A 72,089-nucleotide genomic window follows, 5' to 3' on the forward strand; every position below is an offset into this window, starting at 1 on the left:
GGCAGCCTGGCCTGGGTCATCATCGCCTCCAAACCGGCACACCAGATCAACCGCTCCCTCTGGGCCTCGGCACTCTGCACCAGGGTCTCAGCAATCTTGGGATTCATGTCTGCCAAGACCCCCCACCGCGATTTGGCCTTGGCACCGACCGAGCCTCGGCCTTGCGCACAGTCAATCCACGCAACCCACACACTGACCGCTGCACCCACTCTGAGGCAGCCCAGGAGCTCCCATGATGCACAGGATCGGACGTGACCAACACGTCACCCTAGCGCTCCAAGGACGGACCACTCCGACGACCACACCGCCACAGGAACGGGCTATAGGGCTCAGACACGCCGCCTCTGTTCACATGACACCATATAGTTAGCACATGTACTGTCCTTGTCCTCCCTTCAGACTATAAAAGGAGAGGACTTGGGCCATTTTGGGGGAGATAGGTTCTCACGAAGAGCAACACTCTGTAACGCGCACACTTCCCTAGCCGCTTGAGAGCAACGTCTCAAGCAGCCCATATCACTCCCCGCCGAGACCTAGGACTGGCTCCCTCTCTCGCCTAGCTTGTAACCCCCTACTACAAGCACTTCGGTGCAAGGAATACAAGATCAATCTCTCAGACTAGACGTAGGGCTCGAATTGCCCGAACCAGTATAAACCTTGTGTCTCTTTGCATCACTATCCAGAATCGGGAACACGTAGAACTAAATTCACTAGTTGGTTGAGGACCCCCCGGTCCAAAGCACCGACACTATGCAATATTAGAAATTTACTTGTTGGTCGCAACTCGAAAACACCGACACGTGTCAAGTCGAGGACTTGAACCCCGATGGATAGGTTTCACCACAAGAAACCCAACCAACTGAATCTATGATCAGTTCATGATGCTTGATGAAACTTGTTAGTAGAGATCAGACTGAGACTTATTAATTAGGAGAGATCAGATGAGACACTAGGATTCATGATGGTTGGCTTGACGTATATATCTCTCCTTTTTAAAAAATTTGTGGCTATAACTTGGATTTGTATGAGTTGTCATGTGCTTGTCCGTTTTAATTTAAACTAACTTGGTACGTACTAGCTCTAGTTAGCTAGGACTAGGGCCACAAGCTACATGCATGTGATCCCCACAGGCACTATCTAGTTGTATATGCTTGCTGCTACTGTGAAATTGTTGCGCTACAAAAATAGGAATTGGTTTGTGTTAGATGATCTCTATCCAATTGGCCTTGGGCCCTTGGATCCACGCCATGATCAGGGGCGCTCAACCCTACGTGGTTGGTGGGCCCCCATTACACTGCGCTATAAAAGAAAGGTGGGGGCCGACGGCTCAGATTATGAGGTTGAACGAGCTACAGTCGCCCCACCGACACAACCCTAATCCAACCTAAGAGAGGGTGCGCAGCTAGTGATGAGAAGCGCCGCCATCGGCCAACTGCCACCACTACACCGCCGCCCTTTGACACAGCGCCTCCACCAAGTCTTCACCAAGCGTCATGATGGCCAGCCCGTCTTCCTCAAAGGCGGTCGATGGCTTGCACTTCTTTCACCCCTCTCCCTCTCACTCTATTTGTTAATCCCATATAGGTAGATGTTTTAGGACTCACTGTTTACTCTAAATACAAGTACACAAGCTAGATCTATGGCTAGTGATCCTATTCTACTTCTATCAATGGTATTAGACACCTAACTAGACGTAGATCTAGCCTATCGAAGTAGAAAATGGAAAAGTAGCATTTAGAAGGAGGTGATAGATTCATTTTTAGATCTAAACAGAGGGTTCATCGAACCCTAAACTCAAATCGGGTGAAGAAAAGAAGTAAGAAAGGGTGTTGGTTTTGAAAAGGATCTCAAACCCTAACCATACCCCACGTAGACACCTCGAGGAAGAAGAATAGTAGCTAACCCTAACCCTAGAAATGGATTGGATGAAGGAGAGGAGGACCTACCGAACTCTTCTGCCATGCGTCACCACCGTCGTCACATGGGTTCACTCCTACCAGTCGCACAGGGAAGGACCTCTGTCATTGCCTCGTCGGTGTGCAGGGAGAAGCCGAGCCATGCTCACCGCCTTGCACGTGAGCCCGGTCGAGGGCATCGTCATAGGACCGCTCGACGGTGGTGCGCTCACCCACTAGGGAGCGTGTGCTCTAGCGAGGGGACCTATGGTGGCGCCGGTCAGATCTAGGGTTTTGGGAGCTTCTCACCGCAACGCTTGTGGGGATCAAGGCACCGTCATCCAGACCGCTCGACGACAGGCGCGTTCACCCATTGGGGAGCTGCGCGTGAAAGCTCTAGTTTGGTTTTGGTGAATTGATGAAACCCTTAGTGCTAACCTATTTTATCAAAGTGATGATGACATAGGTAGCACTACTCCAAGTGATAAAGCAAATGAAGATCATGACATGATGATGATGATGGCATGGTGATGATCAAATGCTTTGACTTGGGAAAGAGGAAAGAAAAATAAAAAGCTCAAGGCAAAGGTGAAATTGATAAGAGTTTTTTGGTTTAGTGATCAAGACACTTAGAGAGCGTGATCACATTTAGGATTGATAGCCTGTACTATTAAGAGGGGTGAAACTTGTATCGAAATGCGGTTATCAAAGTGCCACTAGATGCTCTAACTCATTGCATATGCATTTAGGATCTAGTGGAGTGCTAACACCCTTGAAAATGTTTGTGAAAATATGCTGACACACATGCACAAAGGTGATACACATTATGTTTAGCACTTGGGAGCAAGGGTAAGAAACTTCACTAGGCGGAGTGCCACCGGCGCCCTATACTAAAAATATAGGGTTTCACAGAGTGCACCGGACTGCTGGTCTCAACTGGACTGGAGCGTCTGGTCAGTGGAAGCAATCAAGACGCTGGCGTCGGTCTTCGACCAAATGCTAGGTCACTTTGTGACCAGATGTTTGATGGCTGCATCTAGTCCCACTGACATGGCAGCACATAAAAGAGGAGAAAGGATCGAACGATGATGCTGTGTCCGATCGTGATCGACCAGACGTGTCTGGTCAGTGAATTTCCACCTCTTAAGTGTACTGATGACCGTTGAGATTAGGCAATCAGAATTTGAAGCAGGTGCCATGTGGCGTGCATCGCACGACCAGACGCTGGGGTCCTACGTCCGATCAATATGACTAGAGCGTCCAGTCACCCCGTTTTTCAGTGGACTGAGGAGCCAATGGCTCTATTTCGTGGGGGCTTCTATTTAAGCCCCATGGCCGGCTCAAGCTCACTCTCTTAGCCATTTGCATTGACATAGCAACCTTGTGAGCTTAGCCAAAGCCCTCCCACTCATCTCCATCATTGATTCATCATCTTTGTGAGATTGGGAGAGAATCCATGTGCATTGCTTGAGTGATTGCATCTAGAGGCACTTGGTGTTCGTGTTTCGCTATGGGATTCACTTATTGCTCTTGGTGCTTGCCACCACCTAGATGGCTAGGAGCAGTGGAGGAGGATTGGCACGAGTTGGTGATTGTTTGTGGCCATCTCCAGTTGATTGTGAGGGAATTTGTGCCTTCCCCGGCGGAGCACCAAAAGGTAACCCTACTAGATTGCTCGTGTCATTGAGTTGCCTCACTTGTGGGTAGGTTCTTGCGGTGTCCTATTATGTGGACGAGGTTCGTGCAACATCTCTTAGCCGCTGAACCACCAAGTGTTGGTCAACACAACTGGGGACGTAGCATGTTGGCAAGCACATGAATCTCGGGAGAAAATTGATTATCTCTTGCCCTTTGGTATTCTTCTAGTGATTGAGTTAGTATTCATCTTGTGATTGGTTTACTCCTCTACACGGCAGTATAATCACCTTACTTACTCATTTATATACCTACAAACTAGTTGCAGCAAGCTCTTTAGTGTAACTAGAATTGAGAGCTTGCTTTGTAGCTTAAGTTTTTCTAGTGGAGCTCTTTAGTGTAGCAATTGTGAGAGCTCTTAGTGAGTAGTGACTTAGTAAATTGTGTGTCTAGTAATCATAGTATCTAGAATTGTTGGATAGGTGGCTTGCAACCTTTGTAGAGCTAGAGCAAGTTTGTTTTTCGCTATTTGTTATACTAATCAAATTGCTCTAGTTAGTTTGTAGATTTTTAAATAGGCTATTCACCCTCCCTCTAGCCATATTAGGACCTTTCAGTGCACCGGCGAGGGGGCCGACGATGTCGCCATCACCTCCCTTCGCTCTCGCCTTCGCTCGGTCACTCGCTGCTGCTGCGCTAAGAGAGGAAACGGAGAGGGAAAGAATGAATTAGGGTTTGGGGGCGTGGGCTGGCCGAGGGTTTTGATCTCCCAAAGTCGATGCATGGCCATTGGATCTGGATGGATGGCTCAGAGCATGTCGGACCAAAATCAGCTCAGGCGGGGAGGCATTTTCCCGGCCCAGGCCTAGGTTGCGGCTTGGGCGCGGGGAGGCGCCATGAGCGCGTGTGCGAGAGCTGCTGCTGCAGGCCGAGCCACACACTATTGCTGCTGGGCCATTTACTGCTGCTGCAGGCGGGGCAAAAATGAACAACAGATAATGTTTTGGAGTTTATTTATTTTTAGAAGCAGATTTGAATGAATTTTGATGAATTTCGAAGGTTTAAAATTTCTGGTAAAATTACACCAACATGTTACTTTTTTCCAGAAAGTTGATATGAGAAAAGTTCAATGCTTCTAAAAAATAGATAATAAATTTTTCCATGTTTTCGCTGCAATGTTAAAGTTTATCATTTTCTAATTAAATTCGAACCAACGGAAGAATTTAATTTGAAGAGTAGTCATTTTTAGTTAATAAATTATAATATTGTTATTTTTCTGACCAACATTGATAATAACAATATTATAATGTTTATTCATAAGTTTTCCATGCATTAATTCTATTTCTACTCAACGATGATGTAGAATTAGTGTATAAGAATGTTGTATGTTTTAATTTTGACCAACGTTAAATTAAAGCATGCAATTATAATGTCATAATTTTCTCACTATCTCTGACGGTGTTTTTTAGGACTCAACCCAATGGCATTTATCTCGCACATACCACCTCTCAAAGGGGGCAACTATAAGGTATGGCGAGAGAAGTATGAACTAGCACTTGCGCTGTCTAAAAATGACCTAGCGCTTACCTCCTCGTGTCCTACTGAGCTAGTGGACCCGATGAGGGAAAAAATGAGTCTGATATTGATTTCACTGCTCAGCAGCGAGATCATATAGAAGTGCGGATGAAGTATGATCTCGAACGCAAGAAATGGGACATTTCAAACCGCAAGTGCTTGATGGTGGCTAAGTCCATAATTTTAGATGCTACAAGAGAGTCTATCCTAGACTGTGATACCGCCATGGAGTACCTTAAGAAGGTGGAGAGTCAGTTCACTAGCTCTTCAAAGGCTTATGCCAGTACATTGATCAAGAAATTATTCAATAAAAAATATACTGGTGGCGGTATCAGAGAGCACATACTAAAGATGAGCAACACGGCTTCAAAGTTGAAGCCAATGGATTTGGGGCTCAAGGATGAATTCCTGATTCATTTGGTTTTTACTTCCTTGCCAAAGGAATATGAAACATTTGTTGTTAACTACAACATGCAGCCTGATAAGTGGGACATAAAGAAGCTCATCTCAATGTGTGTTCAAGAAGAGGAGAGGTTGAAATCCTTATAGGGTGACTCTGCTAACCCTATGAAGGACAAGAAAAAGAACTTCAATAAGAATGCCAAACCTCAAGGAAAAGCCCCTCAGACTGAGCATCATCAGAAGAACAACACTGCTCAAGTTGAAAAGGATCAGTGCAAATGGTGCAAGAAGCATGGACACCACCAGAGGGACTGTCTAGACTTCCTGAAGAGCCTACTGAAGAGAGGTGGGAATTTCATTATATTCATAGATGAATCCTTGTATTTAAGTTATGCAAAATCTACTTGGTGGATTAATTTAGGTGCAACTGTTCATGTTGCTAATTTATTACATGGATTCTGTACGAGGAGGACCCTGCAAAGAGGAGAAAAAAGAATTAAAATAGCAAATGAAGTTGAAGCTGAAGTTGAAGCCATTGGAGATCTTTCTCTAGAAGTAGTTGATGGTTTTCTACTTAAGCTTTCAGATGTTCTATTTGTACCCTCTTTGTGAAGAAACTTAATAAGTGTTTCACGTTTAGATGACGATGGATATGATTGCCATTTTAGTAATGGCAAATGTTAGATTGTTTATAATAATAAATATGTTGGTCTTGTCTTCCGACGAGGCAAGCTTTATTTATTATCACTTTCTAAGAATGAGAATGATGTAAGTACTGAGAATGAGAATGCTTCCTCATTTATGAATGCAACAAATAAGTAGAAGAGAGTGCATGATGTATCTTTGAAATTATGGCACTGTCATTTAGGCCATATTTTGAGAGGGAGAATAGAGCGATTGATTTAGAAATCAATTCTTCCGCCCTTAGAATTTTTAGATTTAGAACAATGCATAGATTGCATAAAAGGAAAGTATACTAAGAAAATAAAGAAAGATGCTAAATGAAGCATAGGAATTTTAGAAATATTTCACACAGACATCTATGGTCCTTTTCCTATGAAGAGTGTGAATGGTTATGATTCATTCATAACATTCATAGATGACTATTCTCATTTTGGCTATATTTATCCAATTAAGGAAAGATCAGAAGCATTGGATAAATTTAAAATATTCAAGGCTAAAGTTGAAAATCAGCACAATTTAAAGATTAAGGTAGTAAGGTTCGACCGTGGGGGAGAATACTATGGTCGACACACCCCATATGGCCAAGTTCACAGACCCTTTGTAAGGTACTTATAGGAAAATAGCATAGTAGCCTAGTATTCTACACCGGGCGAGCCTCAGCAGAATGGAGTTGCTGAAAGACATAACCATACCTTAATGGATATGGTGAGAAGCATGATAAGTTACTCTACCTTACCAATAAGTTTATGGATGGAGGCATTAAAAACTGCCCTTCAAACACTTAATCGAGTGCCAAGTAAGTCGGTGCCCAAAACACCTTATGAGTTGTGGACAGGAAAGGAACCCTCACTAAACTATTTATGTGTGTGGGGTTATCTAGCTGAGGCAAAAGTATTTAACCCAAACATAGGTAAGCTGGACTCCAAGACAGAAAAGTCAAAAGGTTATCGCTTCTATTTTCCTGACAAACAAATGAAGTTTGTAGAAATAAGACATGTTGTCTTCTTGGAGGATGATATGATCAGGGGGGGCATGGTAGCGTGAGAAATTAGTTTTGAAGAGAAGCGGGTATACGTGCCCACTCCTATGGTTCAGGAACCATTCTTCATGCTACCTATTGTTGCTATACCAACGGTGCAAGATACTGTAGTAACAGCACCTGTTGTTAGTTCTCCTATGGCAACAATGAATGAATATGAGGAACCTATCCTTTAGGATCCCTAAGAACCCATTATCGCACATGAGGGAGAGCAACAACAGCCTCATGTAGAACAAGCGTCATCTAACAAGGCCCCTAGAAGGTCTCAAAAAGTCAGGAGATCAGCCATTCCTAGTGATTATGAAGTTTATGAATGTGAGGAATTTCAAATGGAGGGTGATCCCACCTCATTTGAAAAAAGCCATGAGAAGCGCTCAGTCATCCAAGTGGCTTGAAGCCATGGAAGATGAAATGAAATCGATGAAAACCAATGGAGTTTGGAACTTAGAAACAATTCCTAAAGGAGCCAAGACAGTAGGCTGTAAATGGGTCTACAAAACTAAACATAACTCCAAAGGGAATATAGAAAGATTTAAAGCGTGACTTGTAGTGAAAGGTTTCACGCAAAGAGAAGGCATAGATTACAATGAGACATTTTCTCCAGTCTTATGTAAGGATTCTTTTAGAATCATAATGGCGCTTGTAGCACATTACGACTTAGAATTACATCAGATGGATGTAAAGACGCCGTTCCTAAATGGGGATTTGGAGGAAAACATTTACATGGCACAACTGAAAGGTTTTGTTATGGAAGGAAAATAATGTATGGGATGCCGCCTAAAGAAATCCATTTATGGATTAAAACAAGCTTCAAGACAGTGGTATTTGAAGTTTGATAGTACAATAAGAAAGTTTGAGTTTTAAGAAAATGTAGAGGATAATTGCGTTTATGCAAAGTTCAACAATGGGAAATACATTTTCCTAGTCTTGTATGTGGATGACATCTTGCTCGCTAGTAGTGATGTTAATCTACTACTAGAAACAAAGAAGTTCTTGTCCTCAAAGTTTGATATGAAGGATCTCAGTGAAGCTTTGTTTGTCCTAGGAATAGAGATTCACCAAGATAGAGAAAAGGGGTTTTAGGATTATCACAAAATGCATACTTAAAAAAAGTTCTAAAGAAATACAGTATGTAAAATTGTAAGTCATCACATGCTCCCATAGTCAAGGGCGATAGATATGGGGAATTTCAATGTCCTAGGAACCAATATGAGATCGATCAAATGAAAGAAGTTCCATATAGTTCAGTTGTCAGAAGTTTACAGTATGCTCAAGTGTGTACTCGCCCTGACTTAGCATTTGTTACCGGGTTGCTTGGCAGATATCAGAGTAATCTAGGAATAGAACACTGGAAATTAGTAAAGAAAGTTTTGCGTTACCTGTAAGGTACGAAGGGTCTTATGCTAACGTACAGAAGATCTGATTCCCTGCACATAGAGGGGTATACAGATTCTGATTATGCGGGAGATAAAAGAAATTACATGTCAGGATACATATTCACTCTCGCGGGAGGAGCTATATCGTGGAAAAGCTCAAAGCAAACCGTCACTACATCGTCCACAATGTATGCCGAGTTTGTAGCATGTTATGAGGCCATAGGGCAGGTGAATTGGCTAAAGAAATTCATGCCCGGGTTGAAAGTAGTAGATGGCATACATAAACCACTTAAGTTATACTGCGATAATAATCCAGCAGTATGTTATGCTCACAACAATAAGTCAAGTGGTGTTGCCAAACACATTGACATAAAGTATTATGTTGTGAAAGATAAAGTCTAGGATCATATAATTAGTCTTGAGCATATAAGAACAGAAAAGATGCTCGCGGATCCACTTATAAAAGGCTTACCACCCAGCGTGTTCAGAGAATACTTAGCCGGCATGGGTTTAAGGGAAAGCCTATGATTCCTAGACAATAAGAGCCTAGTTGAGAATCTGTTTCAAAACAGAGAGGTGCATTGTAGCTGTTTAATCTAATGGCAACTGACCGTGACGATGAGGCACGCTCTATGCACTGATCTGTGATGAAATGGAAACAAGATAAAGTAAGTAAGTTGAGTTTAAGTCATAAGGTGAGATCAATGGGGAGAATGTTAGATGATCTCTATCTAATTGGCCCGCCCTGATCGGGGGCGCTCAACCCTACATGGTTGGTGGGCCCCCGTCACACTGCGCTATAAAAGAAAGGTGAGGGCCGGTGGCTCAGATCATGAGGTTGAACGAGCTATAGTCGCCCCACTGACACAACCCTAATCCGATCTAAGAGAGGGTGCACAGCCCGTGACGGGAAGCGCCGCCACCGGCCAACGCCACCACTGCACCACCGCCCTTTGACACAGCACCTCCACTGAGTCTTCACCAAGCGTCGTGATGGCCAGCCCGTCTTCCTCGAATGCGGCCAATGGTTTGCACTTCTTTCACCCCTCTTCCTCTCACTCTATCTATTAATCCCATACTGGTAGATGTTCTAGGACTCGTTATTTACTTCAAATACAAATACACATGCTAGATCTATGGCTAGTGATCATGTTCTACTTCTATCAGCTTGTTCTCTACAAATTGCTAAACCAGGCTTGTCATGGGCCGGCCATGATAGAGTAGCGTCAACTGTAAAGGTGAAGCTAGCTAGCATTATCCATTGCTTAACTTAGACATAGTAGAAAAAAAAAGTCAAAGAAAACATATACCGACAAAGCACCCTGCTTCTGAGTTAAAACAAAAGAACAAAGCCATCTGGAAAAGAAAGCTAGGTAGCTACAGAGTATGTTCCTCTAGAAAAGAAAAAGGCTAGCCATGTTCATGCATGAAAGCAAATGCATAAACTATCTAGGAGACGTATAAACTGTGTTCATGATGCAATCATGCGTCTCGATTAGACAGGATAAAAGCTGCTGCATGCTTGCACATATCGTTACAGTGTATTGCTGCCTGCTTGCACCAATAATGATGGCGCCGTGCATCTTCCGATCCATTGTGGACCTTGCTTGTGCTGCATGGGACTCGAGCAAGCGTGCATCCCTGCTGACACATGTTGGCGCCCCGGCAGAGCACTACTGATCTTGACACGCGATTTGCTCCTCTGTTCATCGGTTTTGGCAACTTCTGTCTTCATCGGTAAAAAAAGCCTGTCTTTAAATTTGATCTACCTATCAAACCAAAACAGTCCCTTTTTAGCAGAAATCTCATGATAGAGTTGATATACAGTTTTACACATTCAACTAGTACAATTACAAGAACAACTCGCAATAGCCAAACACTGACAAAGTTCTATATATGCGGTATAAGAGAAGTGATATAACAATGTTGTGTATATATATCGTCAGATGATGGCGAGTTAAAAAAGGAGATATATATCATGGCATGGCATGATGATGCACACTTGCACTGCATTGGTGTGGACCGGATAGGTGTGTGCAGCACACACTGTGCCACCTTTTTCCCTTTTTGCAAGGTGAGACATCGCTTTATTTCCATCTGTTGTATATTTGGTTGCTGTGGCGTCTGCGTTGAGAGCAACTAGCAGCTAAGGCTAGGCCAGCAGAGATGCTCACATGCATGGTGGAATAAGATAGGATTGGGTAGCTAGCTTGGGCAAGTCAGCGAGAGCTGTCGTGGACTACGTACACAAGTGTCGGTCACAGCTCGTGAGTGGCATTGCACCGTATCGTGAATTAGCTGCCCAATCCATTCTAAGGACGCCCTGCGAAGTTTCCAGATCATCCTGACCCCTTTCGTTTTTATTATGGAACTCAGAAACGTTGATCACATGCAGGAGGAATAATACAAGAAAACTTTTTTACATACAGTGATACAGGACCCTTTTTTGTCTTCTTTTTTTGTGTGTTAAGAACGTGAGCATCAGTCTTGTTTTTCCTTAGGTCAATAACATTTTAGCCTTGGATTTCAAAAATCTGTTTATATTCCTGTCAGGTCAGCACCAAAATGCCCTGGCTCCGCTTCTGAACGCACGTACCCATGAAGGAGGTGTTGTCTCTCAAATATCCGCAGCTGCAGCCAGCCACTGTTAATTGGGTGCAGCTGCAACCAGCATTACATTGCGGAGCTCTAACAAGTTTAGTGCAAACATTTCGGAAGGAGGAAAGTTGTCAAACATTTGCGCCGATGTCTTCCTTCCCTCATCACATATCCCCTCTTTAATTAGACCACACCACCTCCACCTCCAACCTCACCTTAAAAAGAGAGTGAAGTATATTTTGCCCATCTAAACTGGTTACAAATTAATGTAAAAACAAAACCTATCCCCCTTTATCCCCAAACTCATAAACCATATATCATAAAACCATCTATCAACTCTTAAAATCATACAAATTACTCACTGGCTCCAAAGGTAGTTCTGCTAATGTATCATTCTCCACTTTTCTTCCCTCTCACTGACACGTGGGCCCTACTATCATTGCCCATCTCTCTCTCTCTCTCTCTCTCTCTCTCTCTCTCTCTCTCTCTCTCTCTCTCTCTCTCTCTCTCTGCGTCCACAACATCGTTGCTTCATCTTGTGCGCTACCACATCCAGCATAGTTTGAATTTTGTCCATTGTGGCCAATGGGTGTTGATGTGAGTTATTGCAGGGTTGAGTGCCACCTTGGTTGCTAATGGTGACTTAGACTAGCATATAAAGCCTCTAGAGACCATACCACCAACTAAGGAAGGCAAAAATAAACTAAGATTGAAAATGGAACCTGAAAAGGCTAGGATTGAGACTGGAAAACTGGAATCTTAATCATCATTTTCTTAGCAACTCAACTAGTCAATTTGTAATGGCATGGCTATAGTGAACATAAATTGCTACAGGTTATATATATTCTAAAGCATATGTAATGTGTGGTATATTTTTTTTGTAGATCTCAGAATGAGAAATGCAATGATGCAACCGGAAATGAAAAGATCTTATAGTAAGGGTCTATTTGGATACGAGAGCTAAAATTATAGTACATCCAAACGAGAGAGCTAATAGGTAAGTTAATTGTTTAGACAAGCCTTCAATCAGTTGTTAGTCAACTAGTTAGCTAAAATTTGAGCTTATTTTTAGTCCAACTTGTAACTAATCCAAACAGGCCCTGTGTAAATAAAAGATGTCACAAAGAAAATCAAGCCCACGCTGGTGCCACCCTGCTAGGCCTCCCCGCCTCCCACACGTTCACAGCAGCAGGCCGCAGCCCACATGGTCCGTGCGCATTGGGGCATGCAAATCTCATTGTTGTTTTCGTGCAACTTACGCACGTGGGCCAGATTTTGGGCCACCAAACTATAAGCCGTCCGTTAGCCCGTATTTTTTACTATTTGGTCCTTTTTTCGAAAGTTTCTCTCAAATAGACCCCTGGCGGAAAGAATTTCAGAAATGGACCCTTGGCTCGGCGCCATAGTGAATGGCGCTGAGCCACCTACATTTAACCCAGCCTGCACTTCTTCCCCGAGCGTTCTTTCTCTTATTTCTCCTCGGGTTTTTTTCTCGCCACTTTACCCTACCTCACGAATCGACATATTGGACCTTGAAAACCTTGATTTGATCCGTAGATCTTCGAGAGCAAGGTATACTCGCTCACCTCCTTATTTTTCTCGCATCGATTCGGTACATATTAGTCGGATTTTTGAACCTAAGAATCGTCATCACTTAGGGTTTCATTGTATCCCTCAATATATGTATTATACAACCGTAGGTTCATTTCAAGGCGTGGAAAAAGCTAGCAAACCAAGCCGCATGTAGTTATGTTATGGGTTTATTGTTGTGGATGAAATGAGAAACCCTAGGTTTAGGGTATAATTTTAAAAGCTTTTTGTTCTTAGAACGAAATTGATTGTATTGTAGTTATGGTTCTCATTGATATTTTGTTGTGATGTTTTTATTTATGTTTGTTAAATTACATCCTATTTGTTAAATGCAAGAAATGTTTTAGGAGGAGTTTTGGCGAAAACGGGGTCGTCCTCGAGAATTATACCCCGACGCGTCTAGCAAAGATGCCCCCGTTCCTCCTGACCTTCCTGTCCCTAACTGTGACTGTGGTTTCCCGGCCCATGTTTTTCAATCGAAACATCCAGACACAGCCGCGCGTTGCTTCTACACATGTAGTCGGTTTAATGTAAGAAATTATTTGTACTATCCTTTTTCTTTGTTTGTTTAAGTATGGTACTAATATTTTATTGGAATCTCGTTGTGTAGGACCATGAGAGGTGCTTTTTCTTTCAGTGGATCGATGGTGCAGACAAGTTTGATCCTAGGTACCTCTTTTTCAACGATTGGTTTAGAGGGAGACATCCATGTGAGCACTTCAAGCGGTGGGTTCCACCCCCCCTAACCCTCCGGCAATAACGGCTAAGGAGAAGCACCTAGCCGCAGTTAGACGACTCGAGGAACCTCCTCTGTGTGATTGCGGAGATCGAGCTATGATAAACCCTGAGAATACGTTGGAGTTTGTGTGTCCAAACAAGCATGAAGTAAGTGCAAAGTGTATGTGTTAAAATCTTGAGTTATATGTGTTTATGTACTAATATCTCATTATTTAGGTGTATTCAATGGCGAAGTGTCGTTTCAAAGAGTGGTTGTATGGTCCTAAGAACCAATGGCCGGAAGAACCGCAGAGGGTTAAGGAAAAGAAGAAAGAACGGGTAATCTACAAAGCACCTCCTGTCATGTGCGAATGTGGTGTAAAATCCAACTATGGCCTAGTCCCTTCGGAGCTTGGAATAGGTCATTATTGCGGCCATATGATTGAGTATGATGAGGTTCGTTATTTTTCTGGTAAACATGAAATCGTATTTTGTTTGTTTTGCTAAGACATATATGATATAATATTTGTTTTGAACAGAGCACTAGGAAATGCAGTTGGGAATGTTATGATGGTCAAGCTAAGTTCTTGGATGAACTAAAGAAGAGGTAAGTAATTGCATGGAAGAGGGGATATGGACCTGACTACGTCAACCTATTCGTTAAAAATCACAAAGAAAAGATGCGTGAGTTTGCTAGACAGCGCGGTATTTGTAACCCGATCGATGTTGGGCTTAACAAATGGGGATTGGAGAGGTGGACGACGTTAGAGGAGGAGAGGGCAAGGAATGAGACAAGGGAGGAGATAAGAGTACAGACGCAGGTCTTGAACGAGCATGGTGCTATATTATGTGCCAGTGAGTGCTTGAAAACCTTTTTTTCGTTGCCTGGTTTTAAATGTAATATTATCGAGTTGCTAACTGATTGCATTTTATACATCAAGAGATTGGTTGCAGCGGGGAACATGCTGTAGAGGTGGCTCGTGCAAGGTATGAGGAGAAGAAGTTAGATGGCCATAGATCACGAGCTGGTCGCACCGTTCAATCACCGATTGTGCTGTGTGATGATGGAGACGAGGATGAGGACGACACTGGCAGACTGAGTGAGCTCATTGCTCTAGCAGAGGCGGGCATATAGGCGCAGGAGGCTGAGAACGACACTGGCAGACTAAGCGAGCTCATCTCTCTAGCAGAGGTGGGCATTCAGGCGTAGGAGGCTGACGACGACACTGGCAGACTGAGTGAGCTCATCGCTCTAGCAAAGGCGGGCTTATAGGCAGAGGAGGAGGATGACGCGTTCTTCACTCAGGCCGCAGCGGCCGCAGATGAAGCGGAGGCCGCTTACTACAAGCGATAGGCAGGTCAGAGCAACGCAGTTGAGCCTAGCCACAGCAACAGGGTTGTAGTAGAGAACTGGTACTCGGATGATGAGTTGCTTACTCAGTACGTTTCAGATTGAGGATTTGGAAGTGCATTTGCCCCTTTATCTACTGTCGGCACTTAGTTATACTATTAATATGTTGTGTAATGTGACATAGTATCGAACTTTTCATTATATGGTTATTTTTATTATCAATGGTCTTAATATTTCGCTTAATGATACGGACGTATTCCCATTTGAACACGTGCTGCAAAAAACAGTTAACGACATACGACATTATAGAAATCAACACACGAAACACATTAAATGGCATGTGACTACATGTACCGAACCTGGGTACATAGTTTTCTTTGACTAAACCTAACATGCCTTAGGTAATTAAACCATGCCTTCGGTAATTAAACCTAACATGCCTTAGGTAATTCAACCTGGGGTTCTCCACAAGAAAAAGATAAAGTCATCCTAGTAGTGTGGCCACATAGCAAATTGTGTTGCACCTTCTCCATAGTAGCCTTCCGTTGTTGTTGTTGGTGGTGGCGGGGGTGATGGGGGAGACCCCTTTTTCTTGTGGTTAGGGCAGGTGCAATATGGATCATTGCAGAGTGCCTCCTGTGAATCGGCACCATTGTTGTTGTCGTCCTGTTCGTCGTCCTTGTAACCGCTGCTAACTTCCCTTTCTAGATCAAAGATACGGTCTTGTAGGTAGTAGATGTACTCTGCATGCGGATAAATAGGTCGAGGATCGACCCACCTACTGAACCCATAGTTTTCTTCGGCCAAGGAAGACTACAAAAAGTATGTCATGTAAGTGATATACAAGACAAACATATTGAAGAAACAAATAGTAATAGCAATTACCCATGCTCGCGGGCATTTGAAGAAACGACGACCTCCATCTATTCCCTCGGTGAACATCTGCACTAGGCAGTCCTCACCATGCATGCATTTTGGCCGCTCTTCTTTCCTTTCATCGTATCCTATCAGTGGTGCCTCTTTGGTAAAATCACTTTTGCTCTCAACTGAGAACCTCTCATAAAGAGCTTCCTCAAAGAAATCGGGACCAAGAGGACCCTCCCACCCCAGGTAGTTTTCTTCCCCTTTTCTCTCCCTCTGAACGACCCTCCAGACATTGGTACTACAACGAAAGCAAATGCTGAGGAGTGTTCTTCTTCCTTATTGTTTGTGTAAATGAGAGGGAGTGAGTGGTTATTTATAGGCTGAGAGGAGGAATGGAGGCCTGTCAATGTGCCATGTCAGCGATCCGTGTGCCTCTTCACCTCAGCCCTTGGATCAAATAGTTATAAGATGGATGGTGGAGATAGAGTTTAGTTGTGCTTCCTTGCATGTTGTTCGTGCATCTAAAAGGTCTATATCAGTGATGTGATAATTCGATGCTGTCCGTGTATCTGAAAAGTCTATGTTTATTGTCTGAAAAAGCATAGATTCGTTCACTGTTGCTTGGTAATCCTAGATTCTTCTACACAACGTATGTACAAATATTCCTGGATTATAAACGTAATAAATTTATAGTTAATCTGTGTACTACATTTGTGCCTTTATACAAGTGTAGTATGATTAAAGGTTCACGCAAAAAATTCGTAAGATACGGTCTTGTATTAGAAGCATCCACAGTTACAAACAGAGACATCAATATATATTCTAAACATTTAATCATCCAACAAGCATAATGCAACCACAATGAATATCACAACCAACATAATATGTCATGCAAAGTCTAAATAGTCCACAATGTCCATACAGTCCCGAATAGTTAAAGAAAAGTAAATACAAAATTCACAATAGTTCATAGTAACACCTACCACGTCTCTCACTGTCTCCTACTCTTGCCCCTACCCTTATGACCCAGAGCACTGGTGCCTGGAGTGTAAGGGTCACGCGGACGGCGTCGCCTAGTGCCTAGAGGTGGTGTAGGATGAGTCGATGGAGCATCATGGAGCTGAGAGGGCCCAAGCTCATTATGCCTCTTGTCCATGTCATCGTCATCGTCGGCCTCCTCATCCTCCTCCTCGTCCCCTATAGCTGCTTGACTAGAGGAACCCAAGGCTCCTCTTTCTGTGGAAGGATCATACACGTCATGCGTCATGTTTGTCCTGCAACCACAACGACCAGCCGCACGGCGTAGACGACATGACAGCCTCTGTTGTACAAAACTATGTTAACTGAAAGAATATAATGTATTAATGCTTTGTTTGAAAGAATATTTTTAATCTTACATCTAGGAAGCCAAGTATGTAGTCATCATTGACTCTAGGCCGAACGCGCTCGATCTCTTCAACTGAGCTTCTCAGTGTATTGCCCTGCAACAAAGTTTTCAATAATAAGACTTCTGAACAGATATCATTTAGTTTTGTTTTCTTTTGTACAAGAATGTAACTTATTATAAGGGTTATACGGCTCGAAGGTTGCAATAACTACAATAGATAACTCCTAATGTCGGTCCAAGAACGCCTAATGTATTGTTATGTAACTAAACGTAACAAAATAAGTCGATTGGCTTACCACTCTGTCCAAGATCGGTCCTGCCTCCGCCTGCCTTCCTGCACGAGTGGACCGGTCGTACGTCGTGTCTTCATCGTCGGAGGACTCAATGTCGGTGTAGTCAGTTTCGGTCCACTGTAGCCTGAGCCTGCACCTTGTCGAACGCTGGTACCAAGCTTGGTACCGCCTGAACTCACGGTTCATGTGCGGCTCGTTGTTGTCGTCCAGGTTGTTGTGCATCTCCTCCCATTCCTCAATGTAGGACTGGTGGTGCTTCTCCCAGTCAAAAATCTTCTTGTTCCTCTGACGATCCAACCTGCACGTATGTCATCGTTACATTAATCCACGTACGTGGCACCATATTATAAGAAATGGACCATCATCATGAGACATTTGAAATATTAAAACACTTACCTGTGTAAGTCAACGCCAGTCGAGAACAGAGGCATAGGCCAAAGCTGTCTTACTCCAAATTGGCGTGCAACCCTATCTGGCAGGTGGTACTCGACAGCATAGAAGCAGATTAAAGGGCACCTCATCCTATAGAAGTAGTCGTCGGCCCCACATACGTTGCTCAGCTGAAAAGGAAGTGCGTCGCGGGCTCGGCGTGGGCGCGGGCGCGGCGGTGGAGCGGCGACGGCGCGGGCATGGACGGCTAGGGCGAGATGGGGAAGAAGGACTGGCCGGTAGATATTTAGGGGGCTCGGCGCCGCGCCGAGCTCGGCGCCAAGATCTACGACGCCGAGCTCGGCGCCGAGCCCCCGGCAGGCCATTTCCCCGTGTCCAGGACCTCGGCGCCAGTGACCGTGGCGCCGAGCTCGGCGCCAGTCACTCTGGCGCCGAGCCAAGGGTCCATTTCTGGAATTCTTTCCGCCAGGGGTCTATTTGAGAGAAACTTTCGAAAAAATGACCAAATAGTAAAAAATTCGGTCCATTAGCCTACCCTTGACATTTTGGGCCTCAATAAGCCCACCAGGGCAGCCTAACAAAGAGGCCGAGACTTTTGTCAAGAAAAAAAAGAGGCCGAGCCCAAGCACGCCAGAACCGCCATACCAGCACGAGCCCAAATAGCCCGAGTCCCTCGCTGCTGCCGCCGCTTCGCTTCAACTCATTTGCAATCGCAAACGCTTCTTCTTCGTTCTTCCAGGCTCCAGCTCGCCCAAACCCCTCGCCGCCTTCTGCGAACCTTCCGACGATGAGCTCCCCGTCCGCCGCCGCCGCGGCGGAGGCGCCGCGGACGGTGGCCTCGGCAGTGCTCCGCATCCAGATAGCGCTCCTCGACGGCGCCGCGGCGTCCAACGAGGCGCTCCTCCACGCGGCCGCCTCCGCGCTGCTCTCCCGCGCCGACTACGACGACGTCGTCACCGAGCGCACCATCGCGGACGCCTGCGGCAACCCCGCGTGCCCCAACGCTCTCCCCTCCGCCGCCGCCTCCGCGGCGGGGCCCCGCTTCCACATCGCCCTAAGCGAGCACCGCGTCTACGACCTCGAGGAGGCGCGCAAGTTCTGCTCCGAGCGCTGCCTCGTCGCCTCCAAGGCCCTGGCCGCCTCGCTCCCGCACGACCGACCCTACGGGGTCCCGCTCGACCGCCTCGCTGCGGTCGTCGCGCTCGTCGAGGGCGCCGTCGCCGCCGCCGGGGACGGGGACGGGAGCGGGTTAGGGTTTCAGGGCGTGGATGGGACGAACAAGGACGAGGGAAGGAAGGTGGAGATCAAGGAAAAGGAGGTCGCCGGGGCTGGGGAGGTCTCGCTGCAGGACTGGATTGGGCCCTCCCATGCCATTGAGGGTTACGTGCCACGCCGTGACCGCAGTGCCCAAGGTGAGCGTTCCATACATTGCTCGCTTATACTTGCATTTTACTATTTCGTAAATTTCAATTGATTGGATGACAGGGCGAGAACAGCCTGATGGTGTTAGTGTCTTGACCTAATCCTGAAGTATTGCATGGCGATATGTTGCTTTAGTGTTGCAATTTAACTATTTGGTCATACATATTGCCGTAGGTGATCGTTCATGAATAACTTGGGTAGGTTGAATTGGTTTCCAGAATAAGATATGAATCTAGGTTAATCTTGTTACTTTTAATAACACAAATAATCTTTACCCGTGATCGGAATTAGTAAGTTTACTTGCAACCTGTCAGTACATCGAACACGTTTGGATGGGGATGGGGATGGGGATAGGGATGGGAAATATTGTATCCTAGCCATCCGTTCTTCACACCTCATTTAATCCTAGCCATTCATTCATTTCCCTTTCCCTATCCCACCCCCTATATCTCAATATCCAAAATTATCAACCTCTTCAGATACGTGAAAACTGTGTGGGTCAAAGGAGCCAAACTCAACGCCTGCCTGCATATTTTCTATATGATTGTGTTTATGGTGATTGACGCGTGCAGTCTGTAGATGTAGGTGGTGTTGTTTAAGTGTGTCTACTAGTAGAAATTAAAGAAAATAGAATAAGTGAGGTTGTTGGTCAAGGATTTTGTGACTATTACTTCTTTTTACCATGATATGGTGACTGGTGAGGTCACTTCACCCTTGGAGTTTTAGTCAGTACCCTTGACTTAGTATCTCTACTGCTGCATTTACATATCATAACTTTTCTACTGATGCAGTTCAGCCTGCACATTGCAGCACACTAGCAATTTATAGGGTCCTCAGCTTTGCTTAAGAGTGTTGTATTATTTTTCTTAGCAAACTTGCACACTAAAACCTTAATCTGGGTTCTGCAAGCATCTTTGGATTGATATAAATTTGCACACTAATTTTCTGGTCACTGGTGTAAGTAACAATGTTTACCAGAGTAACGGTAGTTTTACTTGCAGGCACATTTCTGTACATGAAAGGATGCTTATCTCCATTCTTGCCCTTTGTTCGACCTGTCTTAAATTTCGAACAATTGAAGATACAGTGAGCTTATGTTCTGTTTTCAGGGCAAAAGCCACAGGCTCAGCAGAACAAAGTTGCTGGACCTGTGCAGTCCAGAACCGAGAATGTGGATCTTAGGACTGCTGCTCCTGGTGAAGATGGCATGAGAAGTTCACCTTCATTGGTTGAAACACACGTGAGCTCAGAAGTAATAGCTGAGAGAATGGGTGACCTGGTTCTTGGTGAGAATACAAAGACACCTAGAAAGAAGAAAACTAAAACCCCATCAAAGATGTTGGAGCAAGAGGAAGATAACAGTATGCTGTCATCTTGCATATCTGATTCCATTGCCAAGCAGCTCGAGGATATAGTTTTGGAAGAGAGAAAAGGCACTAAGAAAAATAAAGCGAGTAAAGCATCATCGAGGACACAGAAGAGTAAGTCTAGAAAAAGGCCTGCTGGAAGCGATGGCCATGAGGTGGACTTTATGAGTGCCATCATTATTGGGGATGCTTCGACAAACAGGGAGGAAAGTGCTATGAATCAGTATAACTACTTGTCAAGTTCTGTTTCCTCATCATCTCAATCTTCAGCAAAAGATTCAATGCAAGCTTACGCTGAACAACTGTGCGAAGAATTCAGTGAAGCAGTGAACATTGGAAATTATGAAACAAGTGATGAAAAGATGAGGCCTGCATTGAATTCTTCGTTGAAAGTTACTGCATCTAAGAGCGGTAGACAGTCTGTTACATGGGCAGATGAGAATGGAAGTGTCCTAGAAACAAGCAAAGCATATGAAAGCCCTTCAAGTAGCATAAAACCACCCGAGGAAGGCATAGACAGTTCACTAAGGCGTGCATCTGCAGAGGCATGTGCTGCAGCACTTATTGAGGCAGCAGAAGCTATTTCTTCAGGCACAGCAGAAGCAGAAGATGCAGGTGAGCATGTATTCATTATATTCCCACGGTTGCTATTCTTTGAGGCACAACTTTTGTTTTTGATTGGTATTGACGCAAGCCTCTCTAACGTCAGTTTCAAAGGCTGGAATCATCATTCTGCCTGACGTGCTTAACCAGAAAGAATATGACAATGCCAAAAACACTGGCGGAGATGATGACCCTGAGATAGATAGGGATGTTATCAAGTGGCCTAAGAAACCTGTACTTCTGGATACAGACATGTTTGAAGTTGATGATTCTTGGCATGACACGCCTCCAGAAGGTTTTAGTCTAACTGTAAGTATTATTAAGAAGGAAAAAAAAGAGAAATACGAGTTTTGCTTCTTTTAATTCAGTCTCAGCATGATGTACATTTCTTTTCAGCTTTCTGCTTTCGGAACAATGTGGGCTGCGCTATTCGGATGGATATCCAGGTCGTCTTTGGCCTATGTCTATGGGCTTGAAAGGGGTTCAGTGGAAGAGTTGTTGATTGCCAATGGGAGGGAATATCCTGAGAAGATAGTTCAGAAGGATGGGCTCTCATCGGAGATTAGAAGAGCTCTAGATTCTTGCGTTTGTAACGCCGTGCCAGTACTCGTATCAAACTTGAGGTTGCAGATACCAGTTTCAAAATTGGAGATTACTCTGGTATGTGTCAACTTTACCAAGCAGATAATATCATACCTTTTTAAAATAATACTGTTAGGTTAGCTTGATGCTGGTGGCTGACAGTTATATTGGGCTTAACACATGAAACTACACTGTGTATGTGCTTGCTTTTGGGTTATCTAATGTGACCCTTGCTTTGCCACCAGGGCTACTTGATTGACACAATGTCATTTGTTGACGCCCTGCCTTCTCTGCGATCAAGGCGGTGGCAGGTTGTGGTTCTGGTAATGCTTGATGCACTCTCTGTTCACCAGCTTCCTGCCCTTGCTCCAGTCTTTTCAAATTCAAAGCTTGTGCAAAAGGTGAGTAACCAATTTTACTTTGCACTGATGATTTTTGTGCTTAGTTGAAGAATGTATCTTAGTTTGCTTTGGTGACATCTGATTGTTTCCCCATCGATGTGCGATGCAGATGTTGAATGCTGCTCAGGTTAGCAGAGAGGAGTACGACTCCATGGTGGACCTGTTTCTCCCTTTTGGAAGATCCCTCCAGGCAACCACACCGATGTAGTCATGTAGCCCAAACGAGAAGCCGTGTGAATCGGTATTCTGAAAGCTGCGTGAATCGTCTGCTGCTCTTCGTAGGATCTGATCTGATATTTGGCTGAACTGACAGAGTAAATACAAGTCGCTGTCTAGAACGAGTCATGTTTATCTGTTGAACAAACTGCCCACTGGCCATATGCCACTGGCAATTTTAGTGAAGCTGAAATACTTGCGACCTTGACGCCTGCCTGTCAGCTTGCGATATTCCTTCAGCATCTGCTTAGGCTGTGAGAACAGACAATCTTTTGCTGTCATTCTCAGAGACTGTTAGTTTTAGTGTGGGGAGAGCAAAAGATAACTTACACGGATGTTTGGCAGTAATTTCACAAGCTTTGGGACATGAACACTTGCCCTGTTCGCTTGGCTTATAAGCCGTACTTTTTTAACCAACGAACAGTATTTTTTCAGCCAACGGTACTTTCAATCATGGCTTATCAAGCTCCACTCCTGTTTATCCCTGCGTTTTTACTTTTATATACTCTCTTCGTTTCAAATTACAAGACGTTTAAGTTTTTCTAGATAAATGACTCCTGCTATTATATTTAGATACACATTATGTTTAGATATATAATAAAAGCAGTGTATTTAGAAAAATCAAAACGTCTTATGATTTGAAGTAGAGTGAGTATGTAAATAATTGTGGATTTGGCAGGCAAACATATCCTGTCTCCTATACGACTTGTCTAACCCGGTTTGTCGCCGGAACTGCGTGCGATTGGCACAGGTGCGCACTAGTCCACTCTCATCTGCTACCTGCTCGGCTCAGGACAAAGTTGATTGATTGATTTTCCCAGTGTCGCTGTGCCTGAAACTGTGCTCAGCACTTAAGCGTGGTCAAATGCAGTGGCTGTGCCTCCTTTTCTCACTGACTGAAGTTGGCGGCTCAGGTATAAACACATCCAGCCATAGAGAGAGACTCGTGCCTTGGCGTTCGGTTGGCTTATCGTATCGTTGCTGGTTTGTGAAGAAGTACTGTTGACTGGTTTATGTGAGAGAAAAATACTGTTCCAGCTAAAAATTTATGATCGTTTACGACAAGCCACAGCCAAACGAATAGGTCCAAGCCATAGAAAGGAACTTTGCTTGAAAGGCCCCTCTGTGGTTGGTGCCATTGGCATTAGCATTACTGAAACGCATGCTCTTACGGCTTCACCTCGCCTCAAGGCTGTTCACAGTTTGTAGTTAACCCCCCAACCTCTTTGCCTCATGTATGAGCCGTCTCTGTTCAGCCCCAACGGCCAACGGCCAATTTGCTGCAGTTCCAGGCTTCCAGCATTACAACAGAACCAACTTGGAAGAAGCGTGTGGCAATGCAGCATGTCATCAACATCATCAATACATATATGTACAACAGAGAGGTGGTGCTAACAATAACATCAACGACTAAATAACAAGGGTGAAAGAAAGAAAGAACAAAGTGAAAAATAACCTACAAAACTGCTGGCTGCTGCTACAGCTGACCTGCCTACGTAATCCGCAGCCGCCTCTCAACAAATGGCCCAGCTCTCATCATGCGTCAACCAGTGTTGTCAGCATAGTATTTACACATCCCGAACCCCAACCCATCCCCCTCCTTCCTCTCCTCTTCCTCTTCCTCTTCCTCAGCTCTAGTGGTGGTCGGTCTCCAGCCAGCTCCTCAGGTTGCACAGCGCCTCCGTCGACAGGCCCTTGCAGCTCCTCGGCCTCGCGGGCTGCTCCTGCTGCTGCGAGCTCAGCTCCAACGCGAAGCACACCACGATGACCGTGAGGTTGTCCGCCGTCTCCAGCCGCTTGGCCTCCATCACGAGCTCCCTCGCGCACCGCGCGGGGTCGTCGTGCTGCCGCAGGCCCCGCCGCACGAGGCTCACCGCGTGCTGGCTCGTCATCACGTCCCAGATCCCGTCGCAACCCATGATGAGGAACTCGTCGTCCTCGCCCAGCGTGGCCTGCCGGAACTCAGGCTCCGCGATGAGCGGGGACACCGACGGGTCAGGCGTCTTCATGTCCCAGTCGCCTAGGGCCCGCGTCACCGAGAGGACCCCGTTGAGGTAGCCGTCCTCGATGTATCCCCCCGACGCGGCGACCCTCTCGCACTCCTCGACATAGTTTGCGCGGTGGTCTCGAGACATCTCCATCGCGACTCCTTTTCGGCATAAGACCGCACGGCAGTCCCCCGCGTTCGCAACCAGTAGTTGCCTGCAAGGAAGGGAAGGTGGCACAGGAATGTTTGAGACAAGATCAATGTGGCTCAAGTGACTCGAAATTTTGTCACTGCTCTATAGCTTAATTATACCTCCCAAAGACTAATGCAGTGAGCGCCGTGGTTCCAGAAGAGCGGCTGATGTCCAAATCATCGGCCAGAGCAAGATCCGCCTGCAGGAAAGCTCTGCGGACAGAGCTCTCAACAGACTGAAGGTACATCTCATCAACCTGAGATGCCTGTGGGAACTCACTATCCTCGAATAGGAACCTCATTGCATGCCTTTTCATGTAGGCTGCGGCATCCGGACCGCCATGGCCATCAAAAACCTAAAACGCAGAGGGATACAATCAGTTGTGGAAGTGTTTTAACACTAGGTGCTGGAGAAGTAATTTACAGAGAAAATGGCTTACCCCATAGAAGGCACTAGGCAAAGGGCAGACCAACAGTGACCCGAGATGAGCAGAAAGATCATCTATCCGGATGTGTTCATCCTCCATGTACCTTCTAGGACCAATATCGGCAAAGCTACCAGACCGAATGGTGGGCACAAACTGTAGCACGTCCATAGACACACTTGGTGCAGCATCAGGCTGTTCCAACCCCTATATCACCACAAAAAAAAAGAGACAATTGGTCCCTTAATCGTTGAATGGTACAAAGCAGTGAGAAGAACAGCCCATTGTTGCATCCTAATTAGTAAGAAGAACATCCCATTGTTGCCTCCTATTGCATCCTAATTAACAAAATTAGCACCCTGTGTCCAGGCCAAACTAGTTCAGTTTCCAAAAAAAAGTTCCTTCCGGTCTACGCAGTTGACAAATTACGCACCTAAACAGGTGAGAACATGCCACAGACTGTAACATAGAGTTCACCCACTAATAACCCACTATATGTTGAATCAGGTTAAGAAACTGAAGTGTAGAAAACATCAAATTTTCTATTGCAGTAAAAGGCACGCAGTATACAAATGACCAGATTAAGAACCACTAAGCCAAACTCATCTGGTAATCTGAACCAGTGCAAAAGCACGCATAAAACTCAACCGCCACCAAACACTACTACAGATATGTATGGGTCCAATAATTCACCACCCACTTTTCTGAACCCTGATGAGGCCTACAACTGTGCAACCACCACACTAGGAAAGGAGCTACTACTTTTTGTCATGCAAGTGCATCAGCCTTTTGCATCCACAAGCAGATCTTTTTCCCCCAAATCGAGAAAAAAGAAGGTGAAAAGAGAACTCCCTGAGCTTGTCCTACACACTTGAAGAACAGTAGCACAACAGTAGCAGTAGTAATTTGTAGTAACAACACCTAACATGAAATTTGATTTGCAAACTTACAAGCAATCTTCCAAAGAAAGAAAGGCTAAAATGTTCCCAGTCAGAGACGGAATTTTTTTTCACCAGTAGCCTGAGCATGAGGAACTCACCATGAGAGGATCCTCCACGGCGACCTCGACCTCGACCTCAACCCCAACCTCCGCAGGCGTGGCTACCCCCGCCGCGGACATCCCGACGACGTCGTCAACCCCCTTGGTCGTCACGCACCGGTGGTACTGCACCTCCAGCACCGGCACGGGGGCCTGATGCATCACCTCCGCCTCGGCCACCATCTCCGCACCTCTCAGCAGGCGAAACGACTCAACGACTCCCGATCCAAGACGAACGCCGCCGCCGCTGGCTCGCCGTCAACCAAACACCGCCCGATCCGCGAACTGACCCACCCGTCGCGCCGAAAAGAGCACGGAGACCTCCGAAAGCCGCCGTCGTTGGACGATCTGATTCCCAGGGGCAGGACACGGTTTCTTGATCTGGGCAGGAGGACGCGACGAACAATCGAGGGGGGAGAAGAGAAGAAATGCGGAGACGGGAGGGGGGTGGTTGTTATTGTTATTTATCCGTGGCATACTGGCGTGTGCGTGCGCGGAGGCGGAGGTAACCGGCGGCGACCGGTGGGGGTGGTTTGGTGACCGGGTGGTGGCAGTGCGTTCCGGGCGCGCGCACGCGGCTGCCGCACGTACACGTCGCCGTCGCGTGCCCGTGTGATTGGCTGCCATTGCCGACCACGCCACGGTTTTCTTTTTTTTTTCGTTTTTTAGAGGTTTGTTTATGATAAAATAAATATTAGTGCTGGACTTATAAAATAAAAATCTGCATTTAATTTTTTAGTTATTGATATTGGTGGTTTAATGAAATGAAATGCTTATTGTTAAGAGTTCGTGGTTGTCGAAGTGTTTTAACTTTTAAGGGCACGTTTGGTTGGCTTCCCAAACTCCTCACGCCTAAACTGCGGCTGCCACACCAACCGAAGTTATTGTTTGGTTCTCGTCCACGCTTTCGCCGCCACAGATTTTTCTCCTATCGTTTTGCTCCTCCAGCTAGTCGTTTGGTGTGTGCTAATTGTGGCGAGACTGTGGCGCACTTTCTAGGAGCCACACCGGGTATGGCTGTGGCGTGGCCAATGCCTAACTAAACAGCCCCTAAGTTTGGTAAAAAAAACGTATTTCTAGTTTTAGGAGAACATGTTTTTCTTTTTTTTTACTCTTTGCAAAAGAAAGAAAATTACTCTATCCCGGTGTGGTTACTAGAGTTACACCATTTAACTCGTGGTAACAGCATCAGCATGTCACTGTGCTTGTTCCCGTTCTTAACAAGGAACTAACTAGCTAGCTACTGGCCGGCTAATAATAATATTAAATAAAATAAAATGCAAGATTGCCCGGTCATATATATATGCCCTTGTTTTTTGGCGGGAAAAGAGTGGCCGAGTGAGCACTAGCTGAGCGTAGAAGCGAAGGCTCTGTTCGGCAGGATTTATTGTTGTTGTGGCTAATTTGTAGAGCTGATTTAATGTGAGAGAAAAATATTGTTCCATAGCAGAAAAAGTAAGACTGATTCTGGCTTATAAGCTCAAGCGAACAGAGGCGAAGTGTTTCTTGCATGACAACGTGTGAACCTCGACCATCCCATAATTTTGAGAAAACTTAGAAAATTGGTCGAGCTAAGTTGCATCTGTTGGTTTCCTATAATGATTAATCAAACTTTTTACCCTTGGTTTGTAAATTATAGATGTTTTGGTATTTCTAGATATACATGGATTTTGCTGCGTAGGTAGATATACACTTATGTCTAGTTACATAGAAAAATCAATGCATTTGAAAAAAAACAAAATATCTTATAGTTTCAAATGGAGGGACTAGTTCTTTTCAATTCCATTTCCCTTGCTTTTTTACTTTACGAAATATATACCTTAATATCGGCACGCTTCCTACATCTCAGGTGCCTGGAATCAAAATAAATTTCAGGCGACGCCCAGGCCCACGACCGCGACTCCACAGGCCACGCCGACGCCCGCACCTGCGCTCGTGCCCCCACGCTGTTCCTTCCTCTCTCGATCTCCCCCAAACGGCGGCGGCGGATTCCGGCGGCGATGAGGTAGGCGGGCTCCTCCTCCTCCTCCTCTCCCCTTGGATCTGCGCCCACCGGAGACGAAGACGACGGCGGTGGTGGCTAGGGTTCCAGCGAGCCTCTCCCCCTCTTTCTTCTCCAACTCCGGTGGCTATAGGAAGGACCGGACGGGGGAGGCAGGCGGGTCAGGAGGTGAGGATGGTGGCCGGGTGCTTTAGGGGCCCTGGCAGTGGTAGCAGCGGCCGGGCCAGGTTGGGACAGGGGAGTCTTGCCGGAGTTGGAGAAGATGGCAGCGGCCAAGCTCGTCGGAGTTGGAGAAGATGGCAGCGGTTGGGGGTCTAATCTGCACCGTTGCTTTCTCTTCCAAGGGCTCGCAATCGTCGTCCGAGAAGAAGTGAAATTTCAGAAGAATAGTTGCACCCTAATATCGGAGAGCATACTTGTAACTCGCAATGTACGTCAGCTGCATTCAGTCAAAAAAAAAGTGCACGTCAGCTGCAATGTAGTATGTACGTCAACATATGGTAATGGCCAATTTTTCAAAATAGTCGACCGTGGCCACTTACAAGTACAGTACGGAGCAAGACGCGGTGGTGGACGCACCAAGAGCACGCATGCATGCCACTCTTTTGTTTTCAACTCTTTTTGTATAAACAAAGTCAAAACGGCGACAAGAACATCGTCCTCAAGAGTTACTGCTACCATCGATGCCTGTCTCTTTTCTTATCTCAGTAATCGCCGACGGCTCCACGGACCAGATGTCCGGTGGGCACCCTCGCATACAGGTGCGCTCGTTCGCCGCCGGAGATTAAAAAAAAATCTCCTCGTCTGTCCAATCATGCTGCTGGATGGCATTGATTTATTGGAATGGACACATCGGTTTCTAGTGTGTGGTGTCTCTCCAACTCGTGCCAAAAATACTCGTGTCTTGTTGATAATAAAAGTGTAGTACTCTCTTCGTTCAAAAAAAAAAAAACAAATAAAATTCTAAACATGAACCTAGACATGGTGGTACTCCTGAGAAGAAGTAAGTATACATGATCTGTTTGGTTCAGGAATAAAGTGTGATGGGAATGATCTTGTCCCTGAGTTAAGAGATATAATAATCTCATATCCTGCTTGGTTGAAGTGGGACTAGATGGTCGATAATCTCATAATCTCTTGTTTGAATCGATGGATAGAAGGGGTGGTCATCCCTCCAGATTTGAATGAAAAAATGTACTTTACGAAGAAGATTAAAAAAATTCTATACAACTGACATTGCCAATAATTTTGTAAAGTATTATGCATGCCACCACATGCAACTTTGATTTGTTTGGTTGGCTGATCGAGCACTCGGGCTAGGCTCTGGTCGTGCGGAGCCGGCCTCGCTAGAAACGCAGGAGACTTTCCTTTCTCGTGAGCCAGGTCCAAAGGATGCAACCAGAGTGCACGAACAAGTCAGCATGCATGCAGGAAATGTTCCACACACTACCAGACAATCTCTCAACAGAACCAAACCCCACAGCACCACTCCCGCTATATTCATGCTGGACGTTTTGAAGATTGAGTCAAACTTTTCAAACTTCGATTATTATCATTTTTAGAATAGCTAATTTAGAAACCTAAAGATCATATGGATGGATTTTGTCACGAAAAGTTCCTTCGTCGTAAAAGCATAGATTTGTTACCATGTTCGTTTTATATTCTAATAAAAACTATAGTCAAAACTATGTAAAAGCATCTAGGCCCCCAGTTAGGTTTCGGTAATTAATGACGACACGAGATTACTATGACTAACATGTATTTTGCAGAGGCAATTTGAGTTAGATCATGGTAATGGAAATTGATTGGGCAATCATGGTTGTCATGCCATATCGATGGAAATCGTTTCGGTTTTCAAAGGATGGACGACAGGGTTAAGGACGGAACAATTTTAAGTGTTGTTTGGTGTTGAAGAGACACTTTGAATAGTTTAGGATTTTGTTTTTCCTTTGGCCGTACTATTAAGGGGGGTATGGACTAGTAGCTTAACCTAGGTGAGTCTAATGGATTAGGTGTGGTGCACACTTATCAAACTTAGCACTAGGTAGCTCAGGAATAGCCCTAAGATCGATAGAAGTCAACTTCATTCACAAAGAATTCCGAATTAGAAGTGAATGGAGAGTCAAATGGCTGACCGGACGCTGGTTTGGTTGTGACCAGACGTAGCTTTAAGAGTCCGGTCAGTTCATTTGATCGGCAACAGCTGTCAGAGTGCCACCAGACACTGGACACCAGTGCTCACCGGACGCGACGCTAGCCGTATCTGTAGCAGCATGGACAGACTGTTGACCACGGACCGGACTCTGAACAGAGAAGTGACCGGACTCTGGGTGCCAACGTTCGGTCAACATCAGTAAGGTTCCAGAGAGGGTTTTTGATGACCGGACGCGTCCGGTGGGTGCTGACCGAACGTAGGCCAGAGTCTGGTCAGAGCAAATGGCTCTTTCTGACACGCTAACGTATTACACTGACCGGTGCGTCTGGTCACCTTGACCGAAGCATCCGGTCATCCTGATACTTGCTGAGTTGGACCTCAACCGTTATGTTTTGAATGGGAGGTATAAATACATATCCCACTCGTCTAATTGAGGTCTCTTGCCTATTTGTTCAGCTGAGAAACAGCTTTGGAGTGCAAGGGAGAGCAAGAGCCTAGTGGGGTGATTGAGATTTGATAATCCAAGATTAAGGACCTCATTAGTGCATAGGGAGTAGCAAGTGTGCATCCACCTTACTCATTAGGCTTGTCTTGGTCAAGTGAGAGTTTGTACTTGTTACTCTTGGTGATCGTCATCACCTAGGCGACTCGGTGGTGATTGGGAACTTGATGATCATCCGACGGAGCTTGTGGATGATCCAAGTCATCTTGTGAGAGATTGTGGGCGATTCATCGTGACGGAGTGTCAAAGAATCAGCCCGTAGAGAGCACTTGATCCTTGCACGGATCAAGGGGGAGCTATACCCTTACGCGGGTGCTCCAACGAGGACTAGTGGGGAGTGACGACTCTCTGATACCTCGGTAAAACATCGCTGTGTTCCTTTCCTTCTTTTTACTTTGAGCATTTATATTTGAGCAATTCATTTCATGTCTTTACATCCCTAGAATTGTCATGCTAGAGTAGGATTGGAAACTAGGGTGCAAAACTTTTATACGGGAGAACAATAGGAACACATTTTAGACACAAAGGGGTGAATTGGGCTAAGTGTAAGGCTTAATTATTGCAAAAATTTAGATTTAGCCCAATTCACCTCCCTCTTGGGCATCTTGATCCTTTCACTATGCTTTTGAGACTATGTCATTGTCTAAACAATCAAGTATTTACAAAACTAGAGGGAGTATTACCTTTGCACACTTTCTCTTTTGTGTTTTGTCGTAAAAGCTTATATTTGACTCTTCATTTGTTATACGACATGCACCCATTCCAGGAGTCATACACCATGTAAACTTCCATTGACATCATCTAAATTTTGTCGTACAAAACTTTTGTCATTACACTCTGAAAGCTCTAGTTTGGTTTTGATAAATTGATGAAACCGTGCGCGTCCGGTCAGTAGTGGAGCAGTGGCGCGGTCTCGGCATAGTTGACCAGACGCTAGCATGAGGAAGTGATCAGACGCGTAGCCTCTGGGTCTGGTCAACGATGACGTATGGTGACATGGCGGTGAAACTATTGGCGTGCAGCGGTAGTGAGGATCGAACTCGGCCCTAAGTCTGGTCATGCTCCCTCAGGACGCGTCCGATCAAAAAAGTGTGGATTTGGATGCTGTCTAGAAGTGACCGAACTCTGCATTGATGGAGCGTCCGGTCATTCCATCGGTGCATCAGGTTGCTGGGTTAGCGCCTCAGGCAAGGGCACGAGCGGACGCTGGGCGGTCGCGTCCGATCTCGGTGTAGTACGTCCGATCGTTCATTAACTTAAGCGCGTGATTGAGTTGACCGTTGGGATCGAATGGCGCACGTTTGAAGCTATGACATGTGGCAGCGATCCCACGACCGCACACAGGGGGCCGAGCGTCCGGTCGATCTAGCCGATGCGTCCAGTCACCACGCAGTGAGCTGCCCATGGTGCCCAATGGCTCTATTTCGAGGGGACGCCTATATAAGGCATTTGGCTGGCTCTAGCTCACTCTCTTGGTAATTGCATTGACATAGCAACCTTGTAAGCTTAGCCAAAGCCCTCCCACTCATCTGTCGTCTTTGTGAGATTGGGAGTGAATCCAAGTGCATTGCTTGAGTGATTGCATCTAGAGACAATTGGTGTTCGTGTTTCGCTGCAAATTTCGCTTGTTACTCTTGGTGGTTGACGCCATCTAGACGGCTTGGAGCGGCGAGGATTGTCGAGTGGAGGAAGGTGCTTGTCTCCATCTCTGATCGTGGTGATTGTGATAGATTCTTGACCTTTACCCTATAGAGAGCCAGAAGGTACTCTAGTGGATTGCTTGTGGCTTGTGTGATCCTCATCTTGTGTTGGTTGTGCGGCACCCGGTTGCTGTGGCAGAACCGCCTGAAATAAGACACCCTCAAAGGCGCTCGTCTTCCATCAGACACTAAGCACCCTAAAAGTGAGCTACATCGGGCAGGTTCCGTCGAGCACACCCTAAGAGAGAGCCCAAATGATCCACATTTTTTCCCAAGGATCCATTAATGAGAACAAGTTACAATACTTAGTCCATTTCATACATCCAGAGTTCTTAAAAATATATTATGACAGTACCAAATTCAGAGTGCGGTATATGAAACAACGGAATGAAAATAAAACTCAAATAAACATCTATCGATAATAAATAAGGATCCGTCTGTGTCCACCAGAAGAATCCTTCACACAACGGCTACTCCTCAAGTAGAACCTGCAATAGGGTAAATAAACCCTGAGTACACAATATACTCGCAAGACTTATCTGACTAGTGGGAATAAGTTCCCGACTCCAAGGGATATGATAGGCTTTATGGTTTGCTGGTTTTCTTTTTGCAGAAAGCAATACTAACAGTGAATCCTTATTTGTGTTATTATTAGTAGTCATGTTTAATTTATTATCTAGCCATTCTATATAAGCACATGTTCTACTTTCAAACAAGAGTTGAGCAAACAGTTTCATTTCATCACCTTTTATCTTTCAGTTCTTACTATGGTGCTAGACTGTAGACAAGCCATACCGGATTGCCCGGCGATTCGTGAATCAATGTGCCCAGCTGGGTACCCCAAAAACACACGCCCCGCTTGTACCCTAGGCACAAGCAGGACCAACTCATCACTCTCCTATCACGGGGTCTAGGTCCCCATCCAAACTTGGACTCCAAGCCCCCGCTCCTGAGTCCCGGACTCAATGCGGTGCTTAGACCTCCACCATTCCCACCTCCAATCAGTCGGTCCAAAAAGAGTCGGAACCCATGACAAGAGAGCAACAAGTCTTCTCTGTGCCCATATCCAAGTATGTGCTCGGGATAATAAGTCTGTGACTTGCCTAGAACCCAATGCAATGACCGGTCCTTAACCGACATAGATAGGGAAAAAGTGTAACCAAGCTATGCCCTATTGGCTGTAGGACACAACCTCTTACACCCACCAATACCCAAACTATATCCCTGCTCGGTCTCCAATTTCCTTTCCACCATTTTATCATGAGTGATAATGTAACACCCTCGGTGTTACATTGTACTGTTCTTGCTAAAACATCGCATGAGCATCATATTTATGTGCATATGTGTACAACATGAATTATAAATCAATGTCAGGCGCTTGAAGCATTTATGCGAAACAAGAAACGAATGTTACGTTTCGTGTCGCATAACGTTGTTTAGTATTCTAATTGAATTCTTATCAAAACAAAAATGCTATAGAACATTTTGTGAACGGCAATAAAACATGTGCGGTCGAGGACAAGGATAACTAGCTAGTACATTTCGTAGGTCGGATTTGGGATTCCACGCGAAATCATTCGAATCGACGTCGTTCCGCGTAAGTTTTAAAAGGTGTCGACGAAGCCGTTTCTAGCCATTTGTGTAGAGCGATCGGCTTAGGAGGTTGCACGATGTCATGACTTCAGAGGATAGCTTGATGTACCCTCTTGCACATCGAACAATTAGTTTGGCATCTGGAGCATTGCATACAAGTTTTCTAACTACTTTAAAAAGCGTGCACAGCACATGGCCTAAGCCCTAGGCGCGGTCACCACCTGCTGCTGGCCTGGCATCGCTGCTGGCTTGCCAGCGCATGCTGCCACACCGGCTGCACCCCACCGCCGCGCCTGTGCACGCGCACGGCCCTTACGCTGCGTGCCTGATCGTCTGCCATCGCGCGCTGATCGCGGCCATCGCCGCTGCTGGCCGTGACCACCGCTGCTAGCTCACCCAAACACGCGCGCCGATGCGCCGGCCGCACCCGCACTGCCACCGTGAAGGCACACGCGCGTAGGGTCTTGGCGCGGCTGCCTTGTCCGCCTGCTGCCACTCGTTGCGCGTGGGTCACAGCACCACGGCTAACGTGCTGCGTCTGGGCCGCCGACCAAGCTCTGTCGTGCCATGCCCTTCCCTGCTTTGGCCAAAGGCGCACCGGGGCCTGCGCTACGCGCCGCCGGCGGCCACGCCTGGTACTGCTCCGTTGATTCGCCTTGGATGCTCGCGCGAAGGATGATAGTCTGCTCCACCATCACCTCCGCGTCACTCACACTGTGTTTTTCTTATCTGGCGCTGCCCACTGCGACGCCGTGCCGAGCCTCGTCGGCTTGCAGCCGCGACCATGCGGACAGTCGCCTAGAGGACGTCCTGCTGTCCCCCATCGTGGTGCGTGCTTGTTTGTTGCGTTGACATCCGTAGCCGGACCGAGCCAAGCCACGCTAGGACCCCCCTGCCTCCGTTGTCTCCATGGCCGCCGGGGACTGTTCTTTCAAATTCGCCGTGGTAGCAGTGCCTTGTTACAAATCGATTACGTCCTCAACTCCGCTAGGTAGCCTGCAGTCCTACCGACCCCACATCGCTGCCAGTAGCTCTGTCCTATGCTTCAATTTTGAATTGCCACTCGCTGGGTCCATAAGACCAGGGTGTCCTGCGCCGTCGACTAACCACGCGACCAAGGCATCCTGGTCCAATTCCTGGCTCTACTAGCCTCTCCTCCAGTTGGGCGTCACCATGCTCGCCACAGTCTTAGCCCTACCGCCGTGTAGCAGTCCCTGGCACAGCTGTGCCACCGTCGTGCACCGCTGCACCACCTCGCGTGCACGCGGCCAACTCACCTCAGGCTTTCTCTGGCCAGACCGTCACCTCCAGGGTCTCCATGGGTAGTGCCTCGAGCTCTCTAGCTATTTGGTTTGCTTCGTTTTCGCTATGGCTCACGAGAATGTACCCGCCATCGTAGGTCAGGGACCACCACCGGGGAGGGAGCCAGGGACGACACCCCTATTTGCCGTACCACTTCTAGCCGTTGCACGTTGTCGTGGAGGTAATCATTGGCCCCTTAGCTAGGCCTTAGAGGCTCGGATGACGCCGGCGTGGCCGCCCGGTGCCAGCGCCGTCGCGCCAGTGCGCGCACGGGTGCCGGGGGATGTCACCGCGGCAAAGAAGAAGAAAGGGGAGGATGTAGATGTAAACCCGAATACTAAAGGAATAGTGTCTTAGAGTTTGCTATGAATACCGAGTAGATCGGGGGTGTTTTCGCGTAATTGCCGTCGCGCGCGGGTCTTCCCTCGTCGCGGGCCGTTGGCCGGCTGGGCCGCGCACGCGCGTGGGCCACACTACGCTGGCGCGCGCGTCGCGCCGTGGCGGGCCGAGCCGCGCGTGTGGGCCAAGGTGTAGGATTCAATTTTCTTAATTTCCAGAAGAATAGAAATGCTTATTTATTTTAGTTATAAGTCGAACTTCGATAAATCGTAGTAAATTGCGTAGTTGTCCAAAAATGGTGAGACTAATTTTGTTAGGTTCGCAAAAATACCATCTACTTGATAGTACAGTTGGATTGCAGTTAGCTATGACAAGTATTGGGTCATAAATTCAAAACTAGAGAACTAATATTAGGTAGGTTAATACTTGTAGGAATATTTGTGGATAATTGGTGATAGATATAGCCACAAAAATTTTACAGTAGGTCCACCAGGTTGTTATGTACTCGCTGTAAATTTTATAGCCTTAGAATAGGATGTTAAATAAAATAGCTATTATTCTTGTTTTATCGTATCTCGATTTAATCGGTATTAAGAGTAACAATACATGTAGTTGCTATAAGAATGTATGTCATGTTTCATACTTGTTAGTGGTGATGGTACGTAGCTTAGCCTTTAGTGGGTAGACCTCACTTAGTAGTTTAATAGATTTACTTTTGGGTTAAGAGTTGCTGTTGTCATATTATTAAACATTGCATCATCACTTCATGTAGATCACGAACTGGTAGACTTCATGCCCGTCGGTGAGCCGGAGTATGACAAGGTGATCGAGGAGTACGAGGAGGAGATCCTCGTGTAGGAGGAAGCCCAGGAGCCTATTGGTGCTAACCCTGCTGACCCGACGCCTGCCCAAGGCAAGCCCTAGAGCATAACCCATATTTTTATGATCACTGAATATATATATGTGATGTGCATTTAAGTTACAGGCATTTTATGGAAACTACCTGCATAAACATATCTACCCATGAGTCCTACTAGCACAGGTCGAGTAGCTGCTATGCTTAGGATATCGGTAGCATGAGTAACCTGCCGTTACTCGCAAATAGGTAATAAAATGTGGACACTCATGATAAAATGGTGGAAAGGAAAATGGTGACCGGGCAGGGATATGGATTGGGTACTGGTGGGTGTAAGGGGTTGTGTCCTATGGCCAACAGGGCATGGCTTGGTTACACTTTTTCCCTGTCCGTGTCGATTAAGGACCGGTCGTTGCATATGGCTCTAGGCAAGTCACAGATTTATTGTCCCGAGCGCATACTTGGGTATGGGCATAGGGAAGACTTGTTGCTCTCTTGTCGTGGATCCGGCTCTTTCTGGATCGACTGATGGGAAGAGGAGGTGGTGGAGGTCCTTGCACCACACTGAGTTTGGGACTCAGGATGTGGGGGCTTGGTGTCCAAGTTTGGACGGGGACCTGGACACCCAGGACAGGAGAGTGATGGGTTAGTCCTGCTTATGCCTGGGGTACAAGCGGGGCGTGTGTTTTCGGGGCACCCAGCTGGGCACATTGATTCGTGAATCGCCGGGAAATCCGGTACGGCTTGTCTGCGGTTTAGCACCGTTGTAAGAACTGAAAGTGGAAAAGGAGAAGAAATATAACTGATTGCTCAACTCTTGCTTGAAAGTAGAATAGGTGCTTATATAGACTGGCTAGATGATAACTTAATACGGCTGATAATAATAATACATAAATAAGGACTCACTATTAGTATTGCTTTCTGCTAAAGAAAATCAGCAAACCATAAAGCCTATCATATTCCTTGGAGTCGGGAAATTATTCCCACTAGTCGGGTAAGTCTTGCGAGTACATTATGTACTCAGGGTTTATTTACCCCTGTTGCAGGTGATGCTTGAAGAGTACCTTTGTGTGGAGGATCCTTCTGGTGGGCTCAGACGGAATCCTCGCCCCTATCGCTAGATGTTATTTTTAAATTCCGCTGTTATTATTCCGCACTCTGGTATTTGGTATTGTAATAATGTACTTTTAAGAAACTCAGATGTATGAAATGGACTTGTATTGTAACTCGTTCTCATTATTGGATCCTTGGGAAAAATGTGGATCTTTCGGGTTCTCCCTCGGGGTGTGCCCGACGGACACCTCTCACTGTAGCTTGCTTTCAGGGTGCTTAGTGTCTGGTGGAAGACAAGCGCCTCCATGAGTATGCTATTTCGGGCGATTCTGCCACAGATAATAATCACCTATTGTGAGTAACGGTAGGTTACTCACGCTACTAAATCCTGAGCATAGCAACTACTCGACCTATACTAGTAGGACTCATAGGTAAGTATATTTATGCATGTAGTTCCCATGAAATGCCTGTAACGTAAATGCACATCATATATATATATATTCAATGATCATTCAAAAATATGGTTTATGCACTGGGGCTTGCCTTGGGTAGGCGGGGTGTCAACAAAGTCAGCAAGGAACGGCTCTAGGGCTCCCTCCTGTATGAGAATCTCTTCCTCGTACTCCTCAATGATCTCCTCAAACTCCTGTTCGCCTGCAGGAACGAACTCTACCAATTTGTTATTTACATGCATGAAATGATAATGCAACACTTAGTAATACGGCAACAACAACTCTTGAAATAAAATACATCTGTTAAGCTACTAAACTAGCTCTATCAACTAAGACACTACATTATCTATCACTCCCACTAAACAGGTATGAAACATTTCATGTATTAACTTAGCAACTAAAGGAATCCCCATTTTTAATATCGATTTACTCTATATATGATAAACAAGGAGTACTAGCTATTCTATTTATCAACCTACTCTAGGGCTACAAAAATTACAGTGAGCACGGAATAATCTAATGAGCCTACTGTAAACATTTCATGGCTAAATCTATCACCAATTTGCCACAAAAATTCCTACAAATATTAAGCTAAATAATACTAAGCTTTCCAAAGTGAATTTATGAATCTATCATTATCATAGCTAACTATAAACTAAATACACCAACAGATAGATAGCATTTTTATGAACCTAACAAATTTTGTTTCACTATTTATGGACACCTACAGAATTTACTATAATTTTACAAAGATCAGCTCAAAACTAAATTGAATAAACATTTATTAATTCACTGGAAAAAGGAAAACCGAATCCACCCGCGCGGCCCACTGCGCGAGCGGCTTGGCCCACTCCGGTGCCATGCGCGCGCGCACTGCGACCCACCAGTGCGGCCCAATACGGACGTGGCCCATCCGCACGATGATGGCCCACGACGGGGAGGCCCGCGCGCACCGGTACATTTGCTAAAACGTCATCGCTTTACTACCGAATACAACCAAGGCCCACATCACTATTCCTTTAATCAGCTATCTTATAAATACGCCCCTCCCCCTTTCCTTCTTTACCACGGTCGGGTCCCTCGGGCACCGGCGCGCGCACCGACGCGGCGGTGCTGGCACAGGGCGGTCACGCCGGCTAGACCAGCCTCTCCCCGCCCTAGTAGCAAGCCGATGCTCACCTAGACGCAAACTCGAAGCGATGTGTGGCGAAGCGATGAACGGAGACACTGCCCCAAGCTCCCTCCACGGCGGTAGACCTCATGCAGCGGTGGTGGTCGTGTTCCCATGAGACAAGGCACAACCGAAATGATAGGACTAGAGGTTGGGCATCAGCAACTCACCCAGAACCTACTAGACATGATGGCTTGACCGAAGACGGGACGAGTGAGTCTAGCCACGCGTGCACGACAAACACGACGATGGTCGCGGTGGCATGACTGCGTCAGCGATGCTGGGTAGGCTGTAGCAGGGCAATTTGGGGTGCGCACGGAATAGAGGGGAACAAGGCGAAGACACAGTGCTAATGAATTGAATGAAGGTGGACGGTGCGAGGTGAATTGGACGGGCGCTGCTATGGGGTCATAAGATGGCCGACGGTGAAGGAAGCTTCAAATTGGGGCTCGACACTGGCTGGTAGCGGCAGTGGGAGCGTTCAACATGTAGCTAGGTTCCTACTCAATCCTATGGTGCTCATAATTACTCGGTTTAGACCGGCGCTGCGAGCTGGCCTTGGCGCAATTCGGTGATGCCGACATGGTGCCATTAAAGGCAGAGGTGACCGGGGCGCAGAGCGATGCTCGCCACTCAAACGAAATGGACAAGGGGCCAAGGGCACATAGGGAAGGTTACACGTGCGCAAATGAGTTGACATGGCTCGTGCGGCCGCAGCGCCTTAATTGGCAAGCCAACGACGACACGGCCATGTGCCAGTGTAGTGGCTTAGGCGGACGCAACGAGAGTGGTGCAGGCACACGCTATGTGACGACGTGACGTAGAGAATGTGCGCTTGCAGCCAATGGTGGCTACGGCCCTAGGATGCCACTGCACCTGAGTGGACGGCGACGGCGGTGGCAGAGCGGCCAGGCTCACTTGCCCCCATCGTCCCGCCGAGCGCGGCATGCTCGTGAAGGCGTGCGTGGGTCACGTGCGGTGATGCGGAGCCCATACGGTGGTGTGCATGAGTGCGTGCGTGGACGAGCGGTGACGCCGGGTCAAGGCACGGGACCACGCCTAGACACTAAAATCGGTGGATAACATGCCATATACGATTTTTAAAGCACCTCAAAAATCCAACTCGATGCTTCAATTGCTAAACCACCTATTTTATACTCGAGATGGCATGTTAGGCTACTAAAACAAGCCCTAAGACCATACCACTACTTAACCCGATTCTCCTACAAAAATTGCCAAACTTAGCTACGTCAAAGCGTTCTCCGACTTAGGAAATTCGACTAAGTGTCGATCGGATTCGTGTCGAATTCGATTTCCAAGCTATCCGGTATGCTAGCTAGTGCATTCCTTTCGCGACCTCAAGTATTTCATCATCACCTACACGGTTTGTACTATAAACTTTATTAAAGTTCCGCATATGCGTCCTATAGTATTCTTGCTCAATAAAAATTAGTTTAAAACCCTAAGTGATGTAACGCGACATTGAAATGTAACTTTCGTTTAGCGTTTTCGTCTATCGTTTCGAGTTACAGGAATTGATTTACACACTATTTTACATACACTATCACATAAACATGATAACCATGCAGTGTTTTAGCAAACATTTACAGTGTAACACCAAGGGTGTTACAGTTGTGGGTTTGGCGTGTGATGCCAATTAGCGCGTAAACCTTCAAGTGAGTGAATCGCCACAAAGGGGACTAGTTTGCCGGCAAGCAAGTGAACCTCGGAGGAAAAATCATTGTGTCTTGATTGTCTCGTTGGTATTCATTAGTATTTATTGATTGATCACTAGTCACGGTGGTATACCTCTCTACCACTCTCTTGTATTACATTGTGCCTTTACTTGTCTAGAGCTTGTGGTAATTGAAACTAGTTAGTGTAGCTCTTAGTTGTAGTTCTCTTGCTAGCTTGCTCACCTAGGTGTAAATTAGTGACTTAGCCTTGTTGTGATATACTAGAAATCATAGATTTTAGAATTGGGTAGGTGGCTTGCAACACAAGTGTAGTGCTAGCGCAAAATTCGATTTGCCATCTTATTTACTAATCACTTGATTTAGTGTTCCTGTAGAATTTTCTTAATAGGCTATTCACCCCCCTCTAGCCATTAGGACCTTTCAAGTAGTATCAGAGCTATGGTCACTATGATTTGAGGCTTAACAACCTTCGGTGTCAAAATGGCTCAAATCAACAACATCAAGAAGCCACCCCAATTTGATGGCACAAATTATCTTTATTGTAAGTCAAAGATGACCACTCATATCAATTCAATCAATAGAAGTGTGTGGAAGGTGGTGGAGACCAAATTGAGATAGCCAATCCAGAGAATCCCACCATGGCCAAAGAAGTGCTTCTGCAAAACAATGACATTGCTCTTAGTGCTATTCATGATGCTATTGATAAGAGAATATTTGAACAAATCAAGAACATTGAGATGGCTCATGAAGCTTGGAAGAAGTTGGAAAATCATTTGAGGGCACCAAGCAATTAAAGGGTGCAAAGACATACATTCTCAAGGAGAAATTTGCTAGCTTCAAGATGAAAGAAGATGAGAGTATGCCAGACATGTTTCATCAGATGGAAGTGCTTGTTAATGATCTCAAAGCACTTGGTGAGAAGGTGGAAGACAAGGACTTCTCCCATAAGTTTTTGAGATGCTTACCCATAAGATTTGGCATGTTGGTCACCTTGCTAGTGAGGACCGGTTTGGACACAATGACACCAAACTAAATCTTGGGAGATATTATGACCAATGATGCTTATAGAGATGATGATGAGAAGGAGGAAAAGAACAAAGAGAAGAATGATGAGAAGAAGAAGAGTGTGGCATTCAAAGCCAGTTCATCATCCAAGGGCAAGGGCAAGCAAGATACATCAAGTGAAGATGATGGCTCATGGGATGATGATGATGATGAGAAGGTGGCTCTCTTTGTCAAGAGATTTGGCAAGTTTATGGTGAAGAAGGGCTACCATGTTAGAAGGAAGAAGTCTTTATCCTAGAATAAGGAAGAGTCAAGAAGGTGCTTCAAGTGTAGAAGCAAGGATCACCTTGTTACTCATTGCTCATACAATAGTGACAACGATGATGATGACAAGAAGAGCAATAAGAAAGACAAGAAGGAGAAGAAGGACAAGATGACCTTCAAGAAGAAGAAGGGTGGTTCATATGTGGTCACTTGGAATAGTGATGCTTGCTCAAGTGATGATGAATATAGTGATGATGACAAGACCACCAAGAAGAAGGCTCTTACAAGCATTGCTATTAATGACAAGCCTCCTCTCTTCGACACTCCATCATGCTCATGGCTAAGGCCACTAAGGTACAATTCGATGATGAGGAACATGATAAAAATGAAAGTGATAGTAATGATGATGATGAACCCACTAAAGATGAATTAATTAACATGTTAGATGATGCTAAGGAACATTTTGACATTAAGAGAAGGGAATGCAAAGACTTGCGAAAGGAACTAAAAGCCCTTAAGCAAGCCTTTGATGAGCTCAATGCATCTCATGGGAGGCTAGAGGAAGCCCATGAGAAGCTTGACAAGGCTCACAAGAAGCTTAAAAAGCTCATTCCTCTCTACTAAATGAGCAAAATGAGAAGGTGCATGTTGTAACATGTGACAAAGGCTTAACTTGTAATATAATTGATGAATCATTCTATAAGCCTATCATTGTTGCTCTCACTAACCCTTCTTGTGGCACATCCACTTGTAGCTCATCTAGTGGTGATGGTTTCACTTGTGATGCCTCACTAATGGTTGAGAATGAGACACTCAAGAAGGAGATAAAAGAGCTCAATCACACCTTGGCTAAGGCCTATGGTGGTGAGGACCGCTTGCTTATGTGCTTGGGTAGCCAAAGAGCTTCTTTCTATAAAAAAAGATTGGGCTATACCCCAAGAAAGGCAAGGCGGCCTTTGCTCCTCACAAGACTAGTTTTGTGAAGAACAATGGTCAATTTTGCACTAGTTGCAAGCAAGTTGGTCATGTAGAGCAAAAGTGCATGAAAAAGAGGCCTCAAGCCAATGTATCCTCTATTAAGCTTGATTCCTTCTATGTGCTTACTAAGGGTACAAATTGTGTGAAGGCTAAGTTCATTGGTGCACCATGGATGGGCTCAAAGAAGAAAGCTATTTGGGTGCCAAAGAGCTTGGTTACTAACCGTTAAGGACCCAAGCTTTTAGAATTAATCTTCTTTTGTAGGTCAATTACAAAGCCAGAGGAAGACATTGGGTTCTTGATAGTGGGTGCACTCAACACATGACCGGTAATGCAAGAATGTTCAACTCAATCAATACCAATGGTAATAATGGTTATGATAGTATCCCATTTGGTGACAATGGCAAAGGCAAGGTCAAAGGGCTTGGTAAGATTGCAATATCCAATGACATGAGCATTTCCAATGTGTTGCTAGTTGAGAGCTTGAACTTCAATTTGCTATTCGTGACTCAATTGTGTGATCTCATATTCAAATGCATATTTGGGGTAGATGATGTAGAGATCATAAGTGTAGATGACTCTAACTTGATCTTGAAAGGCTTTAGATATGAGAATTTATACTTGGTTGATTTCAATGCTAGTGAAGCTCAATTGTCAACATGCTTGTTCACTAAGTCTAGTATGGGTTGGTTATGGCATAGAAGGCTTGGTCATGTTGGAATGAAACAATTGAATAGATTAGTTAAGCATGACTTGGTTAGAGGCTTGAAAGATGTTGTGTTTGAGAAGGATAAGCTTTGTAGCCCTTGTCAAGCCAAAAAACAAGTTGGAAACACCCATCCTAAGAAAAGCATGATGAGCACTAGTAAAGCATTTGAATTATTGCCCATGGATTTGTTTAGGCCAACACATTGCATATGCATTTAGATTCTAGTGAGTGCTAATACCCTTGAAAATATTTGTGAAAATATACTAACATACGTGCACAAGGTGATACACTTGGTGGTTGGCATATCTGAGCAAGGGTGGTGAAGTTTAGAAAGTCGAGGAGGTCACTGTGGTGACTGAACGCTGGACCTGCATGTTCGGTTTGTAGTGGAGCAGTGGCGCGGTCTCGGCCTAGTTGATCGAAAGCAGGCGCAAGGAAGTGATCGGACGTGCATCCTCTGGGTCTAGTCAACGATGACGTATGGTGATGTGGTGGCAAAACTATTGGTGCACAGCGGCGGCGAGGATCGGACTCGGCCCTAAGTCCGGTCATGCTCCCTCGAACATGTTTGATCGAGAAAGTGCGGCTCTAGATGCTCTCTGGAAGTGACCGGACTCCACGTTGATGGAGCGTCCGATCATTCCATCGGCGTGTCAGGTCGCTAGGATGGCGCCTCAGGCGCGGGCGTGAGCAGATGCTGGGCGGCCACGTTCGATCTCGGCGTGGTGTGTCTGATCGTTCATTAACTTGAGCGCGTGATCGAGTTGATCGTTGGGATCGGATGGCGCATGTTTGAAGCTGTGACACATGGCAGCAATCCCATGACCAGACACAGGGGGCCGAGCGTCCGATCGATCTGACCGGTGCGTCCAATCACCACGCAGTGAGCTGCCCGTGGTGCCCAACGACTCTATTTCGAGGGGACGCCTATATAAGGCGTTTGGCCGGCTCTAGCTCACTCTCTTGGTAATTTGCATTGACATAGCAACCTTGTGAGCTTAGCCAAAGCCCTCTTACTCATCTCCATCATTGATTCATCATCTTTCTGAGATTAGGAGTGAATCCAAGTGCATTGCTTGAGTGATTGCATCTAGAGGCACTTGGTGTTCGTGTTTCGCTGCGAGATTCGCTTGTTACTCTTGGTGGTTGCCGCCACCAAGAAGGCTTGGAGCAGCGAGGATCATCGAGCGGAGGAAGGTGCTTGTCTCCGGCTCTAATTGTAGTGATTGTGTGGAGTTCTTGACCTTTTCCCGGCGGAGAGCCAAAAGGACCTATGGTGGATTGCTCGTAGCTTGTGTGATCATCATCTTGTGTTGGTTGTGCAGAAATCGGTTGCGGGTTTGGCGTGTGATGACAATTAGCACGTGAACCTCCAAGTGAGTGAATCACCACAAAGGGGACTAGCTTGCCGGCAAGCAAGTGAACCTTAGAGGAAAAAACATTGTGTCTTGATTGTCTCATTGGTATTCATTGATTGATCACTTGCCACGGCGGTATACCTCTCTACCACTCTCTTGTATTACATTGTGCCTTTACTTGTGTAGAGCTTGTGGTAATTGAAACTAGTTAGTGTAGATCTTAGTTGTAGTTCTCTTGCTAGCTTGCTCACCTAGGTGTAAATTAGTGACTTAGCCTTGTTATGATATACTAGAAATAATATATTTTAGAATTGGGTAGGTGGCTTACAACACAAGTGTAGTGCTAGTGCAAAATTCGCTTTGCCATCTTATTTACTAATCACTTGACTTAGTGTTGTTGTAGAATTTTCTTAATAGGCTATTCACCCCCTCTAGCCATTAGGACCTTTCATACATGCATTTGGGTATTTTTATGACGATTTCTGTCTACAAACACTGTATTATGTTGGTTTTTTAGTGAGGCACACATGCTACTTGAGATTAAACTTTTTAATCTTTGACTAACATTTACTTTTAAATTTATAGACTGTACAATTTTGGTATTATTGGATTCTTCTCTGCAAAGGTCCATACTATGTTAATTTTGTAGTCACGAAACATTATAATATATGAGATATTATTAATGGTCAAAGTTTGACATTAGAGACCCCATGTCAAACCTTGCTCACAAAAAAAAGAATAGGACGGGGTATATAGTACATGACATAAATTAGGAGTCAAACTGAATCAAATTACATCTTACTACATTATGTTTTGAAAGGGATACCTGCCTTTATACCTTGGCGGCTGAGGGAGTGCCACACTTGGATGACACAAAAATGATGGTATTCATCCAAATGGCCTTAATAAGAGTCTTCAAAACCCTCCCATTATTCAACCTCCAGTATTTTATATATTCTCTCCTGTTTCGCCTGGACCAATGAGGGGCCAACAAGTCATCACCAGATTAAAGAATACTGGTGGGTGACAAGTGAGGAAGAAAGATGCGCTTTCCCTCTTTTTGAGAAAGATCGCCAAGCACAATTGTGTCGTCATCACCATCACAACTGTTTTCTTTTTCTTTTTTCTTTTTTGATCATTTTGTGCAAAAGGAGAAATAGGCGACGTGGCACTACTCCCTCTCCAGCTTGTGGGTTGCAAGGCAGGGATGGGTGGGTGATAGCATGATTTTTCCCCTTCTGGCAATCTGTCATTGAATTGTTTGTGGTCACAAATTCAAGAAGAAACTTCTAGATGTTTTATCTTTATGTACAGGAAGGTTCTACGATATTCTGCCTGGATTGTGGGAGAAGATATGAGCAAGTTCATCGTATTGGCTTGAATTGTAGGATATTCAATTGTTTGAGTGCATGATTATTGAGTAGGTAACTAGATAGGAACAATGATTAATGTTTTTTTTTGTAAAACAAACTCTGTTTTTTTATAAAAAAAAACTTCTGTAGACTGTTTTTTTTTGGTTCCTGAACTACTACTACTACTATTATTGTTTGGGCCCTCGTTTGTGTCTTTACTAAATATTAGTGTTAAGCCATAAGAAATGTTTAGGTCAGTTCAATTATGGACTGCATCAGAGAGGCGCATCACCAGTTTCCTCCTTGTATTGTACAAGCTCCTTGATCCAATGAACTTGCCTGACAGCAACTCAGGTAATGCAAATCTCTAATGGACATCATCTGACAACGCAATTTAACAACCCTGGCGAAAATGACACTGCAAATGGGATTAGTGTGGACGGCTCCAATGGATTATAGTGAATAAGAACAACAATATAAAAGGGGCAACAAACCGCCGTGCTAGGCCTAGCCCAGCCCAAATGTCCACAACTGGCCCACGAAAAAGTTTAGCACCTGTGCTCAGCTCCGTAGAATAAATTGAAGTACATGTACATGGATAATATTTTTGGGGGTACAAGTATACTAGCTAATTAAACCTAGTCTACATAATCCTAATAATAAAGTTATCCTTGATGACTTTCCCTAATGTAGGATCTCTGGTTGGCCTAGAGGAGGGTGAATAGGTCTGTCAAAACAAACAATCAAACTCTTATCAAATTCACCCTGCGGCACTGCCGCTTTGGAGGGCGGCACTACCGGGCCAGAACAGCGGCACTGCCGCACCTGCAGACAACTTCGAATCACAGTTCAAAATCCGTGAACGAAAACTTAGATCGGAGAAAATTCCTAGCTTACTGCAGGTATGACAATCACAGATCAAGAGCTAGAAGTGGTAGGAACACCACACACAAGTAGATCGACTAGAAACCCTGATTGCTTCATTTTTATATTTTTTTATTCACATGGTATTCAACAACTTATTCCATATCAGGATTGTGGTGCTCGCACTAGCTCCGGTTGTAGGCTGAGCCTATAGCTATACATGTACCATGTTGTATTGTTGTTGTGTTTGCTGGTGCTGTAATCCTCCTCTCTTCCACCATGTCTTGTAATTCTATGACCCTCGTGTCCCTGTATTAGATGCTTTGCACCCTTCATTCCCGGCCTTGCCAGTATCAGTGAAAAATTATCAGGTGGAGCTCTCACCCCTCCTGTACATATTGGCTTATCCTTTTCATATGAAAATTATCCCTGTAGTCTAACTACTTAAGGGCTCCAAGCATGCTTAGGTCAAGCCCATCCCTTTCACATTCTACTTGCTAACTCCTTAACAACCTAATCCATTAAGATCAGCTTTGAGAAACACAGACACACACACCAAAAGTTCAATGCACGGCCCTCTTTGTCAACTGTCGTGTCTTTTTGATGTGAAAGTATAACTACCTAAGATGCTGGTAGCTACTAGTATAGTAAATCCGGAGTGGTTTTTTGGACCAAATACATACATTGGATAAACAAATCATACTAATAAAAAAATCAAACGTTGTGTGATTCGATTGTTTATCAAAGTCACGCACATTCTTTCTTTTTAGATAATGAAATTAAGGTTCCGGCTTCAGCTCGCTTTGAAGAAGAGGCATCAGTTCATAATTACTACAAAACTAAAAAACATCTTGCACACCTAGGAGTTTCAAACTTAAGAATCAATCTAAAAAATAAAAGGCCATCCGTTTAAGGTGAAGAAATATAGTGCCCTCCACTCAAGTAGACGACCTGCTGAATCATAGCCTCCATTTGGTCCACTGCAACCGAGCCCAAAACCGAAACCAATGTATTGCCTTGAATAAGACCCGCAAAATTGATTTTGGTGTTCATTTATTAAAAACCGAATCATTCCCAATGAGCCATATTGACTAACAAATGGCTGCAACATCTATTAGTAATGGTGAGTTTTGTTTTGGAATTCCTTGTTTTTACCAATTAATGAATAAATCTTCATAATTGTCTGGTGGTCGAATACCTAAAACTATAGATAGCCATCATTATATTTTAGATGGCATACTTCTCATGTTTTTTTAAATGGAAAAGAAGAGGTAACTGTGACAGAACCGCCCAATTTATACAAGATCAAGTACGGTTGTCCCCGCTAACATGTTGACACACCCATACTTTCACTCATATAAACCCGGTAGTCCGCCGAGTGTCCCAAAAGACCTCGGTAAATCAACATCACAGCCAAGATCGCATGATTAAGCAAATACACATCACATACACCGGGTTGCAGCGGAAATAATATTACAAAGGGGTTAACAAATAATAGTACAAGTTTGGGTTTCAAAACCGCTTAGTGAAAACAACATAGCTTTCAAATGATTACATTAATATAAGTTCCAAATATATTGCTAGCATAGTGACATCATCCGACAAAAGCATATAGATGAGAAGTAAGTATAGAATCACTGAGTCCACCGGCGGTTAGCCACCATCTTCAACAGGCTGAAAACTTCACCTGCAACATGGTGGGATAAACCCTGAGTACTCGAATGTACTCAGCCAGACTTACCCGTCTTAAACCAAAATAAAGCGACACCAAGGATTATGCACGGCTTTCTTTAGTGGGCTAGCTGACTTGTTTGCGAAAAGCATAAGCTATCATGAAGAAACAATTTTAAGTACTTTGCATCATCTTTATTATGACCTATCCATCTAGGTAAGCACCTGTACTATAGCAATCACTTGATTAACCAATAACATCCAGTTACCAATTTAGATTTAGCATATCCCATACCATCCAGATAACCATCATTGTTCCATAATAATTACTACGATGCCGTAACTCGAGTCAAGTGCTCACTATCCAGGAGCGATGGCGATTCGAATCGATTCCTAACCAGCTGGTGATTTATTCCTTACACAAACCTCACTCACCCGCTAAAGTGAGGTATCGGTCACCGAGTCAACTATCTAGGAATCTCGAGTTTGCCAGGAACCACATGTACCCGGGGGTCGACCGACTGCACTTTGGTCTTATCATCTCGCCCCCGTGTCCTACCACACCTGCTCTGGCACAGTGCGCTGCGGGCAATCTACTCGGCCCGAATAATCTCCCAGCTTCGCGGTCGAAAGGTACTTTATTCGGCCAGCTAAATGTAAGGCATGCGTTCAACATGACTCGAGGCCCAACAACGGTCGGTCCTTAATCGACACAGACGGAAACTAACAACACCCCAGAACCCTGTCTAGTTGCCTCCAACTTTTCCGTCCGGTCTCCAATTATCCATCACACATAGTTAATTCCAGGATATCATTCTTTCCATAGCTAAATTCTTCTAGTAACCACCTATACATGTAGGTGACCGGATATCACCGATCGCTACCGGTCTAAGCAAGGCTAAGCAGTTATTCGATCCCGACCTAACAGGGTAATAAGGTAATAAGGTAGGCAAGGATAGTAATAAATGCATCAACGGTTTCAATCAACTCCTACAACTTAATGCAACAATATATAAACTCATATATAGGAAGAATTACTTTTATAAAGTAGGAGACTTAGAATGCTCCGGGGCTTGCCTGGGATCCGACACAAGTCAGTTCCGTTATCTTGCACCGTCATAATGACATCTCCGGTCCTAGCACTTGCTTAGTCCTTCCATCTTCGGGATAGATCCTCCATACATCGTCTTCGGGTTTGGCTCCAACATCATGCTCTTCACGTGGTTCATCTAGCGCACCTAGATGAGATGCAAAATGCATGTGTATGAACGGTAACACAAGATGCATCACATAAGCATTCAAGACAAACCAGTTATTCACGACAATCATAGAGTCAAGGCTGCAAACAGCAGCAGCTAATTTTACTCATAACAGGAGTTGTACTAATCCAAAAGACATGTAACAAGACAATCTGGAAAGCTTATGGAATTTTCTACAATTAATCTTTAATCCTCTTAGCATGATTCTCAAGTTAACTAAGTCAATTATACCCATTTACAGAAACTGGTCCACAATTGACAGAAAGCAGCCATTTCTGAAACCCAACTTTAAACAGGCATAACTCACAAACCACAAGGCCAAATACCACCAAATTTTAACAGAAGCTAAATACATGAATTATATACAACTTTGTTATTCTCATATTAAGATGATTTTATAGTTAGAAGGGTCAACTAATGCAATAATTGCATCTCTGTTCAAAACATAGACAGAAACTGACATGCCACTTTAAACAGCTATAAATGGAGTTATACATGTCCAATAAATGTGGTTCTAGACTTTTTAGAAAGCTTAGCAAATTCTAAGAAACTTTGTTGTAAACACCTAAAGCTAATTCTACTACTAAGAAGGCCCCACAATAAGAACAAGGAAATCCTCTCTGGTTTTGGGCAGAAACAGACACAGAGATTTAAGCAAGTATAACTCAAGATCTACTTAGCCAAAAATCATGATATTTAACTTTTTGGAAAGCTTAAGAAAAGTACCACAACTCATGTATTTTCACCAAGTCATGATTCATAACTTAACTGAGCCAATTAATTCAAACACGCAGAACTGTTCAGAGTAGAAGCAAAGCAATACAGGGCATTTGTTATTTTTATAACTCTTAAACTATAAATCCTAAACTCCTGAAATTTTTACCAGACAACAACAATCACCTTAGTAGCAGTCCACAAAAATTTCACATTTATTTGAGCATAAAACCTACAGTTATGAAAAAGACAAGACATGGCAAGTAACAGGAACCTAGCTGCATAGATCTATTTTTACAGCGAAATATTTAAACTAAAACATGCCCTATTATAGATCTAGTGCATAGAGAATTTCACAAGGATTCCAAAAAGTCCTCATTTTCTATTTTACGATTTTTGTATGAATTACTATGAATTTTCAAAGTGGAGCATTCAAATCTGCAAAAATCAGAAAGAAAAGGAATCTAACTCTTGCATCGAGGACCCTGAAGTTTCCACAAATAAAACCCGAACGAACAGATCCTTTACTGCACTATTCATAAGAGTCACAGTCTATTCAGTTAACCCCCTGGAGAAACTTCTATTTCTGCGCGTGATCCTTCTTCTTCTTCCTCCCGACGGTGGAGCAGAGGAGCGGCCGGCTCGCGGCTCCGGCCGGCTGTGGTCATCGATGGCGGCGGTGGAGTGGCGAGGAGGACCAGGGGTCCCGCGCGCACACGCTGGGCTGCCTAGCTTGGCCCGACGTGGCCTGTGGTGGCGCGGCCACAGTAGCCATGGCGGCGACGGCAGCTGCTCCGACGGCGGGGAGCAACAGCGGCCAACGGCTCCGCTCCAGGAGGCCCAGAGGCGCGGCGTGAGCTGCGCAAGGATGTGCCACTGTCAGCGGGGAGCGGTGGAGCACAGAGGCGAGGGGACACAGCGGCGCTGCAAGCTCGGCGGCGGCGGCGAACAGAGCAGGCGACACCGGCGGCCAGGAGGCTCTGCGCGAGGTGGGAAAGGAGAAGGGAGCGGCGGGTGGAGTGGCAGCAAGGCATGGCGTAGCAGAGGGGCAAGGCGGTGGTTGGGAGGAGCTCTGTCGCTTGGCAAGGGCGGCCATGGCCATGGCAAGGGCGGCCATGGCCATGGCGAGCAGCCGCACGGCAGCAGGGCGAGCGAGCACGTTGGGATAGCGAGGGAGGCCAGAGGAAGCAAGTGCGGGATGCCAGGGCAGCTCGGGCATTCGCACTTGGAGGCGCAGGGAGCAGGGCAGCGCGGAGCTCGGACACGCGGCGGCAATGAAGCGCGCGCTCTGCTGCATGGCTGCCACGGCGCCCTTTCATCGAACACGTGGTGAGTGTCACTGTGCCCGCCTTGGAGTCCATTTTTGGGCCATCTCTGCTCCGAACTGGGCTGTGGGCCTTGAAGCAAAATTATTCTCCTTCTGATGCTCTACAAACTTGATTCAGGGGCCATAGCCATTGGGGCAGCATATTAGTGGTTAATGACACTCCAAGACAGCATTGTCACTGCATTAACGGCGATTAACAACTTCCAAAAATTGATAGCCAAAATGAAGTCAACTGAGTGCCATCTTTATACATGCTCTTCGCTATCATGTACACTCCAACTTTTATCTTTGGACCAAATCGAGTTGCTTAACAAAATTTGGAGAACGCGGGACGTCAATGCCGATGGCGATGAATTTCTAGACTTAGAATATTTCTAAGTGCTGAAATCAGCAGCAAATTCGATCTTGTGACCTCGATTTGACTTACTTCCAAGATGATCTAGCTCTTCGTCCAAAAACAAAGTTTGTTCTACATGATATGGACTACAACTTTCATTTAATGTCCAACCTCAAAACTGGTATAGATCCTGCTGTTCTACTTTGACCAAAGTAGGATCACGATGAAGCTTTAATTATCCTTTTTGATCCATTGGAGCATTTTCCTAGCATTTGCCCAACATGAACCTTTCATGACTTTTGTTGTAGAGTTCATCTAGAGTCATTTGGGCATTGTTGCAAGATTTGGTTGACGATCGAGAATTCCGTTCACTTTATAAAATAATTCAAGCAAGGACATAACTTGTCATTTCATGTGACTTCTGGATTCCAAACTTCATGAAACTTTTCCATGGATCAATATAGAGGGATATTGATGTGTGTGAGAGAACCGCCCAATTTATACAAGATCAAGTACGGTTGTCCCCGCTAACACGTTGACACACCCATACTTTCACTCATATAAACCCGGTAGTCCGCCGAGTGTCCCGAAAGACCTCGGTAAATCAACATCATAACCAAGATCGCGTGATTAAGCAAATACACATCACATACATCGAGTTGTAGCAGAAATAATATTTCAAAGGGGTTAACAAATAATAGTACAAGTTTGGGTTTCAAAACTGATTAGTGAAAACAACATAGCTTTCAAATGATTACATTAATATAAGTTCCAAATATATGGCTAGCATAGTGACATCATCCGACAAAAGCATATAGATGAGAAGTAAGTATAGAATCACCGAGCCCACCGGCGGTTAGCCACCATCATCAACAGGTTGAGAACATCACCTGCAACAAGGTGGGATAAACCCTGAGTACTCGAATGTACTCAGCCAGACTTACCCGTCGTAAACCAGAAATAAAGTGACACCAAGGATTATGCAAGGCTTTCTTTAGTGGGCTAGCTGACTCGTTTGCAAAAAGAAGCATTTTTAGCATTTCAAGAACCTTTCCAAAAGCATTATTGTCAAGTTAATTATTATTAACCTGTCGACTAGATTTGCACCTATACTAGAGCAAACATGTGATTAAGCCAATAATGATAACCAATGATCATTAACAACTTCCATATTGTCATATTCATTATAACTGTCCAAGTGTTCCATTAACATTACTACGATGAAGTAACTCAAGTCAAGTGCTCACTATCCAGGAGCGATGGCGATTCGAATCGATTCCTAACCAGCTGGTGATTTATTCCTTACACAAACCTCACTCACCCGCTAAAGTGAGATATTGATCACCGAGTCAACTATCCAGGAATCTCGAGTTTGCCAGGAACCACATGTACCCGGGGGCCAACCGACTGTACTTTGGTCTTATCATCTCGCCCCCGTGTCCTACCACACCTGCTTCGGCACAGTGCGCTGCGGGCAATCTACTCGGCCCGAATAATCTCCCAGCTTCGCCGTCGGAAGGTACTTTATCCGGCCAGCTAAATGTAAGGCATGCGTTCAACATGACTCGAGGCCCAACAACGGTCGGTCCTTAATCCACACAGACGGAAAGCACTACAGTCCAAAACTCTGTAAGTCTCCGTCCGGTCTCAACTTCATTTAACACTTAGTTATACCATGACCACATAGTTATCCAAGCAGATCCAGGTAACCACCTATAGCTCACAGGTGACAGGAAATCACCCGACTTCTACCGGTCTAAGCCAGCTAAGCATTGACTCGACTGCGGATACCAGGGTAACAAGGATATAGTATAACAAAGGTAGACAAGGTATAATGCATCAACGGTTGCAAACAACTCCTGAACGTAATGCATCAATTAAAGTAAAGCATTTAATTAATAATTGCAAACCGGGAGAAAATGCTCCGGGGCTTGCCTGGGATCCGACACAAGTCAGTTCAGTTAGCTTGCACTGTCCTGGTGACGTCTCAGGTCCTAGCACTCGCTTAGTCCTTCCATCTTCGGGATAGATCCTCCATACACCGTCTTTGGGTTCGACTCCAACATCACGTCATTCACGTGGTTCATCTAGCGTACCTAGATGAGATGCAATATGCAAGTGCATAAATATGAAGAATAGTACCATGAGACACATCACAAATTAGCAAGCAAGACAAGCATAGTTTACACTAACACACTTAAGTACTTTGCGATGCTTAACTTAAACATCACACAATCTATCATGCTAAGATGGCAAAGAAGACGACAACATCAAGCATGACACAAGTTTCCCAAGATCTCAAGTGCTCTAACTCAGTCATCATTCAAGGCATACGTCACACTTAACAATATACAAGCAAGCACTATAATTGGAATCTGCCAATTTCTGGACATGCAAACAGCAGCTACAAGATTTAGCTATAACTGCAGTTACACAAATCCAAATGACTTGCAAGAAGACATTATGGAAAGCTTATGAAATTTTCTACAATTCATCTTTAATCATCTTAGCATGATTCTCAAGTTAACTAAATCAAATATATCCATTTACAGAAACTGGTCCACAATTGACAGAAAGCAGCCATTTCTGAAACCCAACTTTAAACAGCTGTAACTCTTAAACTACTTGGCCAAATGACACCAAATTTTAATAGAAGCTAGATACATGAATTATCTACAACTTTTGTATAAACAAGTTTCACAACAAAGCACATTATCATGAAGAACTTTGCTAAGTTCCCAGATCTGTCCATAAACCACATCGGCAAGAAAATAATTATTAACTTATGTTGCAAATACATAATTGGGCAAAATCAACTTTACCAACATTTCACACATGACTAAAGAACACCAGAAAACCTAGTTTTCATGACCAAATAAATTCTTTTACTGCATTTCTTAATTTATTTTAGATAACAAGGTGACTTAATGAAAATATACCAAAAGTGCACAATAACTTCTACAAAAATTACAGTGGCTCACATATACTCTCAATAGTCTAATGTACAAATTTTACTCCATTTGAATATGTATAGCAACCTCTATGAAAAAGACAAGTTGCTAAAGCAAGAAATCATGTGAGAGCGAGATAAACCAATAACTCAATCATACTTCACCCAATACTCATGAAATTTTTACCACATATCAACTATCACATGAGTAGCATGCCACAAAAATTTCACTTCATTTGGAGCCCTAGATCTACAGTTATGAAAAATAACAAATTCAACTAGCATTACAACCTTATTGCACAAATCTATTTTTACCGCAAAATATTTAAACTAAAACATGCCATATTATAGATCCACTGCATATACAATTTCACAAGGATTCCAAAAAGTCCTCATTTACTATTTTACGAATTTTCTACGATTTACTATGAATTTCCAAAGTTCCTGCAAAATAATTACAAACCAGTCCTTATGGCACTATTCACACGAGTCACAGGTTCTGCAGAAAGGCCCCTTCTCTTCTTCGAATTGCTGTACGAGGTCCCTAACGCGAATTTGAACAGAGGACGCCGGGGAATCGGCCGGTGGCGGCCGGAGAAGGGCTGGCGGTGGCGGGGGAATGGTGGGGAAGCACCAGGAGGTTGGTGCGCACTCGTAGGTGGCCGCAGCATGGCCAGAGGTGGCCTATGGCCTGCTGGCCGCGCGAGCAGGCGGGACGCCGGCGGCTGCTCCGGCGGTGATGGCACTACGGTGGCCGTGGCGACAGGAAAAGGGGCGCAGGAGGGGCGGCAAATGACGGCGAAGGTGGTGGCGCACTCGGCATGTTCGGAGAAGGCTCGGAGGTGGAAGAACGACAGCGGCGCAGGAGCTTCGCCGCTCGGCAATGGCGGCCATGGCCGCAGCTCAACACAGAGCGACCGGCGAAGGGAGAAGCGGCAGCGCGAGTGAGAGGAAGGAGTGTGGAAGCTCTGGCGCTTGTTATGGAGGAGCAAGACGCGAGCCGGCGCGTGGCACTGAGGTGGGACGCGCGTCAACAATGGATGGCGTGCTCTGCTGCATGGGCGACGCGTCGACCTGCCGTCGAACACCTGGCGTGCGTCGGTGAGGGCGACGTGGGGAGCCGATTTGGGCTACTTCCAGGCCAAATCAGACCTTGGGCCAAAAATGAAGTTTGCTCACCTTGGACTGCTCTACATTTCTCATTAAGGGACTCCAGTCATTTGAGCATCACAACAGTGGGTAATTAATCTCCAAGTTAACAGCGTCAGCGCGTTGACAGCGATGAACAAAAGCCCAAATTGATGGTCAAAACGAAGTCGAACGAATGCCATCTTTATACATGCCCATCTCCATCATGTATACTCCAACTTTTATCTTTGGACCCAATCGAGTTGCTTAACGAATTTCGGAGAACGCGAGACGTCAATGCCGATGTCGATGAATTTCTAGACTTAGAATATTTCTAAGTGCTGAAATCGGCAGCAAATTCGATCTTGTGACCTCGATTTGACTTACTTCCAAGATGATCTAGCTCTTCGTCCAAAAACAAAGTTTGTTCTACATGATATGGACTACAACTTTCATTTAATGTCCAACCTCAAAACTAGTATAGATCCTACTGTTCTACTTTGACCAAAGTAGGATCACGATGAAGCTTAAATTATCCTTTTTGATCCATTGGAGCATTTTCTTGGCATTTGCCCAACATGAACCTTTCATGACTTTTGTTGTAGAGTTCATCTAGAGTCATTTGGGCATGGTTGCAAGATTTGGTTGATGATCAAGAATTCCATTCACTTTATAAAATAATTCAAGCAACGACATAACTCGTCATTTCATGTGACTTCTTGATTCCAAACTTCACGAAACTTTTCCATGGATCAATATAGATGGGTATTGATGTGAGACACACGAAGATATTCTAATAACACCACCCAAGCATATATCTTGAAAAAAGGGTCTATAGGCGAGCAAAGGTGCAATATCCAAGTTTAGGTTGGGGCTCGTTTCTATAGGTTGGACCTTGACATCTTCATCATCACTTAATATGCCATGTTTAAGCTCAAACCCATTGCTTAACTGGTGGCAAACACCTGGGGTGTTACAGCCCTCCCCCCCTTAAAAGAATCGCGTCCTAAGATTCAGGACGAAAGGCTTTTATGGAAGAGAGATATGCTACCAGTTTCCAATATCAGCCATAGCTTTAGGCTACCTAGCTTCAAGCATAAGAGAGGCTAATTTGGTCAAGACACTTTTTGATACTTGTCCTTTGTAGTAAGTTTTGTCTGAAGAATTTCCTTCGTTGGCCTTCATGAAGTATTATTACTTTGGGAGGAATCCAAGATAGCAATGTCCTACGTACTTCGTCCTTGATGTACGAAGAGCGATACAAACGTAGACTAAATACTTGTAGCATCTACTTCCCAAGTGGATATAGCACAGACCTTATGGACTTTGCACTAGACCGCAGTCGGTTGACGGATATTCCTTACAACGGTGCTATATTTGCTCCCAAGGTTTGAAAAGCAGTTCTCTATTAAAGTGGCTTGAGCACAACTTCTCGTAAAGGATGTGATCATAAACGGGTAAACGTCCTTCGAGGGTATGAGAAGCTAGTTAACCAATATCCAAACTAGTTGTAGCGGTGCAATCACTCAAATGTCAACTGATGGAAAGCTACATAATGTTCCATGTGCGCAGTGCTCTTTCTTTGATAACAATATTGTATGGTCTGAGTCTGCTGAGTGAGTGGTAAACATAGTAGCTGACTCTGTCGGCTCAACATTCTCGATGATCATTCCTTAGGGAGCCTTTGGATCCAGGTTGCAACAGGGATCTGGGTGGAATATGATGCAACCTCTTGGGTAAAAACACATATAAGGTACCAAAGGCATGTCAGCATTGGAGAACCATTAACGTAGAAGAATGTTAGCGAGGCTTGGAGGACAACACAAGTTGCAAGCAATTCACAAAACTAGGGACTAGTTCACTACTAAGCAGGTTGAGCACAATTTGCCTTCGTGGTGCAGTTGCACAGCAAGTTGGGTTGACTTGCATCGCAGCAAAACCAGCTTTCTTGAACTATATTTGACATCAAGGCTTCCATTCTTAGGCCAATCAATATCTCAAAAACCATAACCCAAGAAAAATATATGGTTAGACACCTTTCCAATTGCTTTTGAATTGCAAGGGCACAATTTTGACTTCTAGAACACCTTGACTGCGTTGCTAATCTTGACGTCAATTGCAAACACAACTTTCTAAGGTAAAGGATGATCACAGTCAACAGAGAAATTGCAGATTCTATACCCTTTTGTTTGCTGTTTGTAACTCACAATCTATAACTCCATTATGCATGAATTTTGGTAGGCATACAGATCCATGAGTCTTCTAAATACTCACCAAAATTCAACTCAAACGGACACCGTTTGACCATCCAAACAATTCATCTGCCAACACTGTTGTGTTCTGAAATGGTAGCAAACCGAGCCGACAAGATATCTCTCAAATCCGATGTTTTACTCAACCAATACTCCAACAAACTTGAGGCATCGACCTGTCCTAAGTGAGGAATGAGGTCACCAAAATTTGAGGCCATTCCAACCACGTTTGAGTCACTAATTGCTGGCTTGAAGATAACCAATTTTTGTGTCACAAAAGCTGGACAGATTTCTTGTTCTTCCTTTTCTTTGCTTCACACGTTGAGGTGTGTGTTTTGCACTCTCTAATCTTTCTCATAGTAGTAGCAGCTTTTCTCTAGCCGAGGATGGAGGCTATAGTCTTCCTGCCATGCTTCTTAGGTAACAATTTCCGCCGTTGATCTAGACACCAACTTGACGATGCACAAGCATTGGACTTGTGGGCTGTTTTCGTAGGGCACAAAACATTATTCCACATGTAGGCCATTTCTATATTGACAAGGAACCATTCCTATATATCCTTTGGCACTTCATCCAATAGAGTCCGGACACATGTGTTAGTGGCACCTTGGGGCATAAAGATGCTGACTAAAACTAGGGGCGTGCTTTCGCTAGCTCCTACCTAGCCGATACAACGTCTTGTACTATATACGTGATTGTCAAAGATGGAATTGACTTGATAGCACATTTGGAGAAGAAGTAGCACTTGCATTGCGGGGCCAGGTTTGCTGTTTCCTTGATCAACATTGTTCTGTGAGATCTGGCCTTCATAGTTACCAAATAGTCGTTACCTAACTGAAGACTAACTTTCCTACTGGTAACAAATCAGTTGTCCCTCAACACTTAAAAAGGTTCCAAATCTTCACTCTTGATAATAAAAATTTTGGTCGAAGCCTACAGATGGTCGCCATTGAAGTCAGCAGAAAAGGGGTCACACCAAAGAAGGTCGGTTCGTCTACGTGATCCTTATACACCTAAAGATTGAGAACTTGGACAGGAACTCATATATACCAGGTGACCTATTATAGCACATAACATCCTAGTCCATTTATCATCCGACTGGTAACTTGTTTAACCTTAAGTGTGGTGCACCTTTCTGATCCAACGAAATGACATATTGCTCACTGGATGACCGACGTCATTATAGGGACAGTCACGTCGAGTAGAGTCACTTGTCTACCCTCTTGCAGTCTGTTTATGTTCCTGTTTGTGACCTGTTCTTCAAAGGTTAACCGTTGGAAGACTTCACAAGGGAGTCCTATTGCATCTAGTTTGACATATAGATCGCTTGACATGATAAGGAGAGATAACCAAGGAAGAGCTCACGTGAAAATAACACATCGGTGTCGTTCGGCAATGGATCACGACTAGGAACCTCGATACCAGTGCGTGCCGAGCAGCACAACCTTGTGTGCGCGCCCACAGGAGGCTCTCGATTTCGTCGCGGCACCATAGATCACTAATCGTGGCACCATTACTGAACATATAACCTACAAGAAATCTCACATGGCACAAATTGGGTTGCATAGGAGCAAGCACTATGCGAAGGAGGGATAGCAAACAAAGGTAGTCACAAGGTTAGGAGTCAACAAGCAGGGGATCCGAAGATTAAAACACAGCGCAAGAGAGCATAGCCTAATTGCCAAAGGCAACTAAGCAGGAGAATCTTGCTGAATTTCCATATACGCCTTATGTCCACCAAGTGATTACCAGATAATGATTAACCTAAGATTTGGTCTTGTCGAGCAGCAACATGAGACCAAGACTGATAGACATCCCGAGACGTGGGAAGGTTGGAGACAAGATAAACAAGATTCAAGGGACAGAGCCAAGGCACTGACTAAGGATTCAGTTGATAAGGCAACGACATGATCTGCGAGGAAAAGGTTCCAAAGCAGGGTAGATAGCGATTAGCGTTGCACCAGCTCATCAGTAGAAGAAGGAGCAATGAGATCTAACAAGGATTTTTGAGCAATGTCCTCCCACACAGGAGCGGGACAACCACAAAACATGCAAGCAAAGAAGGGGGCTAAGCTTGGGTCGAAGGTCAAGCAAAGGCAGGGATAAAGGTCTTCATAGCGCAACGTTCAAGGGCTAGCAACCACATGTACAGGCTCAGGCTCCTAAGAGAGAACTTAATTGAAAATGACAACCATGAGATTACCAAAACTTGGACGTGGTTCTAAGATAGCGCTCCTCAACACTCGTATGCTTACCGAGGACAAAAGGGGTGAGAACTATGGCACTAATTAGATAACAAGCATACATACCCACCACTTGGCTAAACTAGAGGACATTATATGTTAAGCATGTAACCACAATTATTTCTAGCAAGGCTAAGCACACACTTTTCTCAAGCACTTCCTATTCAAGCAACAGGGAACAAGGCATTCTTGTTTAACTCCACACAAGGAAGATAGTGCAATACATCGATCACAAGTTACTTAGTACTTAGAACAAAGGAAGGGAAGCATATTTATGCACAAGCACAATCATGATGCATGCTCGTCCTATTCGTCCTCACGAAATTGCCAGCCTAAGGTGGCAATCACGTTCTATGTCGGTGGCATAACACGTACTCTCTCGATATATAGCTAGTCATCAGCTACATTCAATCTACGCATTCGTGGTTAGCGTACCTGCAGGCAAATTCATTGCAGCCCATCCCCACAAAGAGATAAATAAGCACACAATGAAAGCAGTAAACTAAGATACTCTCCATATATACATCCCCAGATGTATATACTTCGATACCCATAGCTACCCGATAAATATACCCACAATTAAGTACCTTCATATATACATGGGTGTAACATGTAAATATTCCAGTAACCATAGCTAACTCTCCCCTAGACCGATAGTTGAACGATCATGCTCTCACAACTTACACTTACCTGGGCGTAGAGGCAATTGATCCATACAGTACCATTCAAGCGAATGGCATCCATACAATAGCACGCCGTATGGACGACGAAAGAAAAATTGCAATAAAGTACATCCCTCAAAGTTAGTACTTAGATAGCCACCTAATAGTCCTTAACTGGGTATAAAGGAAGATGTCGCTAGCATAGTTTTACAAATAAGTTTTGACAAATTTGCCTGTAGCTAAAGTTTTAGTTAAAATAGACTTTTTAAAACCAAAACTTGGCTTTTAAAACTATGTACCTGACAGTATTATGCTTAATCTCGCTCTGATACCAGCTGTGATAGAACCGCCCAATTTATACAAGATCAAGTACGGTTGTTCCCGCTAACACGTTGACACACCCATACTTTCACTCATATAAACCCGGTAGTCCGCCGAGTGTCTCGATAGACCTCGGTAAATCAACATCACAACCAAGATCGCGTGATTAAGCAAATACACATCATATACATCGAGTTGCAGCGGAAATAATATTTCAAAGGGGTTAACAAATAATAGTACAAGTTTGGGTTTCAAAACTGATTAGTGAAAACAACATAGCTTTCAAATGATTACATTAATATAAGTTCCAAATATATGGCTAGCATAGTGACATCATCCGACAAAAGCATATAGATGAGAAGTAAGTATAGAATCACCGAGCCCACCGGCGGTTAGCCACCATCATCAACAGGTTGAGAACATCACCTGCAACAAGGTGGGATAAACCCTGAGTACTCGAATGTACTCAGCCAGACTTACCCATCGTAAACCAGAAATAAAGTGACACCAAGGATTATGCAAGGCTTTCTTTAGTGGGCTAGCTGGCTCGTTTGCAAAAAGAAGCATTTTTAGCATTTCAAGAACCTTTCCAAAAGCATTATTGTCAAGTTAATTATTATTAACCTGTCGACTAGATTTGCACCTATACTAGAGCAAACATGTGATTAAGCCAATAATGATAACCAATGATCATTAACAACTTCCATATTGTCATATTCATTATAACTGTCCAAGTGTTCCATTAACATTACTACGATGAAGTAACTCAAGTCAAGTGCTCACTATCCAGGAGCGATGGCGATTCGAATCGATTCCTAACCAGCTGGTGATTTATTCCTTACACAAACCTCACTCACCCGCTAAAGTGAGATATTGATCACCGAGTCAACTATCCAGGAATCTCGAGTTTGCCAGGAACCATATGTACCCGGGGGCCGACCGACTGCACTTTGGTCTTATCATCTCGCCCCCGTGTCCTACCACACCTGCTCCGGCACAGTGCGCTGCGGGCAATCTACTCGGCCCGAATAATCTCCCAGCTTCGCGGTCGGAAGGTACTTTATCCGGCCAGCTAAATGTAAGGCATGCGTTCAACATGACTCGAGGCCCAACAACGGTCGGTCCTTAATCGACACAGACGGAAAGCACTACAGTCTAAAACTCTGTAAGTCTCCGTCCGGTCTCAACTTCATTTAACACTTAGTTATACCATGACCACATAGTTATCCAAGCAGATCCAGGTAACCACCTATAGCTCGCAGGTGACAGGAAATCACCTGACTTCTACCGGTCTAAGCCAGCTAAGCATTGACTCGACTACGGATACCAGGGTAACAAGGATATAGTATAACAAAGGTAGACAAGGTATAATGTATCAACGGTTGCAAACAACTCCTGAACGTAATGCATCAATTAAAGTAAAGCATTTAATTAATAATTGCAAACCGGGAGAAAATGCTCCGGGGCTTGCCTGGGATCCGACACAAGTCAGTTCAGTTAGCTTGCACCGTCCTGGTGACGTCTCAGGTCCTAGCACTCGCTTAGTCCTTCCATCTTCGGGATAGATCCTCCATACACCGTCTTTGGGTTCGACTCCAACATCACGTCATTCACGTGGTTCATCTAGCGTACCTAGATGAGATGCAATATGCAAGTGCATAAATATGAAGAATAGTACCATGAGACACATCACAAATTAGCAAGCAAGACAAGCATAGTTTACACTAACACACTTAAGTACTTTGCGATGCTTAACTTAAACATCACACAATCTATCATGCTAAGATGGCAAAGAAGACGACAACATCAAGCATGACACAAGTTTCCCAAGATCTCAAGTGCTCTAACTCAGTCATCATTCAAGGCATACGTCACACTTAACAATATACAAGCAAGCACTATAATTGGAATCTGCCAATTTCTGGACATGCAAACAGCAGCTACAAGATTTAGCTATAACTGGAGTTACACAAATCCAAATGACTTGCAAGAGGACATTATGGAAAGCTTATGAAATTTTCTACAATTCATCTTTAATCATCTTAGCATGATTCTCAAGTTAACTAAGTCAAATATATCCATTTACAGAAACTGGTCCACAATTGATAGAAAGCAGCCATTTCTGAAACCCAACTTTAAACAGCTGTAACTCTTAAACTACTTGGCCAAATGACACCAAATTTTAATAGAAGCTAGATACATGAATTATCTACAACTTTTGTATAAACAAGTTTCACAACAAAGCACATTATCATGAAGAACTTTGCTAAGTTCCCAGATCTGTCCATAAACCACATCGGCAAGAAAATAATTATTAACTTATGTTGCAAATACATAATTGGGCAAAATCAACTTTACCAACATTTCACACATGACTAAAGAACACCAGAAAACCTAGTTTCCATGACCAAATAAATTCTTTTACTGCATTTCTTAATTTATTTTAGATAACAAGGTGACTTAATGAACATATACCAAAAGTGCACAATAACTTCTACAAAAATTACAGTGGCTCACATATACTCTCAATAGTCTAATGTACAAATTTTACTCCATTTGAATATGTATAGCAACCTCTATGAAAAAGATAAGTTGCTAAAGCAAGAAATCATATGAGAGCGAGATAAACCATGCCATATTATAGATCCACTGCATAGACAATTTCACAAGGATTCCAAAAAGTTCTCATGTACTATTTTACGAATTTTCTACGATTTACTATGAATTTCCAAAGTTCCTGCAAAATAATTACAAACCAGTCCTTATGGCACTATTCACACGAGTCACAGGTTCTGCAGAAAGGCCCCTGCTCTTCTTCGAATTGCTGTACGAGGTCCCTGACGCGAATTTGAACAGAGGACGCCGGGGAATCGGCCGGTGGCGGCCGGAGAAGGGCTGGCGGTGGCGGGGGAATGGTGGGGAAGCACCAGGAGGTTGGCGTGCACTCGTAGGTGGCCGCAGCATGGCCAGAGGTGGCCTGTGGCCTGCTGGCCGCGCGAGCAGGCGGGACGCCGGCGGCTGCTCCGGCGGCGACGGCACTATGGCGGCCGTGGCGACAGGAAAAGGGGCGCAGGAGGGGCGGCAAATGACGGCGAAGGTGGTGGCGCACTCGGCAGGTTCGGAGAAGGCTCGGAGGTGGAAGAACGACAGCGGCGCAGGAGCTTCGCCGCTCGGCAATGGCGGCCATGGCCGCAGCTCGGCGCAGAGCGACCGGCGAAGCGAGAAGCGGCAGCGCGAGTGAGAGGAAGGAGTGTGGAAGCTCTGGCGCTCGTTATGGAGGAGCAAGACGCGAGCCGGCGCGTGGCAGACGGCGGCGGCGTAAAATCGGAGCCAGCCCCCTGCACGGCGCACAGACTGTACCGCGCTAGGAGGGCGGCAGACGGGAACTCGACGCGGGCACGGAACCGGCGAAGGCAGCGACGGCGAGCAGAGGCAGGCGGCGGCGGGTGAGTACGGAAGGAACGATGAGAATGGGGAAGAGGCGAGAGAAGCTAGAATCCCAGGCAAGTCGTACGAGAAGCCACAATTAGACGCCGCGGACAACAGGAAGCGGCCAAGAGCCAGGGTAATTGCTACAGTAAAATCGGAAGCCAACCTCTTGCGGCAGGAAGCTGAACCGTCAGATTGGGAGATCCAAGGAGCACAAAAATTTGGAAGCTGAACCGTCAGATTGGGAGATCCAAGGAGCACAAAATTTTGGCCGACGTGGACACGGCTTCCATCTCATGAGCTAATGGGTTAAATGCATGCACTAGTCCTTCGGGCGCGCCCATGCGCACGGGCCACTGGCCACGGGCTGACCAATGGCGAGACGACAACGTCCTGGGCGCATCAGGGCTCTGACCAGACGACGCCTACGCCCGTCGGTCAACGCAACGAGAACCACCCATCACGACTTGGACGGCCAGCATTCCATTTGCTATCGTGGACATCCTCAGCGCGCGTGCTGGCCACAACAAATGTAAACTTTAAATATGCATGGGCCGTACTCAGTTGAAAACTCAAAACTTGAAATCTACTCCTAGCTGCATGCGGCGTTTCAAACTTCAAACTTTATTTGAGGACTGCATATGCTTGCCAGGCCAGTATGAAAAAGAAAAATTGTTGTTTGTACCCAATATAGTAAAGATAAATTAACAAACAGAACAAATAAAGAACACGAACTACTCTGCCGTGTTCTGATTTCTGAATGAATGAATTCTTTGATCAGGTCCACCGGCCGCCGTGCCGGCCGTGAGCGGCCGGCGCCGGTGACGAACAGCCGCTGCACTGTCCACGTCGTCGGCCCGGGCGGTCCTGGTCTCCTGCCTGCCTCTCCTACGTGCTCGCTGATTCGTTCTCAAATTTTAAATTCACAGCTTCGGCCGGATTTTATTAAGAAATTAGACCACGTTACTAGTTTAGTGCTGCGTGATTGGACAGTTAGTTACGCTGGCATCTGAAGAATCCGTGCTGGTTTTATCGATCGAGATTATTAATCGGTGATGATGATCGATTAGTACGGACAGTAGTATATATACATACATAGTAGTACAAAATATAATGAAGTTGTTTAACTCTGTCGGACACCGGCCGTATCATGCATGCATGTACGTATATTGTAGTATAATACAGACCAATCGTATTCTTATATACCTAATAATGTACATGTACGCGAGGCAGAAGTGGACGGCACGGGGCGTGCGCTGCCCATACTAAGCTATCCTGTTTCGGAAAAAAAAGAGGAAATTTGAAATTTGCGGTAATGCTTGCTTGAATGGTTTGGTATAACAAATGTGCGCCTGCCACATTTTCTTGCATTTATAATAAAAGGGTCAGGCTAGCGCCCAAACGCTCGGCCCTAGACCCGTGTCTGGACGCAGCTCCCCGCTCCCCACGCCTGCTCGGTGCTATGCCGCACGCCTCATCCGCTCGGATTCTGCACCGCTCGAACGACTCCCTCCACCCACGCCGCCCGCTTCCACGCAGGCCCATGTCGCCCGAACATCACCAGCGTTGAGAAGGGGAGGAGACACCTAGACGAGGCAGCAAAAGACGAGAAGGGAGATTGAACACCCAATCTACTTCTAAAACATCCAAATGAAATATTTGCAACATACGTTCGAAAACAATTGAAACACTTGCAAGATATGTCTGAAACACTTGTAAAAACACCTGAAAAATGCTTGAAAAGCCATTACAAAATATAGGCAACATCCAGATAAAACACATGCAACATATGTGTGAAACACGTACAACATTCAGATAAACAACTTGCAACATACGTCTGTAAAAACAACTAAAACATTAGGAACAAAAGCTTGCAACATATGTGTACAACCATTGCAACATATGCAACATCTTGATCCACTTTTGCAACATCGACATGAAACACTTGCAACATCCAGATGAAACATCTGAAACACTTGAAACATACTCTTGCAACATGTGTTTTCAGCGCGCAATGTCACTTTGCTGCTTGGACGAATCACTACGCTCGACGCCGCCGCGGCGCATGGAGCTCGCCGGTGCGTCCCTGTGCGAGGACCTGCTCGGCGGCCTGGGTGAGCACCTGCACGAGGCGCGTGAGCACATGCTCCGCGACCCGGGCCAGTGCATCCTGGGCGCGCGGGGGGGGACTGGCATGGCACGATAGGGGATAGAGGCGTCGGTGTAGAAAGTGACCAACAAGTAAATATTTGTAGTTTTATCGTACGTTGTGATCGGAGGTGGCCTAGTACTCAATGACACAGGGTTTATACTGGTTCAGGCAACGTGCCCTACGTCCCGTTTGAGTCGGTCGGTGACTTTATTCCTGAGTCTAGGTGCTCGAAGTTTGTAGTAGGGTTACAAACGAGAAGGAGAAAGATGGGGTGCACGAGAGGTCTGGTCGGCTCTGGTCGGAAGGGTCGAGAGCGATAGGAGCTTCTCTATGAGCTGTGTTCAAACATGTGCTTGAGGTCCGAACCTGACGGTTCTGTGGTTGTGAGCTAGTGAACTTGATTGATCTAGATTAACTTGTATGAACTTGAATCCACTTAGTCTCTTGGGAGAGAGCGCATCCCCTTTTATAGATGAAGGGGATGGCCTTACAAGTGAGAGGGAGAAAGTTCGTATGCTTCTAAGTCTTGTTGCCCATGCTGGCGAGTATAGGAGGATGGTAGGCGTCCACAACACTGTTGGATATCAGTTGTATGTGGAAGGTTACGTCGTCTTGTTTTGGGTATGGCAGATGTCGGCACCTGCATATACTATTGATGCCTAGAGGCATGTGGGGGGCCTTACCGTATGGGAGTTAATGGCGCCCGCAATACTATAGAGGAAAATATCGACGCCTATAATACTATTTGTGTCAGGGCGGTTGTAGAGTAATATTCTTGTAGGTGACAGGGTACAGTCACTGGTATCATGGTTTGACTTGAGCGCCTTGCCTTGCTTTCTCCATTCGTTCCCTGGTCCCTTCTGGGTAGGCGTCCCCGGTCGGTTGGTCCCAGTCAGCTATGGTTGCGCCAGTCGGAGAAGAGCAGTGAGCAAGGTCTTTGCATACCCCGGTCGGAGACGTAGGGTCAAAGTCAGAGGCAGTGCTTTGCCAGGCCTTCCGGTCGGAGAGACCGTCCAAAGGCGCTGGAGACCGAAGTGAGCGCTCCGGTCGGAGAGGTGGGCCGAAGTCGACGAGCGGGCGCTGTTCCTCCTCGTCCTGACCTTCTGGTCGATGACTGGACCGCCCTTCTGGCCTGTTGTTTTAGACACTTGGGCTGGCCCATGAGTTGTGCGTTGTCTGCTTAGGCCGAGCCTTTCTGGGGAAGCCGATCCACGAGGGACCACGGGTTTATGAATCCAATAGGAGCCCCTGAGCCCCGGGCGATTCGGGCAGAATTGTCTGGGGGATTTTTGCCTCGACAGTGGGTGCGCGCGAGCGCACCCGTGGGTGTAGCCCCCGGGCGGTTTGGGCAGAACCGTTTGGGGGGTTTTCCATTTGCCTACGGGGGAGGTTTTCATTCTATCGGCGGGTGCGCGCAAGCGCACCCGCGGGTGTAGCCCCCGAGCCCTCGTGCGGTTCGGGCAGAACCGTCTGGGGGGTGTTTGTTAGCAGGCGTGTGTGCGTGTTCTTCAGTCGAGATGGAGTTTTGTTTAACCAAGGCATAGTTGCGTAGCCGAGGTGCTTTAGTTTTTAGGGATCGGTTGAGAGGGAGCTTACGGATCCTGGCGTCGATGCGTGCCGTGGGATCGGACGAGGTAGTTAGTTTTGTTAGTTTGGGATCGGGCGAGCCGAAGCTCGTAGATCCTGATGGGGTGAGTTCGAGGTCATAGACCCGGGTTTTTTGGAGCGCAGTCGAAGTGTAGCCGGATTGGGCGAGTTTGGGGTCACAGACCTGGGTGTTTTGGAGCGCAGTCGAAGTGTAGTCAGATGGGGCGAGTTTGGGGTCACAGACCTAGGTGTTTGGAGTGCAGTTGGAGCGTAGCCGGATGGGGTGAGTTTGGGGTCACAGACCCATGTGTTTGGAGTGTAGTCGAAGCATAGTCGAATGGGGCGAGTTTGGGGTCGTAGACCCAGGCGTTTTATGTCTTGAGCCCCTGAGCCCTATTAGGCCTTAGTAGGGGTCAGTGTGAGTTGTGTGCGTTACCCTATCCTCGGTTCCTCCCAACCGGAGGGGCTAAGTTTTGTCGCTTGTTCTGATCGCTCAGGCTCGAGTGACGCGCTCGGGGAGTTCGCTAACGAGTATGATCGAGTGGAATTCAGGTCCATCGTTCATGATAGGGTCGGTATAGCCCTCTTGTGACATTCCACTGCTCCTTTACCTGTAACCCGGTAGATGCCTAGGTCATTCCGAAGACCGACCCGGGTGGCCTAACGGCCTCCCCTTGATGGAGATTATGTGGGCTTGGCAAGAGGTTTAGGATCGAATGAGAAGGTTGAGATGACCCTGTCTGCCAGACTGGGCGAGGGCCGCACGGGGCTCATCAGCATTTTTCTCCCCTGGCTTTGTTGGTTGCTCATGTCGAATGAGGCAACCGCCGCTTCATGACGCAATACGGAGCGTTGTGATGCATTTCGCTGCACGTGCGATGCTTAGTTCCCGAGCCCCCGGGCGGTTCAGGGCCCGAATCATCCGGGAGGCACAGGCGTATGGAATGAATGCGCGTATGGATGTATGAAATGATTTATAAAGAAATAGAGGGGGTTTGGTAGTGTTACCTTGATGACTCGAGTGATGAGGTTTAGAGAGCTCCAGTCAAAAATGTCCAACCAGGACCCATGCTCGTCGTTCGTGACGGAATCGGCATGGCCTATATGGGGCGTCCCTTCGCTCCCTACCTATCTCTCGGTGTGTTTTTCTGAGCCATTTGATCGACTTTTAGGGAACCCGATGGTCTCTCCAGGCGGAGATCCCGTGTTGAGTTTTTTCAAGTCTCGCCTAGGGAAGCGGAGGGCTGCATGTGTGTGGTGATGCTTTAGTTTTTGCGCCCGGTCGTGCGATAGTGGTGGGCCATACCCAGGCCACGTTTTGTCTCACCAGGCGGCGTTCCGTATGACCCAGCGTCGTTTCGTCGGCCAGCATGTGTCCCATCGGTCAGGGTGTGTCCCATCGTCTCCCATCCGCATTGAATGGGGAAAGGGGAGAGTTTTTTGCTCTGATCTTTTGCCCCTCTTCGGCTGCCACATTTCTTCCTTAAATAGAGGGAGGAAGAGGGCTCTCCGTCGTAGTTCTTTGCCTGTTCTCCAACTATTGTCTCTCCTCCTTCTTCTTCCTCATCGAGAGTGCCTGTATGCCGCGGTGGTTCCTAAGTGAGAGAGGGGGTGAGCGAGGGGGAGGACTTATAGATCCTTTTGTGAATCCAGAGCGTGACGTCAAGCTAGATGCTGCTCGGGGCGGTGCTGGATTCATCTATGAGGCCTTCTTCGGGATGGAGCCGTGTGTGGACTTTCTCCGGTGGATCTTCACCGGGTGAGCCTTGTCGGAGGGGAAGTTGCTTAGGATCATGCTGGTGGAGGGTTTCGCGCCTGCAACTGCTCAGATTGGCCAATTCATAAAGTTTGATGAGATCTCTTCCAGCCATGGCGGCCATACCTCGGTAGCAGTGTCCTTGACTAGGAGCTACATCGACTGCATGAGAAGGTCAGGAGCTCCATGCTCTTCTATTGAACATCTATGGGTGCGACACCCTTGAGGTACCCATTGCGCTCGTCGAAGTCGAGGGAGCGGAACCAGACAACCCCATCTTTCTCCTTCTCATTTGGGCAATGTCGTCAAGCGGCCGCAGTAGTATTTGGAGTAGCAGTAGAAAATGTAATAGTTGAGTTCGTGGGTGAGTCCCCGTGTGAACAGTTTTTTGTATCAATGAATACATTAGTACTGTTTTTTGATAGAATCACTATTTGTTCCTTATTTTTATCCTAGCATATCTTTTGTTTTTTGTCCTTTCTTTTTTGTACCTGCCCGTTAGTTCCGTAGGATGTAGCTTTTTTAAGAGCCTGTGCATGGCCCATGGGGCTTGGCTACTCGTAACCGTAGGTCGTGGTGGGGTGCATTCGGTTGGGAGTAAGAACAAAAGTTACGTAGGGTAATCAAAGGAAAAGGAATGCGCTTCTGTTCGTAGACGAAGTTGTTTACCATGTGACAGTAAAAAAGAGAGTAAAAATGAGAGGTAGTATTCAGTATTGTACCCTTATGGAGCCCCCGAGCGACCTGGGCTGAAAGTGTTCGGGCTGGGGTGCTTTACAGGGGCAAATGTTGACTAAAAAGCGGTTAGACCAAATTTAGGGGAAAAACAACGTAGCTGTTCAATGTTCCAAGTGTTGGTGAGAACGTTGCCGTTGTTGTCCTCCAGTCTATAGGTGCCCGATCGGATTACTTCGGTCAC

General features: G+C 45.5%; 2 protein-coding genes across 2 annotated transcripts; one reads left to right on the forward strand and one right to left on the reverse strand.

The window, feature by feature from the left end:
• The first annotated feature begins 18,485 nt into the window (after positions 1-18,485).
• On the forward strand, positions 18,486-22,813 carry LOC136517374 (putative RNA polymerase II subunit B1 CTD phosphatase RPAP2 homolog). The gene is made up of 6 exons (XM_066510927.1): positions 18,486-19,208; positions 20,328-21,200; positions 21,295-21,497; positions 21,585-21,848; positions 22,016-22,171; positions 22,281-22,813. Exons 1-6 carry the CDS (start codon positions 18,584-18,586, stop codon positions 22,377-22,379), a joined length of 2,220 nt encoding a protein of 739 aa, XP_066367024.1. The 5' UTR covers positions 18,486-18,583; the 3' UTR covers positions 22,380-22,813.
• An 884-nt stretch (positions 22,814-23,697) lies between these two features.
• On the reverse strand, positions 23,698-26,479 carry LOC136517102 (probable protein phosphatase 2C 47). The gene is made up of 4 exons (XM_066510619.1): positions 26,031-26,479; positions 25,007-25,198; positions 24,687-24,922; positions 23,698-24,589 (listed from the first exon to the last, which is right to left on the reverse strand). Exons 1-4 carry the CDS (start codon positions 26,211-26,213, stop codon positions 24,022-24,024), a joined length of 1,179 nt encoding a protein of 392 aa, XP_066366716.1. The 5' UTR covers positions 26,214-26,479; the 3' UTR covers positions 23,698-24,021.
• Positions 26,480-72,089: the final 45,610 nt, after the last annotated feature.

Source organism: Miscanthus floridulus, chromosome 17, assembly GCF_019320115.1.
Source record: "Miscanthus floridulus cultivar M001 chromosome 17, ASM1932011v1, whole genome shotgun sequence".
Classification (NCBI taxonomy): Eukaryota; Viridiplantae; Streptophyta; class Magnoliopsida; order Poales; family Poaceae; genus Miscanthus; species Miscanthus floridulus.

What these genes read in the sequence shown, in the direction of transcription:
- LOC136517374 (XM_066510927.1), top strand. Translation starts at nt 18,584, where the DNA reads ATGAGCTCCCCGTCCGCCGCCGCCGCGGCGGAGGCGCCGCGGACGGTG. An exon ending in CAAAATTGGAGATTACTCTG is followed by an intron (nt 21,849 to 22,015) that starts GTATGTGTCAAC and finishes CTTTGCCACCAG; the next exon opens with GGCTACTTGATTGACACAAT. An exon ending in ATTCAAAGCTTGTGCAAAAG is followed by an intron (nt 22,172 to 22,280) that starts GTGAGTAACCAA and finishes TGTGCGATGCAG; the next exon opens with ATGTTGAATGCTGCTCAGGT.
- LOC136517102 (XM_066510619.1), bottom strand. Translation starts at nt 26,213, where the DNA reads ATGGTGGCCGAGGCGGAGGTGATGCATCAGGCCCCCGTGCCGGTGCTG. An exon ending in CCGTGGAGGATCCTCTCATG is followed by an intron (nt 25,199 to 26,030) that starts GTGAGTTCCTCA and finishes GTGGTGATATAG; the next exon opens with GGGTTGGAACAGCCTGATGC. An exon ending in ACTGCATTAGTCTTTGGGAG is followed by an intron (nt 24,590 to 24,686) that starts GTATAATTAAGC and finishes CCTTCCTTGCAG; the next exon opens with GCAACTACTGGTTGCGAACG.